Source organism: Acomys minous (assembly GCF_964271855.1).
Source record: "Acomys minous genome assembly, chromosome: 1".
Classification (NCBI taxonomy): domain Eukaryota; kingdom Metazoa; phylum Chordata; class Mammalia; order Rodentia; family Muridae; genus Acomys; species Acomys minous.
Genome location: NC_140483.1, coordinates 133,862,417 through 133,934,505, shown reverse-complemented (window position 1 = coordinate 133,934,505; position 72,089 = coordinate 133,862,417).

Below are 72,089 nucleotides of genomic sequence, written 5' to 3'. Positions count from 1 at the left end.
ACTCTACCTTTTCAGAAGTTCATTTTTAAGCCCACCTCCTAGATATAAATGTTTCTATATTTACTCAATTTCTTTTCATATCTTTTTAAAATTTTAATTTATTATATTTATTCAGATTACATCCAGATTGTAATCTCCTCGTTTGTATCTTCCCGTTCCCACCTTCCTTCCCTCTTCAGCCTTAGTCCCTTCCCTTCGACCTCTGGAAGAAGGGGACCTCCTCCGCCACCATATGACCACAGCCTATGAGGTCTCCTCTGGATAGCCTCCTTCCCCTTCCTCTGCGTGACTGCCAGGCCTCCCCACCCACAGTGAAGTGATCAAATCTGGGGCACTAGAGTTCATGTCAGAGGCAGTGCCTGCTCTCCCTACCACCACGGAGAATGAGCTGTCCATTGGCTAAAATTGAATAGGGGTCGAGGTTTACTGCATGTATTGTCCTTGATTGGTGCAACAGTTTGTGCAGGCCTCCCTGAGTCTAGATCTGCCTGCCTTGATGGTCTCCTTGTGGGGTTCCTGGACCTGCTAGGTCCTTCCATCTCCCCATTCTTCCATTGCACTCTCCAAGCTCCATCCAGATTCCAGTAGAGAGAACTAACTTCTGTCCCGATTCCCCACTGCGTGGAGTCTCTCAGAGGACATCTATACTGGGCTAATATCCAGTTATAAGTGAGTTTATACCATGTGTGTTTATATCTTATTTATTTCATTCTCTTCTGTTTTCCAGAGTACCTGAAATGACCATTAGTGTACTGAGAGAGTTTAGGAAAGTTTTAGGTCTTTTTAACCTCAGGCTAATTTTATCACCTTGTGAAGTCTGAAGTGGAGGTGGGGCCTAGAACTTTGTTGAAACAGTGCAACATACAGCTTGCACTTTGTACAGTTTTTCTACACCTGTTCATTGAAGATGGACGTGAAATCTTAACAGAAGAAAATAAGTAAATTTATTCCCAGGTAAAATGTTGAAATTCACCTAGCACATGAAGTCGGGATCTAAGACACACCTTCTGTCAGCCCTGAGTTGCAATCTATATTTCCCCTAAATACCCAGGGTTTTGTCAGATATGATTCCTGAATATTTGGGTGCCAATAGCTCAAAGTCTTTTATTTCTAGGGCTTATGAATGGCAGTAACTACTACAAAAATAGTTCCTATTCCAAATACCAACACATTTTTGGAGGAGGGGAAATTAATTTTTATTATATATTCAGATCTTACAAAACAGAACAAAACAAAATAAATAGCAATATATTCAACATTTTGAAGTTGGTATGATAGAGAAAACAAAGCACCATTTCTTTCAACACAGCACAAGATATGTATAGCTATGTATATACATTTTTACAAGTAAATTCACAAATATCACATCTTCACATGGTTATACATTTTACTGTGCTCAGTGTGAGGGTAAGACCATATAATTTTTCTAGAGTTGTAACAAATAATTTTTGATTAATTTCAGTTTAATTAAATGTAGTGTCATTTGTGGGTTATTTTTAGAAATAAATCAAATATTTTTATTATAATTTATTCACATTACATCCTGATTGTAATTTCCTTACTCTTATCATTGTATTCCCACCCTGGTGTATCTGGACCCAAGGGCCTTCATAAACTGATGTACCAAGCAAGAAAACCAAGGTTTAGAGAACCTAGGCTGCCTGTTCAGATGTAGCCAATGGACATGTCATTCTCCACATGGGGAGAGGAGCAGTAGAGCAGTGGACCGCCTCTGACACAAACTATGGTGCCATCAATTTGATCACTTCTCCTTTTCAGAAAGGCCCTGTGGGAACACAGATGAAGGGAATGCAGGCTATCCAGATGAGAACTGATAGGCTGTGGTCAGCTGGAGGCGGGGGAGGGCCCTGCCTGTTAGAGGTATAGGAGAGAGGAGTAGGGTGGATAAATTTTTTTCCAAATTATTTAAGTAAATTCAACTGCAAAGCTACTACTTCTCAGTATTAAGACATAAACCAATCCCTTTTATAGGATTTTTTTTTTAAAAAAAACTTCTTCTTTTAGGGGAAAAGGAAATAAACAAAAGGACCCAATTATCTAAGGAGACAAAGGCTGACACTAAGTAGGAAAATCTTATCTCTTTCAAACTGACATACTAGAAGTGAGCCATTTTGAAGATGTTTTAAAAAGCAATTAGATAAAATATAGGGAGTAAAATATGGTAAGCAGAAATAGGATGGGAGAAATCTTTTTTTTTTAATGGACAGGAAAGAATAGCATTTGGTTTCCTTGCTTCCAATTCTTCTGCACAGAGTCTTAATTATGCTTGGACACATTTGTCTTTTTTAATCTGGGAATTATTTTCAGAGGATAACAATCAGCAGTGAAGAGGTAGTTGATGAATAAAGATAGGCTTATCTTGAAGTTCTTCCAAGCAAATGGAAATAAAGGGGGAGTAGATGAGACTCTACAGGATGAAAGTAAAAGTGCACCTGTACACAGACCTGATAATAAGGAATGGCATAGGCAGCATGTTGCTTTACCAAGAGGCAGTTTATAATCTACTCAGAATCAGGCAGTGCTTTGGGAAAGACATATATGACTTAATATATATCCAAATGTGAGATTTAAATTAAAAATAGACAGTGACTAATGTTTAAATATGTTCTTTTATCTTTTATCTTTAGAAAAGAGTAGCCTTTCTGCCTTAACAAACACCATAACTTGTGTGAACAATCCTAATTGAATTGGTTATGCAAATGATACACTCAATAGGATTCTGAAACAGAGTAAAATTTTTGGAAATAAGGAAGAACAGGGAAAAAGAGAGGGTTATAAAAATTTTCTAAAGGTAGGAAGCCATAGAATAAAAACCATAGTGGGAAATAACTAAAACATTGGATTTCTTTTAATAATAATTTTATGACTTAAGTGTGTCAGATAAACTATACTCAGAAAAAATACTCTAATTTATTTTAATGCCCATCATGTTTCTTTGTAGCTGTATCTTTCATATACTACAAAGATAAAAGATGGTGACAAAATGACTCCTAATGATATTTTGTTACACTCATTTATCAGTGCCTTGTTCAGTAATCATCAGAGAATCTTCTTCCTGCAGCAGATGAGAACAAATATTGAATTCCACTGACAGACATTAAGCAAATCCTGAGACTTTGGAACACTCATTCCTACACAAGAAGTCTCCTCAGAGCGCAGGAAATCCTGTAGAAGAGGAGGCAGAAAGAGTGAAAGAACCAGATAGAATGGAGAGTATCAAGAAGAGGACTTCCAAATCAACCATTCCACTTCAAGACTCATGTTTAGTAGGAGTTGACAAACACAGAATGGACTCCAGATTATTGTTTGGTTTTTCCATAGGAACCTGTTCTACCTAGTCTCTGGTTCCTGGTCAGCTATGAAATTTTGGGACTCAGTCAAAGCAGATATTTTTTCCACACATTTTGTGCCACCATTGCCATAGCATGTCTTGGTGATGGTACACAACTAAAGATCCAAAAGTTTGTGGCTGTTATAATCCTTACATTTCTCTATTGGTACCAAAGATGCTAAAATGAATAGAGTGAAGGATCTATGCATCCACTGTCTCAAAACCTCTATGTTCAATGTGTTGTACAGATGTTGTCTTCAGCAATGGAGCTTTGCTGTCAGTTTGTAGACAGCAAACAATGGTCTTGGCAATAGTCTGGGTTGTCTGAGGATTTCCCAAGGCCACTTTGGGCAACTTAACAAGATGTAGCCAGGCTTGGTGATGTATTCTTTATTTTTTAAATCTAATTTATTCAGATTACAACTAAATTGTTATCTCATCACTTGTATCTTCCCATTCCTCCTCCCTTCTGTTTTCATCCCATTCCCCTCCCCTAGGTCTATGACCAAGGGGGACCTCCTCCCCCTCCTTATGGTCATAGGCTATCAAGTCTCATCTTGGTAGCCTGCTTATTCTTTCTTTGAGTGCCACCAGCCTTCCCCACCAAGGGGAAGTCATCAAATATGGGGTACCCAAGTTCATGTCATAGTTAGTCCCTCCTCTCCACATAACTGTGAATGTCCTGTCTGTTGGGTAGATCAGATCAGGGGTTCAGTATTTACTACATGTTTTGTCCTTAGTGCAATAGTTTGAGTAGACCCCCCCCTGTGCCCTGGTTCACCCATTATGATGTTCTTCCTGTAGGTATCTAAGATGTTCTAGATCCTTCTATTTCCCCATCTCTTATAGTTCTCTTATCTAGATTCCCAGTAGGATGTACTCACATCTATCCCAATCTCCTGGTAAGTGGAGACTTTCATAGCACATGGCCTTTTGCTAGTGCCCAATTATAAGTGAGTATATATCATGTGAGTCTTTCTGCTTCTGGGTTAGCTCATTCAATATGATAGTTTCTAGTTCCATCCATTTGTCCACAAATTTCAGGATTTCTTTGTTTTTTTATAGCTGAATAGTATTCCATAGTGTAAATGTACCACAGTTTCTTTATCCATTACTCAACTGAGGGACATTTAGACTGTTTCTAGATTTTGGCTATTATGAATAAGGCTGCTAAGAGCATGGTTGAGCACATGTCCTTGTTGTGTGGTGGAGCATTTTTTTCGGTATATTACATGAAGTGGTATAGCTGGGACTAGAGGAAGCCCTATTCTCAGTATTCTGAGAAAGCGCAAGACAGATATCCAAAGTGGTTGTACAAGTTTATATTCCCACCAGCAATGAAGGAGTTTTCCTCTTTCTCCACATCCTTGCCAGCGTGTGGTATCACTTGAATATTTGATGTTAGCCATTCTGATGGGGGTAAGATGGAATCTCAGAGTCATTTTGTTTACATTTCTCTGATGACTAAAGAATGTTGAACATTTCTTTAAGTGTTTCTCAGTCATTCAATATTCCTCTTGAGAATTCTCTGTCTACTTCTAAACCCATTCCTTAATTCAGTTATTTGGTTTGGTTGTGTTTAATTTCTATATTTCTTTATAAATGTTGGATAGTAGACCTTTTTCACATGTAGGGTTGGGGAAGATCTTTTCCCAGTCTGTAGGTTGTCGCTTTGTTCTGTTGACAGTGTCTCCTGCCTTACAGAAGCTTCTTAGCCTCATGAGGTCCCATTTATTACTTGTTGACCTTAAGGCCTGGGCTGTTGGTGTTCTGTTCAGGAAGTTGTCTCCTGTGCCAATGTGTTCCAGGTTCTTCCACACTTTTTCTTCTATTTAGTGTCTCTGGTTTTATATTGCAGTCTTTAATCTACTTGGGCTAGGAGGTCCCTGCTCTCTGGGCTTCCATGCAGTCCTGGGCCCTCCGCAGGTGCCAAAGGATAGTTTCACCGATTCCTCTGAGAGTTCCCCAGACCCGGAGCTGCAGTGTTCCACCTTTCCGGCACACTGCAGTCCACAGATGGGATCCATTCTCGCATCTGGAAAGCGGGTTCAGGGCCTCCCTGGTCTGATGCTTGACCCAGGCGGCCCTCCTGTGGTCTTCACTGTGCAGGCCCCCATTCACCTACTATTCTCTAGTTCTAGCAGTCTCTGGCTCCCTGTGGTAGATCCATAGTCTCCATGTGGTAGATCAGATACAGTGCGTGATAGGCGCTGCCATCTTGAATCTCCCACCACTGATGTTTTCTTTAATCCCAACACTTAGGAATCAGAGGAAGATGGATCTGAGTTTGAGGCCAATTTGGTCTAAAGAGTAAGTATTAGCCTAAAGAGAGAAACTATCTATTGAAAAAAATGCATCCTAGAATTTCTAAAATCTTAAAACATAACTTTTAAAAAACATATTTTATTAATTTATTCATATTACATCTCAATTTTTATCCCATCCCTTGTATTCTCCCATTCCTCCCTCCCTCCCACTCTCCCCTTACTCTCCTCCCCTATGACTATGACTTAATGATGTTTTTACTGTGAGAAAACGATGGGAAAATAGAAACTTTGAAAGGACTTTGGGATTTTCCCTGAAACATATTAGCAAATTCAGTAAATGAGAGTCATCAATGTGTGAAGATTTATTACTCTGCAAATTTATTACTATGTTGTCCTTATTGTGTAGTGAAAAAATAAACTTTTCTATAACAATTTCATGAACATGCATGAAAATTTCTCATTGACCTTTTCCCTACCCACTATAGCCATTGGCTACTAATATCAGAGTTTGAGAATTTTATATCAAATGATGTTATTAGCTAAAGTGCTATTTTGATATTTATGACCTGCATTCTCATTTGCTTTAATTTGGATGTGTAAATATGAATGTATGCCTTTCTATGTGCATGCCACAGCCCACACATAGGATGTTAGAGGATAATTTATGGTAATCTCCTTCACAATGAAACTCCTAGAGTTAGAACTCAGGTCTTTAAGCTTGACTGAGAGTAACTTGACTTGCTGAGCCATCTTGCTGATCCACCTGTTTTCATAAAACAGCACTGTTGAAATAAATATTTAATTGCTCATAATTTTGTATTTATTTACAATTTTGGATGTTGTTCTATGTACTTAAACCTTTTTTCTCACTCAGAATTTTATTTAAGAAATAATATATTTGTACACTAGAAATTTACATGATATAATAAAAGCCGGACAAATTATACTTTGGAACATATCTATTTTAATATGTATATGTGCATACAACAACAATTAATGAAAAAAAGCAATGGATTTGAAAACAAAAAAGAAGAATACAATGGGAGGTTTCAGAATAAGAAAAGGGAAGGAAGGAAATATAAAATAATACTATAAATTCAAAAATAGTGGTATTTTAAAAGAATAAACAAAAAGCAAAATTACATATTTTTATAATTGCTAACTATTATGCTTCTAGATAATGAAGAGATGAAACAGAAACAGAAAATAACTATTTGGATAGCTAAATTGTCTCACCAAACTAAATTTTCTTACTTGTAATCATAAATTTTCTATTTCCGTCTATGTATTACTGACAGTTAATGACAAATAGGTTAAATACTTTTATAGGTGTTTTGACTCCATTTGTTACAAGTAGCTTATTTTCAGAATGCATTTATGAATATCTGTAGATACATATGCACTCATAAATTTTGCAAATATTCTTATAAATAAACAAATATGTAGCATATTATACAGGTAACAAATTGAGATCTCATGGCAGCCTTGCTCTCAGGAAGCCCTGTGCTCACTCATGTTTTAATAGAACGTGCCAATTGTACCCTTGTCCCAAAGAAAACATTATCACACTTTCTTCCCTCGCTAGGAATTACATGATGCCTAGATCAAATGCTTAAAGCCTGACATAAAATAGTTTGTCTATTAGTTTGGGATAAATTACTGAAATGTGCTCATAAATTGAATGTAACCTTGAGGAGATTTGAGAACAGAAATAAGATTATAGAAATATTGAATTAGAAAAAGTACAGGGAATATATCAACTAACCTGGAATATGTGTTTAAATATTAGAAAACCTCAGAAGAAAGCAAACATTGAAGATAAAGTATTAATATTGGAATGTTCTGAAATCACCACAGAAGCAGATTTAGTGAACAGGGCATTAAGCATTTTAAATATTCTTTCTGCTGAAAAGAGAGTTCACAGACCAAATCTTAAGGGGATAGAGAGCAGAGGTCACTTCTGTGCAATAACTCTTGACTTAGAAGATATTGTTTCAGCAAATTTATAGTTTACTAAGAGTAACTAGGCAGCCCAGCATGCTTACCAAATGGAAATAAATCATCATAAGTGAAACAACTAAAAGTGCAAATGTACATAGTAACTTGCAAATAGCTCTGAGATGTGATCACACCAATATCCATTTCGTGTACAATCATGAGACATGCCAGACAGAATGGCCTGTAGAAAGTGTTTGACATAATTACCAGCAAACAGGAAATAATGTTATGTCAGAAAAACAATCATTTAATATTCCAGACTTTTTTCAGGCCTAGATTCTGATGCCATGGAAATTCTGAAGGGGGTGAGGAGGCAGAAAGAAAACATGCTCCAATGTAAAAATTGAACTTTTTTAGGGTTAATCTATTTGGGATAAATGAAAACTCTAGTTTTCTTTTTCCTCTGAAAACTTACTTCGTCGTACAATCGATCTATACATTTACAAGCATGAATTAGTTTCCACTTATGTAAGGAAAACTCTAATATATTTGATATCCTTACCTATTACTTTTCCATCCTACATGTTTGATTCTGGGATAGTGCACTGAGGGGCAGGAACCACACAAAATCATGCCATCAGAACAAGCATAAAAGAAATATTTTATCCAAATAACCACCTTGTGTTAAAGCACAGCTTTCCCCCCCCCCATCTGTAACATGGTCACTTCTTCTCTATTTTGAACCATCTTATTATACTGAATGAAATATTGGTAACTAACTCCATCTAAATGTAAGTGACACTCACTTGCACAAGAAAACAGAGAGCATCATAGGACTCTCACCTGGCAGTCTAACCATTAGCCTACTATGCTTTTCCCCAACTAATAGTAATTTAGGTCAATGAGAACAAGTGGAAATGTCTGTTTCTCATTAGGTAGTGGAGGCTTTAACAAAAGTGGGCTTCCATGATATAGCTTCCATAGGATTCTCATCCATGATGGAGTCGCAATTTTCAGTGATGCAACGTTTTAGAATTTCACACACTCTCCTGAAACTAATGTCTCATTCCTGCTCCCTAAGTAAGCCTAGACTAATAAATGCATTGATTTGCCAAGATGGACTTCAATAGGAAGGTAATTTTGGTCTGCTATTGATGTTCTATCTGTGTGAATGGTTGTTTGTTCATGTCACACCATGAGAATTAAGATCATATAATGCTTTCCCACTTAAAACATAGTAAATTATACTGAAGCAATAACTTCAAAATTAATATTGCTCAAAGTAACATAATTTTACATTTACAACATACATCATGGTTCTCCAAGAGCTTTTTCTAAACAATGAACATTTCTGAACAGGGTGAGATCAGCATGTATATGTTGAAATGTACATAAACTTAAAGAGACTTCTATATAGGGGTAGGGTGAAGCTTAGTGGCAGTGTGCCTGTTAAGTATGTGGGAAGTCCTGGATCTCACACATAGTACCAGTCAAGAAAAAGGAGAGGAAGAGAGGGAGAGAGAAAGAGAGAGAGAGAGAGAGAGAGAGAGAGAGAGAGAGAGAGAGAGATTTCACTGTACTAAAGTATTGTCATTTTCATTAACATTCTTTATCCAAAATCAATTATAAGACATTTTACATCAAACATACATTCTAACAATGTAAGTTTGGTGAGTTTTAGGAGTTTGCTCAATAAACAGAATAGGAAACTACTGTTACTCCAAACCTTTCATAAACATTTTATTTATTTTCAGTAATGCAAATTAGAACAGATAATATGGACTACATAACCATAAATTATAGTTTCTGTATGATCATATCGATATGCCTATGAAAGATTAGACGTGACAGTGGTTACCTATTCCCATTATTCAAAAAACTCCAAAAACTCACCTACTATTTACAAAACAAACCAAGAATCATGAAGTTGTGATGCTACGGATTCATTTCCATAATAAAATCTTAAATTTCTTTTTCTTAATTTTTTTAATTTTTAATTTTTATTTTTTTTATTAATTTATTCTTGGTACATCTCAATGGTTATCCCATCCCTTATATCCTCCCATTCTTCCCTCCCTCCCATTTTCCCCTTATTCCCCTCCCCTATGACTGTTCCTGAGGGAGATTACCTCCCCCTGTATATGCTCATAGGGTATCAAGTCTCTTCTTGGTAACCTGCTATCCTTCCTCTGAGTGCCACCAGATCTCCCCCTCCAGGGGACATGGTCAAATGGGAGGCACCAGAGTATGTGAGAAAGTCATATCCCACTCTCCACTCAACTGTGGAGAATGTTCTGACCATTGGCTAGATCTGGGTAGGGGTTTAAAATTTACCACCTGTATTGTCCTTGGCTGGTGCCTTAGTTTTAGCAGGACCCCTGGGTCCAAATCTGCCTACCATGATGTTCTACTTGTTGGTTTCTAGGACCCTCTGGATCCTTCTACTTTGCTATTCTCCCATGCTTCTCTCATCTAGAGTCTCAATGGGATGTCCTCCCCTCTGTCCCAGTTTCCTGGTAATTGAAGGCTTTCATGGGACATGCCCCTTGGGCTAGTATGCAGATATAAGTGAGTATATACCATTTGAGTCTTTCTGCTTCTGGTTTAACTCACTTATTATGATCATTTCTAGCTCAATCCATTTGTCCACAAATTCCAGAAATTCCTTGTTAATAGCTGAAAATATTCCATAGTGTATATGTACCACAGTTTCTTTATCCATTCTTCTATTGAGGGACACTTAGGCTGTTTCCATGTTCTGGCTATTATGAATAAGGCTGCTATGAACATGGTTGAGCAAATTTTCTTGTTGTGTGCTGGAGCATCTTCTGGGTATATTCCAAGGAGTGGAACAGCTGGGTCTTGAGGAAGCCCTATTCCCATTTTTCTGAGATAGCACCAGATAGATTTCCAAAGTGGTTGTACTAGTTTGCATTCCCACCAGCAATGAAGGAGTGTTCCTTTCTCCCCACATCCTCGCCAGCATGTGGTGTCACTTGAATTTTTGATTTTAGCCATTCTGATGGGTGTAAGATGGAATCTCAGAATTGTTTTGATTTGCATTTCCCTGATGACTAAGGAGGTTGAGCATTTCTTTAAGTGTTTCTCAGCCCTTTGGTATTCCTCTGTTGAGAATTCTCTGTTTAGTTCCAAGCCCCATTTCTCAATTGGGTTATTTGGTTTGGTGGTGTTTAATTTCTAAAGTTCTTTATATATTTTGGATACTAGATCTTTGTCAGATGTAGGGTTGGTGAAGATCTTTTCCCAGTCTGTAGGCTGTCGCTTTGTTCTCTTGACAGTGTCTCCTGCCTTACAGAAGCTTTTCAGCCTCATGAGGTCCCATTTATTAATTGTTGACATTAAGGCCTGGGCTGTTGGTGTTCTGTTCAGGAAGTTGTCTCCTGTGCCAGTATGTCCCAGGCTCTTCCCCACTTTTTCTTCTATCTGACTTATTGTCTCTGGTTTTATGTTGAGGTCTTTAATCCACTTGGATTTGAGTTTTGTGTAAAGTGACAAATATGGGTCCAGTTGCATTTTTTTTTTTTTTACACGTAGACATCCAGGTAGACCAGCACCATTTGTTGAAGATGCTATCCTTTTTCCATTGAATGGATTTGGCTTTTTTGTCAAAAATTAAGTGACCATATGTGTGTGGGTTCATATCTGGGTCTTCGATTTGATTCCACTGATCAACCAGCCTGTTTCTGTGCCAGTACCATGCTATTTTAATTACTATTGCTTTATAGTACAGTTTGAGATCAGGTATGGAGATTCCTCCAGAGCACCTTTTATTGTACAAGATTGTTTTCGCTATACTGGGTTTTTTGTTCTTCCATATGAAGTTCAGAATTGACCTTTCAATGTCTTTAAAAAATTGTGTAGGTATTTTGATAGGGATTGCATTGAATCTGTAGATTGCTTTTGGTAGGATGGCCATTTTTACTATGTTAATTCCCCCGATCCATGAGCAAGGAAGATCATTCCATCTTCTCATATCATCTTCAATCTCTTTCTTCAGAGTTTTGAAAGTTTTTTCAAACAAGTCCTTCACTTGCTTAGTTAGAGTAACTCCTAAATATTTTATATTGCTTGTGGCTAATGTGAAGGGTGTAGTTTTCCTAATTTCTTCCTCTGCAAGCTTGTCATTTGTGTATAGGAAGGCTACAGACTTTTTTGAGTTAATTTTGTATCCAGCCAATTTGCTGAAGGTGTTTATCAGCTGTAGGAGTTCTCTGGTGGAATTTTGTGGGTCACTTATGTACACTATCATATCATCTGCAAATAGGGATAGTTTGACTTCCTCCTTTCCCATTTGGATACCCTTGATCTCCTTTTGTTGTCTTATTGCTCTGGCTAGAACTTTGAGGACTATATTGAAGAGATATGGAAAGAGTGGGCAGCTTTGCCTTGTTCCTGTTTTTAGAGGAATTTCGTTGAGTATCTCACTATTTACTTTGATTTTGGCTATTGGCTTGCTGTATATAGCCTTTATTATGTTGAGGAAAGTGCCTTGTATTCCCGATCTCTCTGAAACTTTAAACATGAAAGGGTGTTGGATTTTATCAAATGCTTTCTCTGCATCTAAAGAGATGATCATGTGGTTTTTTTATTTTCAGTTTGTTTATATGGTGGATTACATTGATGGATTTCCATATATTATACCATCCCTGCATGCCTGGAATGAAGCCTACTTGGTCATGATGAATGATATCTTTGATGTGTTCTTATATTTGTTTTGCAAGTATTTTATTTAGTATTTTTGCATCGATGTTCATTAGAGAAATTGGTCTGAAATTCTCTTTCTTTGTTGAATCTTTGTGAGGTTTAGGTATCAATGTGACTATGGCCTCATAGAATGAATTTGGTAATATTCCGTCCAATTCTATCTTTTGGAGTAGCTTGAAAAGTATCGATATTAGCTCTCCCTTGAAGGTCTGGTAGAATTCTGCAGTGAAACCATCTGGCCCTGGGCTTTTTTTTGGTTGGGAGGCTATCAATGATTGCTTTTATTTCTGTGGGGGAAATAGGACTATTTAGCTTGTTTATCTGTTCTTCACTCAACTTTGGCAAGTGAAATTGATCAAGAAAATCGTCCATTTCCCTTAGATTTTCAAATTTTGTGGCATATATGCCTTCAAAGTAGGATCTTATGATTCTTTGTATTTCTTCAGTGTCTGTTGTTATGTCTCCCTTTTCATTTCTGATTTTGTTGATTTCAATACTGTCCCTCTGCCTTTTAGTTAGTTTGGCTAATGGCCTTCTATCTTGTTGATTTTCTCAAAGAACCAGCTCTTGGTTTTGTTGATTCTTTGGACTGTTTTCTTAGTTTCTAATTTGTTAATTTCAGCTCTTAGTTTGATTATATCCAGACGTCTACTCTTTTTGGGTGTTTCTGCTTCTTTTCTTTTCTAGGGCTTCCAGTTGTGTCGTTAAGATGCTTATGTGTGATGCTTCCAATTTCTTTATAAAGGCACTTAGTGTTATGACTTTTCCCTCTTAGCACTACTTTCAATGTATCCCACAAATTTGGGTACATTGTTCCTTCATTTTCATTGAATTTCAGAAACCCCTTGATTTCTTTCTAAATCTTAAATTTCTTAAAGATTACTATTACTGACTTATTATTACAGATTAAAACATTAACTCAGTGTCACAAAGATCTTTAAAAAATTGATTACATTCATGTTCAAATACCATCTTTCATTTTGCAACAATCTGTTGGAGGAAATATAATTTAGAAATAAACAAGTGATAAAAATATGTTTCAAGAAAGTACAAACAAGCCGGGCGTGGTGGCACACGCCTTTAATCCCAGCACTTGGGAGGCAGAGGCAGGTGGATCGCTGTGAGTTAGAGGCCAGCCTGGACTACAAAAGCGAGTCTAGGACAGCCAAGGCGACACAGAGAAACCCTGTCTCGAAAAACCAAAAAAAAAAAAAAAAAAAAAGAAAGTACAAACAGCAGCAATGTTTATGTTCCAGGGATTACTTCAACACCTCTCCCCCTCCACAACTGCTGAAAATGGTTTCCTTGGACTTTGAAAAGGGATCTACTTAAGTGTTGGTGCAAAATATTATAGATATTGGCTCTGCCTTGCTCTATTTATTTATTTGTTGGTTTCTTTTCTTTGGTCTTCCCTTCTTGCCCCCTCAGCCAAAATGCAGGGGGCAGGAGTGTTGTCAACTAATTGGTGAACTCTCCTAAAAAAATTGAAGCAGAGAAAGACTCTGGAAGAAGATTGGTTTGTAGCTTTTTTTTCTCCTCTAAATCTGTATCTGGTATATGATTGATTTATTTTTATTTTTGGTTGTTTCTTGCTTCCTTTTCTTGTCTGAATTTTGCAATAGAACCAGAAAAATAATAAATTTCATGCAAACAGAAAAAATCTGTTTCAAAAGTATTGTCCTTCTTCCAGGATCTCTCTCTCTCTCTCTCTCTCTCTCTCTCTCTCTCTCTCTCTCTCTCTCTCTCTCTCTCTCTCTCCTCTTTTTCCCCTTAGAAACAAACAAAAATAAAACACACACACACAGACAGACACACAGAAATAAAAACATAAAAACACAAAAGCACTGTACCTCATTTTTTAATTGGGTTATTTTGTTTTTGTGGTGTTTAATTTTTTGAGTTCTTTATATATTTTTGATATTAGTCGTTTGCCAGATGTAGGGTTGGTGAATTTTTTTCCCAATTTGTAGGCTGTCATTTTGTTCTGTTGACACTGTCTTTATCCCATTTATTACTTGTTTATCTTAGAGCCTATGTTTGAAATTTTCAGGCAAATGGATGGAACTAGAAATGATCATACTGAGTGTGGTAACCCAGACCCAGAAAGACATACATGGTATATATGCACTTATAAATGGCATTAGCCTAACATATATGTTCTCTGAAAGACTCCATCCAACATGGGATTGGTACAGATGCTAGGGCTCACTGCTAGACTCCAGATGGAATACTGAGAGTTGTATGAAAGAATGGGGGAATGGAATAACCCAGAGGGTTCAAGAGGCCCACAAGGAGACCATGAGCACTGGAGGATACGGACCAAAGAGAAACTGCGCAAACTGTTTCCCCAACCAAAGACAATGCATGCAGTAAGCCTAGACCCTCTGTTCAGACATAGCCAATAGACAGCTCATTTTCCATGGCTGTGGGTTGTGAGGAGAGTGGGGACTGCCTCTGACATGAACTCTGGTGCCCCTGATTTGGTCACTTTTTGGTGGGGAGATTGGGCGGCACACAGAGAAAGGAGAACCAGGAAATCTGGGTGAGACCTGATATGTTATGGTTATATGGTGAGGGAGGAGGTCCCTTTCTATCAAAGGTCTAAGAGATGAGAATTTGGCAGATACATTCTGGATGTAATCTCAAATTATAATAAAAAATTTAAAAACAGGGCTGGGTGGTTGTCGGTGCCTTTAATCCCAGCACTTGGAACATAGAGGCAGGCAGATATCTGAGGTTTTGTGGCTAGGCTGGTCTACAAAGCAAGACCAGGACCATCATGACTGTTACACAGAGAAACCCTATCTCAAAAAAAAAAACAAAAACAAAAACAAAAAACATAAATGCAGAAAATAAGATATAACTAGCAAAGGACCAGTAAAAAAACCAAAAACCAAACAAACAAACAAAAACTAACCAACAAACAATTCCCCCAAAAATAATATGAACCGATGTTTTAAATTACATATTTGTTTTGTTTGGATCCTGGCCATGGTTCTACCATAAATTGTGGTTTATATCCCCAGAGCTACTCAACTGTAGAAAACTAATTTTGCTTATGTAAGCTGGAGAAGTTGGAAGAAGAAATGAGTGATTTGGATATATAATATGAAACCATATTTTATTTAAAATGTAAATAAAATATAACCAAATAAATAATAAAACAGATAAATAAAAATTTACAATTGGCAATACAGAAGGGCCTAGACAGATGCCATGCAGACACTGAGAGACCACAAAAAAAACCCAGAATAGCTAAAACAATCTTGTACAATAAAAGGTGCTCCGGAGGGGTCTCCATACCTGATCTCAAACTGTACTATAAAGCAATAGTAATTAAAACAGCATGGTACTGGCACAGCAACAGGCTGGTTGATCAGTGGAATCGAATAGAAGACCCAGATATGAATCCACACACATATGGTCACTTGATTTTCGACAAAGAAGCCAAATCAAGATAGACAAACCCTTAGCCAAACTAACTAAAAAGCAGAGGGGCAGCATCCAAATTAACAAAATCATAAATAAAAACTGAGACATAACAAATACTAAGGAAATCTAAAAAATCATAAGTCTTATTTCAAAAGCTTGGATTCCACAAAATTGGAAAGTCTAAAAGAGACAGCAGATTTTATTGATACATTTCACTAACCAATGTTAAATCCAGATAAGTTAAATCATTTAAAAAGACATATAACCCATAAGGAAATAGAAGCAATTATCTAAAGTCTATTAACCAATAAAAGCCCAGGGCCAGATAACTTTAATCAGAATTCTACCAGCCTTTCAAAAAATAGCTAATATTCATACTCCTCAAACTATTCTACACTATAGAAACAGAAGAAACAGCACCAAATTCATCCTACAAAGCCACAATTATCACGATTCCCAAACCACACAAAGACTCAATGATTAAAAATAAAATCAGAGCAATTTCAATATTTATGCAAAAAATACTCAATAAAATACTCACAAACAGAATTCAAGAACACATCAAATATATCAACTATCATGATCAAGTAGGCTTCATCCAAGCCATAGAAGCGTAGTTCAACATAAGAAAAGTTATCAATGTTATATACTATATAAACAAGCTGAAAGAAAAAATATCCCACAATTATCTCATTAGATGTTGACAAAGCATTTGAGAAAATACAACATCTCTTCATAATAAAGGTCTTGGAGAGATCAGGGATAAAAGGCCCACACCTAAACATAGTAAGGGTTATATATAATGAGCCTATAACTAACATCAAATCAAATGGAATTTTAAACAATTCCACTAAAATCAGGAACATGACAAAGCTGCCAATGTTCTTCATATTTCTCCAATATAGTACTTGAGGTTCTAGCTAGAGCAATAATACACCAAAAGGAAATCAAGAGGATACAAGTTGGAAAGGAAGAAATCAAAGTGTCTCTATTTGCACATGATGTGATATTATACATAAGTGACCACCAAAATTCTACCAGAGGACTCTTGCAGCTGAGAAACACTTTTAGCAAAGGGCCTGGGAACAAAACTAATTTTAAAAAATCAATAGCCCTCTTGTATACAAATGACCAAATGATAAAGTGGTGGAGAAAGAAATTAGGGAACCTACACGATACACAATAGCCACAAATTATATTAAGTATCTTGGTGTAACTCTAACATAGCAAATCAAAGTACTCTATGACAAGAACTTCAAGTCTATAAAGAAGGACATTTGAGAAGGTATCAGAAGATGGAAATAGTCTCAATCTATTGGATTCATAAGATTAATATCTACATGTAGAAAAATGCAAATGTATTTATCATCCTGTACAAAACTCAAATCTAAGTGAGGGGAAGATCCTTGAGCTCAGTGGCACAGAAGACAACTTCCTGAACAGAACAGCAATTAATAATAACAACAATTACTAAATTGGATGTCTTAAAACTAAAAAGCTTCTTCTGCTGTAATGCCAAGGATACTTGTTTCTCAATAGTTGACTTTCCAGGTGACCTCTTAGGCATTCCCTAAACTTGGTATTAGCCATGCTGGCACATGTTTCTCTTCCTCTTTACGTGACTTAATAATGTTGTGAAACTGTCATGATTCTAGTCTTATAGATTTTAACAACATCTGATGACAGGCCCCAAATCTTATTCTTCCAATTTTCACATAAGTTTTAAAATTTGGATAATTATTCCAAACTAGTTCTTGGATAAGACTATAAAAATCCAGATGAATTTAGCACTACACAATTCAAACATTGTTTAATTTTCTCCACTTACACAGCAGGTTTGTCTTAAATTCTTTCCACAAGATTTGTAACATCTTTGAACTATAGCTGTTAGTTAGCATTAGTTTTAAGGCTTTATCATCTACTGTCTTCAAATCCACCCATTTCACTTTACCAGTTTGTTTCTACAGTGCTACAGTTAAAAAGACATCAGTTCTTCTGTCAGTGTTCCTCATCAATATCATGGGCGATGATGTGTTGAAAATTTCAAGGCCCTGTGAACTCTTACACCCACTATGTCATTCACATTGTCAACACATTTATTTCCAGGATAGTATTATGACCTTGTCACTGTCTTTCAGAACAGTTTTACCAGCTTCTGTTTCCAATGCTTATACTCAAAATGACGTGAAGCTCTCTCCTGTCAGCATTGTACTTGATGGTCAACTGAATTAACATAGCATGGCCTCTACAGGGAAATATACCCAATGACTTCACATACCATAAAAACATTAGTTTCCAATCATTTTAATGCAGAATTATTGCCAAGGAGAGAGCAGAAGTATAGGTTGCCCATCTTGATCCAAAAATACTCTTTGGATATCTGGAGATAAACAGAGGAGCTTGCAGATTTCCTGTTATGACAAGCTGACACACTGCAGGTGGTCTATGAAAAGAAATTTGAATGCTTTTTACTAAAAGCTCTTTTCATATTTTAGTTCTGCATGAAATTTTTTTTCTTTTTATCCTGTACAGTCCCTACTAACTCCTCCAACATCATATCAGTGAACATACACTTCTCATTTTTAAGACTGCTAGCTTATATAATTGTAGCACACTAATGTTCATTAGAACAAATTATTCTTATTGTATTGCATGCACTTCTACTGCCCTCCCTTGTTCCTCTCCAGTCCTTCTCACTCTATTCTCCTCACTAGTCCTTCTCCAATATCTGTGGTTATGTGTGCATGTTCTGGGTGATGGGTGCATCGTTTCTGTGTCTCTGATTGTTATGTCCAAGGCATACCTGGGTTGGAGAAACTCGCTGTGCTCTTCTCTACTCTCTTTATTCTATACTCTTTCCAATTCTTCTTCTTTTATGCATCATAAAATAAAAAGAAGGTGACAAAATTTTCTTATTTTTGCTTACACTGCATTTCTGAATTTTAAAAATGACTGTGACTTAGATATTGTTTACGTTTGACATTTGAACTACATTGACAATTCTCGATGTTAAATTGATTCCACTTACAAAGGAAGTGTTCAGTGATTGTCTAATTTAAAAATATAGTCTGTTTCTCTATGGACATGGTTTCTAAAGAAAAACTGGCAAAGAAAATAAGTGTCGTAACAGCCAGCCAATTGTTTTTTTGTCACAGTCAAGTAAGACACTTCATCCCACTGCAGAGATGTTTCACTGAATAGGCGAAAAGATAGCACTCAAAATTTCGCAGTTTACCGGAAGACTGGAATAAGGTTTATAACAATAATAGAGAATTTAATATGTGTTTGAAAAGTTAAACCTAAAAGTGTGCAAGGGGTTATTGATTTAACAGTTCATGTGAAAAGCTAAGTGGATCTTTTTAATGACATTACCAATATAACTCCGGAGTACTATTAGACCTTTAATAAAACTAAAGCATAAAAGCTAAGTGTCACTAGCACAAGATTGATTTTTCTCTCTGTAAGTTGCACTGATGAGTCCAAGTATTAAACAATATCAGTATGCAAACCAAAATGACTCTACTGTGTAGCTTGGGATTGATAACATGATTCATTGTTGAAGAAGCCGCTTGGAAGTGAGAGGACATTGGGGAAAGTAGATTCTGTCTCATATATGAACTTCTACCTTAAAGAAGCATAGTAAAGATGGATTGTGTTGTTTCAGTAGTACTATAATATAATCTTATTATGCAAATGAAAATTTTACTTGAGAAGAATACATTTTCATTTCATTTATAATAGGAAAAATGACCACTCCAGTAATAAGTTCCTATTCTTAAACATTTAAACAGACTTTCCAAGATCAGCCTTGTATTGAGTATCAGTAAGATGTGTCCCAGTCTAAAATTCCTATAAATTTGTGTTATTGTGAATTACTTATTTGAACATTTTTCAAACACTGTTAAGATCCTTACTCACATTTAACTATTTTTCATTTGAACCACAATGTCCTGTGACAACTACCCATATCTATTCAAAAAGCTGCTTTCCAGCTTGCAAATCCCACACACACTATAATCCTGTGCAATGGCCCAGTGCACATGATGGACACTTATACACTCATGTATACCCATGCATGTATTTAATCAAATAGTCAATATTCGAGGATAGTATGCCCCAACTTCATCAGATTATTTTCCCAATCACTTCTCATATTTCCTCTGATAGTCCTTAACACGCTGACGGGCTAAAGATATGAGAATTGTTGAATTACCCTGGAGTGACATAGACAAATGTCTATTTGCCCACTTAGAGTACTTACTACAAAGAAACAATCCTACCAATCCAGCTCAGGGAATCCATAAGTTTATCAGTGTCCGTTAAATGAGTATGGGTAATAGGTGTTTATAGGAGCATAGGTGACTCACTTGGTACTGCATAGTAAGAAGCCCTTGGAAAGAGAAAGGACCATAAAAGCTTATCGACATACCTCTCTCACAACATTCAGCCCCTCCTATGTCCTCCTGCTTCAGCAAATATTCACTATTTTTAAAATGTTGACCAAAGGCCGTTTGTATCTTCTAACTTTCTGAGCGTTGCAAAAATTCTAGTTTTGAGATTTCCTAAATCTTGTACAGTCTCTTAGCTTCTAGAATTTTAGGAGCATCCCTCTTCCCTCCAGGAGAAGAAGCTTCAACTTGTAGGCAGTAGCTACACCACCACAAGCTTTTCCGGCCCCATAGATTGGTGACTCTACGAAGTTTAGCATTTGAATTGTGTATTGTGTAATTTCTAATGCATGGCCCTTGGTTTTGTTTCCTTGACATTTTATTTTTATATTCTAGCTTTTATTTTCCTCCATGACCTGAAAACATGCAGGCATATTTCCGTTTCCTGTAAGTACATTTTTAATGGCAGAGTAACTCATGATGGTATGTTATAGCATAAGGATTTTGTGTTAGCCAGTGCTGTTTGATTTCAATATGAATTCTATTCTTAGCCAGCCATGAACCCTTGAACAAGTTTCCAGATTCTGAATGCATTCGTGCATGTGCATTCACTCTTATCTAGAAATCTAAGATATCTATTAGATATGCATATCGCCCATCAGGCCAGAAGAAGTTGGTATGTGTTACAGTTTTCTTACAATGCCTTCCCAAATCCCTACTCAGTACAACAGAAAATCCTCTCCAAGTTTCCTGTTGGACTGTTGCATCACATTAGATTGGATCTCTTGAAAACATAGAAATTGAAAGTAGTTTCTACTTTATTTAGAAAAGAAAGGTGAAGAAATCATGATGCCCTATGCCTTACAATGAGATTATGTCAAATCTTGGTCCTGTGTTCTATTCCCACAATGTAGACATGCAAGGGCAACATGGGGTGGGTGGGTGTGGGTCCTGAATCACAATAAGACCTTGATGAGCTTCTCAAGAGCAGATACTACATGTTAAGTTTCAGATAGCCTTATATTTCTCAAGTGCACTTCAATCAGGATAAATCCACAGTATGGCAACAGTTTGTGACTCATCAGAATTCTATTTTAGTTATGGGCAGAGTGTCTGTGATGGCTTTATGTAGACTTGGCTGTTCAACATTTATACATCCATTAATTAGCAGCTAGGCAAGATTTAAAGGATAACATTCCTGGCATTAAGCTTACATGAACCAGTCAACAGCTTTTGTGGAAGATTAAATGCTGCACTGAATCAGAGACATTTGGTGACCCCCAGAAGCCATTTGTTTCCAGAAAACTGCAATGCTATAATTACTGCACCAGAGGGGAAACATAGACAACTGATAGCACAACAAACAGAAGAGTTCATAGAATGTGCCTCTTGCAACTTTACAGAAATGACTGCTTCCTTGGGTTGCATTTTTTTTTTGCTTTATCAGTAAGTAGAGCATAAGTTATACATAACTTGAACTGGAAGATGATAACACAAGATCAATGTATATTTGCAATTAAAAAGTTAAAAATATGTAGCTAATATAAAACTATTTTACTTTTTTTACTAATACTGGATCTAAACTGCTAAAGTGTTTATTAATTTTAAAAATAATAATAAAAACATGTACCATATCAATCATGTATTAAAGACAGGATCATTCCTGAAATGAAAAAATACATTTTATTTTAGTATAATTCAAATAAGAGAAATTAATTTTAAATTTGTATTGGAAAAATATAATCTTTAACATATAATTGGATGTTTTCAAATAATATTTATATATGTATAATTTGTACATGTAATTTCTGTACTTGCTCACTTAAAAATACACAATATTGAAAATATATTATAAACATTTCAATATGAATATAGGTTCAGAAATATAAACTTACTTAAATAAGCATATTAATTATTTCAAATATATTTCTCTAAATGATTTGAACTTCATGTTCTATCACCCACTTGGCAGTTTATGTATTCAAATGTATTCTGAATGAAAAATAATTAAAATAATGAACAAAGTAAGATGTAATATTTCACAAGGCTAAAAAAGATGTTCATCAATACAAAGCTGTTGATGCATGAAGAAAAATCCTTTTAATACATGTATTTGTCTCTGTTCAAGGATTACTGGGAAAAATTACATGGTTTGGTAAACTGGTTTAGCTCTGAATAAGAAAGGAATTTTCTGTGTTCTTTTTCCATAATTGGATTTGGTATGCATTGTAAAAGAAACAGGCCTTTCACTGAACAGAGTTAGTAACCCATTTTTAAATAATACAAAAGGCTTCTCACGGCACACATTGACACCATGAATGCTTGTCTCACCCACCTCTTCCCCTACCTCCCAGGCCTTTTCTCCAGGCCTCTGTCTGCAGATGAAAATGGTGAAATTACAGCCCATAAGATTACAGTTCATAAAAATCAGAGTTCATTCTCAGCATTCAGTGTCCTTATAAAGAACTGGGGGGAACTTTTTTAAATCTTGAAATTGCTTTAACTCTAAAGGTGTATTTTCATTTGAAAAAGTAAGAGTCTGCACACCGTGAAATCTGTATCTTTTTGGAAGTCCTTTGGGGGAAAGCCATGCCCATATTTTGAAGCATTGCTTTAATACCAACAAAAAGGCCCGGATCCAGAAGCATCTGCCCTCACTGTGACTAAAATGTTTACTTTAGCAAACACTGCTCTATTAAATTTCAAAGTGGTGCTCTTTGAATTTTAAATTGTAAAGAAAGCCTGGCCTCCATTCTTGAAAGCTTTGGTTTAAACATAAAAAGGAGAAATCAGCTTTGAAGTTTGAATGAGATGCAGGAACTTGCTTCTCTGAGATGAGCCCGGAAAATTTGGAGGTGGCATGTGTGCTATTTATCATTGTAACTTAGGACTGCAGTGACACTCTTTTTTTTTTCACCATTGAATATTTCTGATTTTATATAGAAATAAAACTTTGGAGACAATGTTATATTTTATTTATTATACTCAGGAACTATCCCTACAAAATAAATGTATAATCTTAAAATTTTTTAAACAAATCATTTACTGCTTGTAAATGGGCATCTAATTTGTTAAATTGTGTCCGTAACCCAGAGTTTTATTTATTCAACTCACCCATTTCTTCAGGATTTACTATGCACATGAAAACTAAATCATAGAAAATTTATATTTTTAGTATAGATGCTCACCTTAATGAGTATTTATTTTGGGAGATGAGGACTTGCATAATTGAACAATCCATGGACCAGCGATAATTGAGCATTACAATAAATAATGCTATCTATTTACAAATGGAAGATATTAATTCCTCCACTTTGCTTACTGTAGTGAACTTCCTAAACCAAATAATTACAATTGTACCTTAACAAAATTAGCTTTTGAGGGTCAGTTCTTTTCTTATACTCTGATGAATAATAACATAGGACAACTCTTTTTATGTTTATAAAATGAAATAAATATTTAATTTAGCAGATGTTAAGACAATGCCTTAACTTTCAGTTAATACATAAAGTAATTACAAAGATTAGTGAATACATCTATTCCTAAATTATTTAGCAAAACTTATTTGCCTTAAATTTTCTTCCTAGAAATCCCATAATATGAAAAGGGGTAAATTTTACAGCATAATTTTCCTATTAGGTACAATTACATTTGGTTTTGAATCAATACCTGTTGCAAGTAATAAGTCCTACTCTAAGCCAATTGTTTCTCTTTATCAAAACAATATTAAGAAGGTAATATTAAGAAGGTAAAAGCTATTAACACTTCCTCTTTCCCAAATTAGAAGTTACATATATTTTTATTTTGTCTTTTATATTGGATTAAAACCCAAGAATTATCACTATAAGCATTCTCTGTGTTTCCAGGGAATCACACGAAACCTCTCTTAAACCAGTAAATGAGAAGGGTATCCTCGCCCACATGGATCGTAGCTAGTAACTATACAACCATCACCCTGGCTGATAGTAAAAAGCTCCTTTCTGTCTTTGTAGAATATGGAAGGAGGGACAAAGAGATCCTGAAATTGAGCCATTACCTGACAGTTTACAAACTGCTGGTCTGTGAACGGTCTACTGCTAATGACCTTGAGTAATACAGAGTCTAATAAACAGAGCCTAACAATTTAATCTTAGGCAAATTCTGATTGCTGAGTAGACATTCAGTCTAATAACCAACAAGTCTTAGAATTATCAATGCCCCATTTCTTCACCGTGTTTTGTAATTGCTTGACCTCATGTAATAATATCAAAGGAAGTTATTATAGCCATAATTTTCATGACCTTGTGGCTTTTGCATACAAAATTCTTTCCAAATAAAGTTCAACGAAACCTAACAGTTTCAAGTGTTTGAGCTATATGTTGACATGGTGGAGTGCCTTTAGAGTAGTGAGGTCTCTGCCATTTGTTATTTTCCAGGAAAGAAAGTTTAATGGTTATAGCCTCATGTGTTAGACAGATTTATGCATTATTGTAGAATACTACTAAAAAGTTTAAAGTGCTAATTTTTAAAAAAATATTGAAAATTAGTTTTTAGCATTTATAAATTCATCCTATAAATTTCCCATTTTGAATGTTTAATTATTTTAAATCATAAAAGATGCAAATAAGCATATCTGATTAATATATATTTAAGTCACTATACACCATTTAGTTAAATCGTAGTGATTGGAAATAAATTCAATTTTTTTAAAACTATGCATGCATAAACACCAAAATAAGTAGTTTTAAAAGACTAGCAGGCTTGGATATCAAATGACTAAAAGAATATCTCCAAATTTAATACCAAACAGTTATGAAAACTAACACAAGTTAAATGACTTTGTTCTATTATGCTTTTTTAATAGAGTGTTAACTATGATATTGAAAATAATAAATAAAATTTTAATACAAGGGCAATTTTATGTTAAAATTTCCCACCCACTTGGAGAAGCTGAAATATGCGAACTACATATAAGCTTTTTCTGAGAACTCCCACCATATGAAGTAACACAGCAAAATGTACCCACTTATGGATAAATGCTTATCAATATCAAACATGTTCTCTTTTTGCTGTATATTAGAACACTGCAATAACAGAACGTGAATTAGAATGTGAGTTAGGAACCATGAACCTCCAAATATGAAAAAGAATGAATTATTTACAGAAAATAAACAAAGATAACAACTTTTATTTTAAATGAACACATGAGCTTATGCACACATACATTTTTATGACATAAGATGAGTGGTAAAGTTTAACATCTACAACTGCAACAAATGTGAAAGTTACTATGAAAATATATTTTCCTAAATACATTAAATATTTTCAGACTCTAAGAATATGATTTTATTTCCCAAATAATGTACTAATCATTCTGAGAACAGGGGATAGTAATGAATGTATTTGAAAGCATTGGGATAAAGTGCTTTGACGCTATTGGAACATCCGTGGAACTAACGTAGCAATGATTTTAGACTTACAGCACTGGGTTTGAGTTTGCTTAAAATATGGATGCTTTTTTTTTATTTACTTGATTTAAATGAGGCAAGATTACTACGTAATGCTGTAATTCAATCATCATGCAGTCATCCAAGGGGAAAGCAAAAGCACTCTGAAGCATTTCCACATATGTAATTTGTATAAAACATAAGGTTTTGATTAAGCAATCATAGGAATATGCATGAGTGTGACAGCAGTAGCATCAGCCTCTTTGTCTTCTGGCTGTCGACAGGAATGCCTGGAAGGATGGAAGATTGCCTGCTTTTTATTTTTTTCTTTTTGAGTCAAAAGAGTAAAGATTTCTCCTCTGAAGGAATCAATATTCGTATGGTTTACAAGTATAAGTGTACCATGGTTCTTCCTTACTCCAAACCTCATCACTAGCATGCTTAGTGTGGAAAGACTATCATATGAGTGATGCCCTCTGTGCTCTCAGCATTGAACAGTCATCTTCCAGTCAGTCCAAAATGTCAATAGAGAGACCACATTGCAGCACTGCATCTATGCTCAGTCGTCTGAACAGTCCAAGTGGTCCAATTTCCTCACAGTCCCCACTTTACATTACCTTCTGCATAAGTTAGATGTAAATGTCCCATCTCTCCTTAGAAATTTGGACTCTTTCTTTGTTTCCAATACGTCTTCACAAGATACTTAAGGTTTTTAAAACCTTGGCTTATTTGTGCAATTATCAGAGGTTAATGGCATGTCCATTACTGTTTCTCATAGTTCCAAAATGCTTCACTGTGCTTGAGGTACTTGTGCTTTTACATTAACTTCTTTTTATAAACTAGCAACTCAGTGTGAAGTGTTTTACTAAAATAATAAACATTAAGCTATATCATATGAGAAAAATTTGTTGCTTCTGAATTCAAGAGATAAATTCCAGCCCTTGATTTTGAAACAAAGGAAAAATATAAGAATATATAATTAAGTCTTGGAAAAGAAATGCAAGTTTCCATACTGAAAGAATTGAGAAACAAAAGAAGGTCCTCCTTCCAGTCATAGTTCCCCAGAGGAAAAAATATATTTTGTAGGTACAAATGTCTTCTGTAAGGAGAAAATTTCTGAGGTTTCAGGCAGTGTAGACACCATGGTCCTGGGAACCGTGGTATAGTGTCTTCATTGTGAAAAATCAGCTACACTGATTTCAAACAACAGTAAATTTATTTGAAATATTTTCTCTGAATTTTCAAATTTTCCTCTATGTCATATGTCATTTCTAGTATATATTCATGAGAAATTCCGTATGTTAGAGTAATAAGTAGAATAAGCTGCATATTATTATTCAAAATATTCTAGTAAAACTCTTTATAAGGTCTTAGATGCTGATACAGAATTTAAACAAGTTTCCTGCGACAATCTCTGTGAATTGATATGTGCATCTGTCTTATTTCCTTCATGTATTCCATTCCCTCTTGCTATTATAATCTTTCTAGCCCTAGCCCTGAGTGGAGGGACGTCATGGGGACATGCCATTTAGGACAGAGTATACCAAGCTATTGCATTCTCTGAACCTTGTTGACTTATTTTCTGTGTTAGTCCCCATCTGCTGCAGGAAGCAGCTTCTCTGTTGCTGGCTGAGTAAGATAACACTTGGAATATTTTTAAAAATATTTCTTGGCCATTTTTGTTTCTGAAGAACTCTCTATCCAGATAAGTACTCTACTTTTTTAATTGGCCCCTTTGCTTTCTCGATTTTTTTTGTTGTTGTTTGAGTTCCTTACATAATACTCTTAATATTAATCCTCTCTTATATGCATAGCTGCCAAATATCTGACCCTAGTTGAGCATCTTCCTCATTTGATTGTTTCTTCTTTTGTACAGAAGCACTTTTGTTTAATGAGGTCCCATTTGGCAATTAATGTTTTCTGTTTCTGTGCAAATGGAGCCATATCCAGAAAAATCTTTCCTATACCTAGGCTGTGTAAATACAGCATATGTTTTCTTCTTGCAGCTTTAATTCTTACACTGGAATCTTTGAATTGAGGGTTTTTTGGTAAAAATATAGATATGGCTCTAATTTCTTTCTATATGAAGGCATTTAATATTCCCATGAGCATTTGTTAAAGATGCTGTTTTCTTAAAGGATGTGTATTTTTTGTGAATTTTTTCAAATATTAGATGGCTAAACTTTTCAAAAATATTTTACATTTATTTATATTATTACACATGTATACAATAAACTATCTAGAGTAAGAAGAATCAGGAAACAATCAGGGATTATATAAATATGACATCCATAGTGTTTTGTCTATTTGTATTTGGCAGCCTTGAAGAAAACATCTTTCCTATCTTGGTGCAGAGAAAATTCTGAATGTAAATCAGTATCTATCATATCTCATCATTATCAACTTAAAACCTCTATCTAGACCTAAAAACATCTTAACACCTAAACAAATATGCTTAATTCTAAAACTAAACTATGTGGTCTTCAACGCCATCAGAGACTTGAGTATATATACCTGAGTATACAGGGAGTGCAGGTTAGCAGCTTTCAAAATGAGAAGATGACAGAGACAGTTTGTTGCCCGAATAGTCATCCAAAACTCACTATAATGTTGGAGCATCATCTTCAGCAAATACTCCTAAAGTGCTATTGCAGACAGTTTAAGATAAGTCAGTTTTACAAGTTAACTTTTAGTTGATCAAATCATGGCCATATCAATTACTAGTCTATTTTTATCATAAGAATATACAACCTAGGTGTAACAGATAGATATGATTCTATAGAAAGATAAGGTAAAATAGTTAGATAAGGTCTTCAAAAACTTCAGAAACATACAGAATATGGCATTTAAAGATGTTTTTATTATTTTAAAGATTCATTGAGAAGACAGATTAACTCCTGGAAACATCCAGCCTACCTGAAAGAGGAAGATGAACATCAAAGAACCTCCTTATGGAGATGGCTTCAGATGTGGCAAAAAAGCTGCTGGGCAAAATGTCTTCATTTCTACCACAGACAGAATTCTGCCTAAAAATAGGCAAGGTTAGATGCAAGCAGAGTTGATGGCCAAATTCTGCTAAGACAGGGTGAGCAATTCATCAATAGTTTCTGCCTCACAAATATGTCTGTCATATATATTGGGCCAGATGGCTAAATTTTAATGCACTCATATTTGCGTTATATATTCTGTTCCAGTGATGTACAGGAACATTTTTGTCAATACAATTCTGTTTTTTGTTACAATAGATTTATAATCAAAGATAGTAATTTCAACAGCAATGTTATTTTTTTCTTGGGATTGCTTTGACTCTTTAGGGTATTTTAAACTTCCATATTAATTTTATTTAGGTTTTATTTGTATTTCTCTACTTCTATGAACATGTCATGATGATGTGGATTGGGATTTTTATGGAGTCTGTAAATTGTTTTCTGTAATATGGTAAAGACAAATGAAATCTTGAAATTTTATAGAAAGTGAAGGGTACTAGAAAATAATCTGAATGAAGTAACCCAGATATAAAAAGACTAAAGCTACATGTTCTCTTTTATTTATAGATTCTAGCTCTGAATACTTAAATTTGAGTATGAACCTGAAGTTACCATTGAATTCAGGAAAGGAGAAAAGGATGATGAGAAGGGAGAGAAAGAGCTGTACCAGAAGTATTACCAGCACATGAGTGCTCTGGAGCAGATGATGGGAAAATGGGAGAGACTTAATAATGGAAATAAAAAGGTAAAAAGGATGCTTAGGTTGTCTGCAAAAGCCATAGGAAAATACAATGTTTTATAACCTTACATAAAAGTATATATGTAATATATGTAATGTTTGGGCATGTTAATATATATTTAAAATTTTATTATTATTATTTTTGTGTGTATGTGTGTGTGTGGGGGTATGTGTCTACCACATGTATGGAGGCTTATTGTAATCTGGGAAATATGTTGGATCCTCTGGAGGACAAAATATAGTCAATTGTTTACCTGCATGTTTGGATGTTAGTATTTGAACCTGATTCATCTGGAAAAGCAGCAAATGTTGCCATCTAGTGAGTTATCTCTCCAATCCTTGTGTATTTTTTAAAGAAATTAGGGAACATAAGGCTATGGTCTGGCCATAAAAGGCATGAATTGTCTATTTTTAAAAAACACCAAACAATACCAAGCATCCTAACCTTCTTGAGTTGTTGGTTGGGAGACTAAACAGACTCCCAAAACAATATGGGTGTTGATATTGTCTTTGATGGTCATCAGAAATTAAAGATAGATCTCATAAAATTAAATTTCAAACCTGTGCCATCTATTTCCACTGACAATTTATATTGGATAAGGAAGAAAGCTTTGTATTAGACACTTAAATAACTCAACTTATTTTAAAGAAATCGGAGCACGAGTTGCACCAACATCATGAAAGCAAGACATGCCTCTGTGTAATTCTTCGTTTAATGTTAAAAACAAGTTATTAAGAGTCATGCAACAATATGACTTATGATGAAGTGAGCACTCTTTCTAAGATATGCTTATATCCTCTGGGTCACTGTTTTCTTCCCCTTCATACAAAAGAATTAGTATTACCTTTATAGTTTCCTGATAAAAAGTGCATTCTCAAACTGAAACCTCTAAAATCCTAAAATGAATTAAATACATCTGACCAAATTTAAAGCCAAGCCTTCATTCACCCTGAATTAAAAACATTGTGTACAGAAACTTTTAGAAGGTAGGGGCATACAAGGCCATCTGTTGACATATTTTAAAGTTTCCTCAAATATTAACTCTAAGTAGACTAAAGTTCACTTAATTCTACCAAGTGCAATAACTTTAAGTTAGTTATCGGACCTTCTAAGTAACAAGTTTGATTGAATAGCATAGACAAAATGGAAGACATGAAAAGTGAAAATTATGAAACTTCCCTAAATGTTACAAGTTGTTCAGTGCTAAAACTTGTCCTCAGAATTTGCAGAATGATGCTGCATTATTTGTCCACAATTGGCTGCTGAGAATTTTAAATTTTGTTTTTACAGCTTTCTTTTTTTTTTTTTTTTTTGTCTCTCAGTGATTGGCTGGTAGCTGCTTTATTGGCATACCAGGGGACAATTGGAGAATAGTATTTACACAACATTGAGACAGGAGATTCTCAGAACAAGGATTGCAACTAGATATGGGGGAGGGGGTTACAGAAGTCAGCATTTGAATTACACAATAACCTTATGCCTACACCTATCTCTTCCAGACTCTACAATTTGCTTAGGAAGGACCTCCCACTTTTCATACATATATTTACTATAACTCTTCATCTGAGGTCTGATTGATACACAGTTAATAGATGTCAGTAGCTTGTGGTTCTCAGCTAACTATTCTTTTCGCCACACTGGAAACACTAAGGAAATTAAAATTTGGTTACTTGTACTTTATTTTTCTTCCAAGATTACCTAACAGAAGTTTAAAACTGATTTTGATGGTTTTACCAAAAATTGGTTGATGTTTATTTTTCTTTTCTTTTCAATTGTAGATTTTGAACTTTGATTCCAACAAGAGGTAATCTTTTTTTTTCTTCTTTTTTTCTCTTTTTTATTTTTATTAATTTATTCTTGTTACATCTCAATGGTTATCCCATCCCTTGTACATCTTTCAAGAAAGAAAGTAATGATAAATATGGACAATGTAGTTAGCAGTTGTCCTGGTTTCAGAAAGTAGTGGTATTTGGCACTCTTCTAAGATGTGACCTCCCTAGCCATTTGTTGTTGACTAGGTTTGCAATAACAACATTTATCCTGTTTATTGTGCCTTAAATCCAACTAAAGATCTGTTCTTTACCTCCCAGGTATAAATGTCACTATTGAATCTTTAGGGATACCTTAATGAGCTTGAAATACTGTGGTTTTTAGGATCTATAGCTTTATAGGACTATTGATTGCTCCTACACCAGGCAACCTGAATATCAACTTCTGGAGCTATGAAAACTTTCAGATAAGATCCAGCTTCAGTCTTCCAAGCCCTGTGTCTGAATGCATGGCTTCTTCAAAAAAGGGATTTATGGGAGGCCACCATGGTTATCAGAAAATAGTCTGCATTGTTTTGGGAGACCCTTGGACATTCCTCACCAACACTTTAAAGCAAGTTGTTTTAGGCCTTGTATGGGGTTTTGTTAGAAGATCTATAGCTCATGGTGGGAGCAGTGTCACTCAAAATAACATGGATGTATGTGTGTGTGTGTGTGTGTGTGTGTGTGTGTGTGTGTGTACATACATTTATACATATATGTAAGTATAAAAATATTTTCCATGTAGCTTTAATTTTTCTTTATCTTTCTTTATTCCCTCTCCTTCATTGTCCTCCATCACCCTTTGCAATTAAGGCCTCTTCAATATTTCTCATTTACTCCTTTACGTTACCTGTGTGTTTCTACTCTCCTTTCTACTGCTCTGCTCCCCAACAAGCCCTTTCATATCCCCTAATAGCTGTGGTTATTCTAGGTATTAGATTCAAATGTGAAGATATGGAGCTAGAGAGAACTAAGGATCAGGTTCATTTAATGTTTTTTTCCTTCTGGATCAAATTACTTTACTCAATATGAACTTTTCAAGTTTCATCAATTTATCTGCAAATTTAATAAATTTCATTATTCTCTACAGTCAAGTAGTTTTCTTTATGTATATGGACCAAATTTTTATAACCCATTCATCAGCTGAAGTACATTAAGGTTGTTTCCATTTCCTGGCTATGATGATGATGAACATGGCTGAGTATGTAACCTATGAATCTGATACTTTTAGCTCTCACTCCCCATTAAAGATACTTCTTTTTGCAGCATACAGAGTTTATTACGGAAACACAAAACTAACTGCTGAGAGAGAAAGAATTAGTATTGTTCAGGGATGTGTACCCTAATTGGTAATCTAATATTAAGTAGTAAGTCCTAAAAGCAGCTATATATAAGCAACAAATTGATGTAATTATACACACATATGTGTAATATATATGTATGTATATGTGTGTGCTTAAATAAATAATTATACATAATATGAAAGGTAATTGATGGTAGGCATGTGAGGTTTGTGGGTAGGAGAGAAAAGAGTGATGAAAATATATTTATATAGTTTTCAATTTGAAAAAACAAATCAAAAGAAATGTTAGTAATGAGAAAGGTTTTCAGTTTATGTTAAATAAATAAATAAAGAGCAAATGTCTTATCAGTATCTCTGTAGTCCAAAAGGAGATGGGTGTGAATATACCCGCTGAAATAAGGAATCAGTGGTTTTCTTTTATTGTCTTAGTCTTACATAGGAGATTGCAAAGTTCACCTGAAAAGTGACAGCAAAATGGAGTGCACAAATCAAGTACAATGGAAGAAAATGAAGACAGATAATTATAAGATTTTTTTGGCTGTGCTAGTAACTGAAGCCAGTCCCTTTTATACACTGATCAAATGAGCTACTCCTGAAATCCCATACCAGCTCTGATTAGGGTTCTTATGACTTGTTTACTTCTTTCTAAAATGCTTCATATTCAATAAAATCATAAGGTGCCAATCATACTACCAGAGATGTTATCCTGAATTAAGCCAACATTAATATTTTCAACTATCTGACTAATTACTCTTTAGGTTTATGTTTTTTTCCATAGGGCATATCTACCAACTTATCAAAGGTAATAAAATATATCTGGTACCCACCTGTTCTTGATTATATGTAGGTAAAAACTGGACACAACAAAAAATTTGTAGATATGAAAACATTCATTTCTTAACTGGTTATTAGGTTCTTTTCAATACTGCCACTTTGTTCATAATCTCTTGTGATATTTGCGTGACTCTTGAGCTTTTGCACAGTAGAGAAATCAAAGCTGAAGATGCAACTCAATGATAGAGTGCTTGCTTAGTGGTCTCAGAGTCACAAGTTTGATCCCTGGAACCACACAGAGAAGAAAACCCACTGGTTTGATAGTGTCTTTAGCCTGGAGTAACTTCAAGTTAATCCCTTCTAATGTTACAAAGTTAGGCTTACCTTTCACCTACGAATATCATACATTTCAAGCACAAGTTTCAACACAGGAAAATTTTTCCTACATAGAAGACATTTCAAAGATATGTTTTTATATTTTAAGGATATTTTTATCAATTTCTGAAAACTCTGTATTTTACCTTCAAGATCTTGCAGGGCTCTGTAACCAATTAATTCTGACTGAAACCTGCCTAAAACCATAAAGAAATGTTGAAGGGTGTGTTATTTGTTGTGTAATGTTAGGAAGAAAGCTTCCTCAGTAAAACACTGTCCTGAATCAGCACTCTTCAACTGCGCAAAAGAGACACAAAACATCTCTTCCCGACAGCTAGAACATCCCAATAGACCTATGGGTTAGTACAAATTAATGATTCACATAGTTTACAATTAAGCATAACTTATTTTAGCTACTCAGTCTAGTGTGTGTGTGTGTGTGTGTGTGTGTGTGTGTGTGTGTGTGTGCGTGCGTGCATGTCTATATTTGCTCATTGGCTGGTAATTCAAAAGCAGATTTTTGCCATCTTTCTACCATTTGCCCCTTTGTTATTTCAAGCCAAGTTCTTAAATAGACAGGCAATTCCTTAAATACTAGTGAGCTTGCCAAAGGGTTTAGTGTAAAAATGAGTTCATATATAGTACATGACAGTCTATAAAAATTAAACTAGAACCAAAAGAATAAAAGTGTACGTGGAATACATTGCACATGGCAGCCATAAATTAAAGCTCAAGGCTGAGATTCCAGACACACAGAACTGCTGCTCCACAAAGAACTGAGGCTGCAATATTCTTATTGGTGCTTTTAGAGACTTGGCTTCTAAACCAACTGGAGATTTTTTTCTGTGAGACCACGGAATCTATTTTTAAAAGTTGACTCATTTCATTTAAAACCTTATGAGCTTTTTTGGTAGTGATGTTTTAAAATCTGTATTAGTATTTGAAATTTGATGACAATATTATAGTTAAAAGCACATGGTACCAAAATTATAAAAAAAAAAACAGGTGAATTGTTCCACTTTATGAACAATTACCTTTTTAATTAAGAATGATTCATTCATTACTGAAACAATCAAGGACTTTCATTCGTTTTACAAGTAAGAGAACAAAGTCACAGGAAACAGAATTTTTATCACTTATTCATGCTTCAGGAAAAAATAATTGTGATAGAGTTATGAATGATTTCCAGCTGTTCTTCCAACATTGGACATGAATCTCAGCTAGAAGATGATTTAAGTGTTGGGTTTTTTTTTTTGTTGTTGTTGTTGGATTTTTACCATAAGGCTAAGAAATAAGTAGAGGATATAGACATACTACGTATTGAAATTAGAATCTCTGGTATGTTTCACTTAAGAAAGAACATTTAATTCCCTTGAACAGCAAATAAATAGGTGTACCTTCAAATATACAGCTGTTTACAAGTCATTGTCTAAGATATGCAACAGTCACCTCTATGTCTACTACTTAAAACACCATTGTGGATGTTGCTTACAAATATAGTGTATAGTGATAGGACACTTACTGTGGAGTAATGTATAGCAAACAAGCAGACTCTTCCTACTATCAAGTTTAAAATAGTTCAACTGTGCTAAAATCAATTCTACCAATATTCTGATAAATGAAATGTATTTTCATTATGGGTTTATGTAATGTTTCTTTGTAAACACTGTCCCTACTCATTACCTAATGAGCCAAAAATAAATATAATAGTATATTTAAAATCCCAGAAAACAAGTAAGCAAGAAAATTAGAATGCCCAGTGTCGTAAGCCTCAGAATGTACTTATAGACAATAAAATCAGTGTCTTGGGATCCATGCCACTGTTTCTAACAGTCTCTGACACACCCTTGTTAAAAATACCTGAATGTTTACAATTCTGGTTATTATCTAAACCATGTGGTTGGAAAAATTGATTCAGAAGAGAAATAAGCTTCATAAGCCATCAAGGACAAACTAAATAAAATGTATCACTGCAAAGAGAAAGTCGATGAAAAATCTCTGTATATGTTAATCAAGGAAGTGAAATGATAGATGAGTTATTAATATACCATGCTGACTTAAAAGTTAAGAAGTAATTGTTCCATCCTACAAAATGCAAACAACTAACAGACTATATGATAGACACTGTCATTATTCCCATTTCCTTCAATTAGTGAAAATATAGCTAAGATCAATACTCATATAGATAGGAAGATAGACAGAAAGATAGAGGATAGATAGACTAAAAACTGAAATTGCAGAAAAATGTTGGGACTCATGTTTTAATTGCTAAATAAAATACTCTGGCCCTGGCTCAATAGATAAATTTCCATCTCTTCCATGTAATATATTTGGAGTCACCAGGAAATAAATAAAATGAAGCAAAAAGCTAATTCTAATTTCAAATGTTGTAATTACCATAGCTACTCTATAACAAATAGGATTAGAAGACAGTGAAGATTCCAAGCTCCAAGACAATAAAAGATTTTCAACAAAATCATAGAAGAAAATTTCCCTAATATTAAGAAAAAGATGCCTACAAGCATACAGGAGACATACGGAACAAAAAATGTATCATAACAGAAAAGAAAATCCTCCAGCCACATAATAATCAAAACACTAAATACAGAACAAAGAAATATTAAAAGCTGTAAGGGTAAAAGGCCAAGTAATATATAATGGAAAACCTAACAGAATCACACCTGACTTCTCAACAGATATCATAAAATCAAGAAGGACCTGGGCAGATATCCTAAAAACCTTAAGAGTCCAGAGATGCCAGGCCAGACTACTATACCCAGCAAAACTTTCAATCATCATAGATGGAGAAAACAAGATATTCTAAGACAGAACCAAAACAAGATCTATCCTCAAACTCAGTACTACAGAAGGTATTAGAAGGGAAACTCCCACCAGAGGAGGTTACCTAGAGTCCCCTCACCAACCCCCCACCCAAAAAAAAATCACCCACACAGGATGTAAATAACTTCACTGGAGCAAAATCAAAAGCAGACAAGCACACAAACAGACTTGCACACCAATACCAAAATAGAAGGTTCTAACAGTCACTGGTCATTAATATTTCTCAAGTTAAACAGAATCAACTCCCCAATAATAAGGGACAAATTAACAGAATGGTTGTATAAACAGGACACATCATTATGCTGCATACAAGAAATGCACCTCAGTTACAAATATAGTGACTATCTGAGAGTAAAGGGCTAGAATTTTTATTTAAGAAAACAGACACATAAAGCAAGAAGGAGTAACCATTCTAATATCTAATAAAATAGACTTTCTACTAAAGTTAATGAAAGAAGATGAGGAAGGATACTGCATATTTATCAAAGGAAATGTCCACCAAGTTGAAATCTCAATTCTGAACATCTGTGCCCATATAAGAGCATCCATAAATTTGTAAAAGAAACAGTACTAAAACTTAAATGACACATCTAATCCCACACATTAATAGTGTCAGACTTCAACATCTGATTCTCACTAATGGACAGATCATCCAGACAGAAACTAAATGGAAAAAAATAATAATAACATATCATGAATTAAATGTACCTAAAAAACACCTACAAAGCTTTTTACCCAAACAAAAAAGAATATGCCTTTTTCTTAGCACTTCGTAGAACCTTCCACAAAATTGCCCATATACTCTGTTACAAACTAGCCTCAAAAAATACAAGGATATTGAAACATTCATTGTACCTTATCTGACCACCATGGACTAAAGTTGAACTTCAACAACAACAGAAACAACAACAAAAATACACACAGATGGAAACTGAACAATTCTTTACTCAATGACAATTGGGTGAGGTGGGAGAATAAAGGAATCAAAGACTTTCTAGATTTCAAGGAAAATGAAGGCACAACATACCCAATCCCATGTGACAGATTAAAAACCATGCAAAAATTAAAGTTCATAGCACTAAGTGCATTCATAAAGAAATTGGAGACATCTCATACAAGCCACTTAACACACCTGAAGGCCCTGGAAAAACAGAAGAAGACACATCCAAGAGGATTAGATGGCTGAAAATAATCAAACTTGGGGTTGAAATCGATACATTAAAATCAACAAAAGAAAGAGCTGGTTCTTTGAGACAATCAACAAGATAGATAAACCCTTAGCCAAAATAAATGAAATCAAGGGGGAAGGTACTCAAATCCAACAAAATCAGAAAGGAAAAAGGAGACAAAGCTAAAGACAATGAGAAAATCCAAAAAATATTTAGGTCTTATTTCAAAAGTCTATATGCCACAAAATTTGAAAATCTAAAAAAATGAACAATTTTCTTTATAGACTCAGCTTATCAAAACAGAATCAAGATCAGGTAAGTGGCTTAAACTGTCTCATAATCCCTAACTATATAAAAGCAGTCATCAAAAGTCTCCCAAGCAATAAAATCCCAGGGCCAGATGGATGCAGCACAGAATTCAAAGAGATCTTCAAAGAAGAGCTAATACAATACAATTTTAACCATTCCACACAATAGGAATGGAAGGCAATTGGCTAAATTAATTCTATGTAGCAATAGTCACCTTAATACCTAAACCAAAGATGCAACAAAAACAGAATTCCAGAGTAATTTCCCCTATGAATTTTGATACAAAAAAATCCAAAAAATACTGGCAAATCAAAGCAAAGATCACATCAAAAATATTATTCACCATGACTAAGTAGGATTCATCCGAGGCATTCTGGGGTGGTTCAATATGCAGAAATCCATCAATGTAATCCACCATATAAGCAAACGTAAAGGGAAAAAAACCACATGATCATCTTCTCAGATGTCAAAAAAATTATTTGACAAAATCCAGCACCCATTGAATCCTATACAATAAATGATCTTCTGGAGGTATCTTAAGCTGCAGGGTACTGGCATAGAAACAGACAGGTGGAACAATGGAATTGAATCAGAAACCCAGAAATTACTCCTCACACCTACAGACACTTGATTTTTCACACACACACACACACACACACACACACACACACACACAAACACACACACACAAGCCAAAACCATACAATGGGAAAAAGGCAGCTTCTTCAACAGATGGTACTGGTCTAACTGTATGTCTACCTGTAGAAAAAAAAACAAGTAGATCCATATTTTTCACCCCATACAGCAACTCAAGAACAAATGGATTCAAGACCTCAAAGTAAAACCAGACACACTAAACCTGTTAAAAGGCAAATTGGGGAAGAGCTTTGAACTCATTGGAATAAGAGGCAATTTCCTGAACAGAAGACTCACAGCCTAGGCTCTAAAGTCAATAATGAATAAGTAAGACTTTATGAAACTGAAATGCTTCTGTAAAGCAAAGGACACTGTCAACAGAACAAACAGCCTACAGATGGGAAAGATCTTCCTGAACCCTACATCTGACAGAGGGCTAATACCCAAAATATATAAAGAACTCAAGATATTTAACACCAGAAAACCAACTAATTCAACTAAAAAGTGGAGTACAGAGCTAAAAAAAGAATTCTCAGCAGAGGAATATCAAATGGCCAAGAAACACTTAAAGAAATGCTCAATGTCCTTAGTCATCAGGAAAATGCAGATCAAAATGACTCTGAGATTCTATCTTACACTTATTAGAATGGGTAAAATAAAATATTCAAGTGACAACACATGCTGGTGAGGATGTGGAGAAAGGGGTATACTCCTTTATTGCTGGTGAGAGTGCAAACTTGTACAACAAGTTTGGAAATCAATCTGGTGCTTTCTCAGAAAATTGGGAATAGTTCTACCTCAATACCCACCTAAACCACTCTGGGGCATATACATGAAAGATGTCCCACCATAGGACAAGGACATTTGCTCACCTGTGTTTGTAGCAGCTTTATTTGTAATAGCCGTAATCTGGAAACAACCTAGATGTCCCTCAATCTAATAATGGATAAAGTATATTTATCCAATGGAATACTACTCAACTATTAAAAACAAGGAAATCCTGAAATTTGCAGACAAATGGATGGAACTAGAAAGGATCAGCATGAGTGAGGCAACAAAGATGTAGAAAGACAGAGACAGTATATACTCACTTATAAGCAGATATTAGCCATATATTGCAGACTAACCATACTAGAATCAAAAGAACCAAAGAAGCTAAATAACAAGGAAGACCCTAGGGTGATTGCTTAATTCTCATTTAGAAAGGGAAATAATATAGACACCAGAAGTGCTTGAAGAGGGAGAACAGGATGGGCGCCTACCATAGAGGCTTTCTGAAAAACTCCATCAAGCAGGGAATGGAAGCAGATGCTGAGAATCACGGCCAAATTTTTGAGCAGAGCACAGGGAGTCCTATGGAAGATTTGAGAGATAGAAGGACCTGAACAGGAAGAGGACAGGAGCTCCACAAGCAGAACATCAGAGCCAAAAAAAAAAAAAAAAAAAAAAAAAAAAGAAGAAAAAAAAAAAAAAACCAGGCAGAGTGGTATCTATAGAGACTGATGCATCAAGCAAGAACCATGCATAAAGAAGATATAGACCCCCCCCCCTGTTCAGATGTATTCAATAGGCAGTATAGTCTCCATGTGAGTCCCATAATATGGGGAGTAAGTGCTGCCTCTGATGTTGACTCTCTTTCCTCCTCATTGATTACTTCCTCCTGGTGGGTCAGCCTTGTCAGGGCACAAGGGAAGAGGATGCAGACAGTCCAGATGACACTTGATATCATGAGAATCAGATTGAGGACTACGGGAGGGGTGAGGGGAGAAGACGCAGGAAGGGTGAGATCAGGAATAGATGAGGGAGGGGGCTACAATTGAGATGTAAAATGAATACCCTAAAAATAAACACATTTAAAATAAAAAGGAAGACAACTAGATTTTAATCATTTTTCATTTTTAAATGTATTTAAAACAGCAAAACATGTTAGATAAATATATAAATATAATTTATAAGGTAAATGTATTAAAGTACAACGAAATACCTAAAAAATGTTATGGAAGCCAATCAGTGCTACAAAAGATCTGCTAAATATATCACCTCACATAAAATAACTCAACTTCTCTTCATTACCGATTACCACCAAGCACGCTTATTATTTTTTAGATGCCCTGTCATTTTTTAAAAGATTTATTTATTTAGTATATAGTGTTCTGCCAGCATGTAACACCTGCAGGCCAGAAGAGGGCACCAGATTTCATTGTATATGGTTGTGAGCTAGCATGTGGTTGCTGGGAATTGAACTCAGGACCTTTGGAAGAACAAGCAGTGCTCTTAACCTCTGAGCCATCTCTCCAGCCCTGCCCTATTATTTTTTTAACAGAGGTAAACCACACATTTTAAAAACTACTGTGCAAATATCAGCATTAGGCAGAAAGATGATTTAATTTGGCTGATGTCACAGAGGAACATTGCTATAGAAATTAGAGCCCACATTATTATCCCTATTCTCTAGAACATGCATAGAGTAAGACAATTTGAAAACCAGCCTCCTGCTTTGGGACAGGTGAATTTACATTGTGATGGCAACAGTGATACGGTTTTGAATAGACAGGAAACGGTGCTATCTTTGTTCTTCAACAGTGCCACTGGTCAGTAGGATTATAGTGAAAGAGAAAGTAGATTTTAATTTTCAAAGGCTGTAGAACATCAGTAAAAGAAGGCAAAAGAGCTAGAAATACTCATTTGCTTTCACTCTGTTTCAGAGGCACATATTTTTGTTCCATCAAGAACGGGGCCTCTGCTGCCTCTCCAGAAACTGCAGGCCACAGAGAAGAGAAAACTAAAAAGAGTGAACATGTCATCATTCATTGCATATTGTTATTGCCTTTAAATTTACACTGAGCAGTGTATACAGATATAGCTAATCTACTTTTCCAACGGACAGAGTTTTAACTGCACGCAGAAGTACGGGTTTGACTCTTTCCGTGTATCTGCTCCCTTTATAAGACAGGATGTCCTCATTCTAGCTGTGCTTGCTTTTCTCAGCAGCGCTGATTCGGAAATGAAACAGCACCACCTTGTATCGTGAAGCATATCTACAGCCTCTCTGGAATCTGAAAACATCCTGACCACCGTTTTGACTAGCTGTACTTGGAGCATGTTATGAAGCACATGAAATCAGTTTCTACTCTACCCAGTGCAAATTTCCACTGAACTGTATCTATATCATGAAACTTTCACCTCTCCTCATTTACTGTGATACAAACAATAGCAGAGACTACTACACATCTGTGTCATGTCCACTGATTTGAAAACCTCACATAGAATTGGATATGAGATTCTTCTCTAAGCCAGCTATTGTATTGTTTCATTGACCTTCAGTTTTTCCACAAAATGAGACACTGTTCCTAGCATGTATTAGACAGATTGCTGTTAATATCACAGAACAGTACAGGCAAATGATTTCATATAAATGTAAGAATATTACTATAACTGATTAATCAGGTTTCTATAGGAGAAATCTGTGGCATATGTTTATGATGTTTATGTGGCACTCCTGCAATGATTTCATAGGCAAATAAGATAACTTTTGACACAGATAGGATTGGGCATTGCAACACTTAGCCATGGTTATGATGTTTCATTCAGAAATCTCATTACACTAGTGACACATAAGTTTACACCATGTTTGTGACTCCATAAAATTGTGATATCCCCTTTGACACTGTGTATACATCTAAAACAGTTCTTTAATAGTGTGTTTGTATTGTCTTATTGAAAATATTTCATTATATCTAAGCTACTGAATATTTCAAACAAATCTAATGTTCATTTAATCACAAATATGAAGACTATTAAAATATATTTGTTTTAATTTAATTTTTGAAAAGTTGCCGTGTAACTGTGGTATTAACAGAATAATGCTTGCATTATGATTTTTAGATAAATTTTTATGACATCTTTTAATTCTTGAGCAGGAACACATTGCTGTTAAAAAAGAATGGAGTCTTCTTTTTTCTTGCCAACACAATATTATTCTCAAAGACGCACAATTGCAAGTAAGAGTAATGCTATATTTTGCATTTAAGCGTAGATTATTATCCTAAAATCACATTTCATTATAGTGATACTTAAATGTAGTCATGTGTCTTTAATTTTACCTCATGCTCTTAATTGCTTTAAAATGTACTCTTTTATGATGAAAATGTGCTTTTCTGTATTTGTAAAGTGTGAAAACAGGCTTTATCTTCTAGACTGGAAGGTCTCAGAAGGCTTCAGTTTATCACTGGAAAGCAAATGTGCAAAGTAGTAACTGCTTGCTTATTTAAATATATTTTACCATATACTTTACATAATGAAAAGTATGTGGAGGGAAATGTCACAAAGGTTAAAGTCCAAGCTCTGCTTCCATGTAAGATGAACTATCCTGATTAAAATGTCCGTAAGAAAAGGGAATGGATATCTTTCCCCTTTATTTCCTAGGTACAAATAAGTAACCTATGCTCACTGAAAGGGCAATGAGTCCATTGTGTAATTTATCAAGTTTAGTGGTGGTATTTATGTCTTATATTCATGATAAAAACCAATAAAATCTTACTGATGGAAAAATGCTGCATTCTATATCAAGTAGCTACTGTAATCTACTCAGAGATATCTTATATTATGATTCAGGTCCAAGGGAATTTAAAATTGTGTGAAATTTTGTTTTCATCTTCTCTATTAGTTTATGATTATGCCTACTTCATCAAATAGTATCCTGTGTAAAAACTGTGAGGAGGTTGATGCACATCTATATACAAACAGTTAAGCACAGGAGGGATGAAGTTAAGTGATGAGTACACTGACATATAATAATAATAATAATAATAATAATAATAATAATAATAATAATAATAATAATAAATTATTATAATTAATTATTTATAATTAATAAATTATAAATTTATTAATAAATAATTAATTAATTGTAATAATTAATTAATAATTAATAATAAAAATAATCTTTCTTCTTCTTCTTCTTCTTCTTCTTCTTCTTCTTATTATTATTATTATTATTATTATTATTATTATTATTAGTTTTTCAAGACAGGGTTTCTCTGTGTGACCTCGGCTGTCCTAGACTCACTTTGTAGACCATGCTGGCCTCAAACTCACAGCAATCCTCCTGCCTCTGCCTCCTGAGTGCTGGGATTAAAAGCATGTGTCCCCATGCCTGGCTACTAACGTAGATAAATTTTGCAAGAGGTTTTGATAGTTGTTAAAAGTGACATTAGAAACAATGTACAGGTAATTATCTACAATTGTGTCTCTTGTGGTATTAAAAATAAATGTTGTGGACTAGGAAAGGGTTCAGAGTGTCAAATTCCTAGCCTATCCTTTGTCACATTTTCAGGATAACTACAACCCATAAAGCTACAGTATTCTTCAGCTCCAACATAATAGCTTATTTTCCCTGATTTTGACTCTCTCACCTTAATATTTGGATAGAAAGTTTCAACCTATACACTCTACAATCAAATTTAAAAATTTGAAAATTTGCATGAAATGAAATATTAAATTATAACAAAGTCATCTAATTTTTTAAGTAAAGTTTGAAATCAAAATTTGGTAATGTATTCAATAAATATGATTCAAAGATGAACATATGGCATACTCAGGAAATAATATTTAAAAATATTCCAAACCCATGATATCTAGGAAATTAACAAAAAAAAAAAAAAAAAAAAGAAAGAAAGAAAGAAAGAAAATTGGAGGATACCGAGGCAATGTGATTAATTCAAAAGTGGTCCTAAATACCATTACCAAACTAAATAGAATAAGGAATGAACTCTGCTTGCTGACACCCAGTTGCTATTAACTGTAAATTAAACTGAATTGCTTCCAGTCAGATTCCAGAGAAGAGAAAGGACAGAAGCAAGACAAAATTAGCAAACAATTTCATTATTTCTTATACTGGGAAACTAACAACCCATAACCAATAGAGAGGAATTAGGGGAACTCTAGAAAAACATTTAGTGTGAAGGCAAACAGAGGAACAAAGCTGCAAACTTGCTTTTGTACCAACAAAAAATAACACTGCATATATTAGGAACAAAAGCTTAATGAATCCATGGTGGAAGGATGCACAAAATAGTACAGGAAAAGCAGCAGATTCCCCTAAGGACAAAACAAAATAATGGGGAGCTAAGCAGAGAAACCACAAGTCTTTGCATGTCTAGTTTTGTAGCTATGAATTTGAAAACTGGTATTTTATATTAACAGTTATAGTTATATCTATCCTGCACCTTAAGGATATTATATATATGCATATAGTATATATTCCAAAGGAACATATACTAAACCCAAAAGCTATTACCTTGATTGTGTCCATGGTATCACGGATGTTTGAGTATATCCAAATACAACAAACTGCACAAAGAAAGTATACTCAGGATTGAGTGACAATTATTTGTCAGTTATTCTGTTTAATAAACCTTGAAACAAAATGTCAATGTTTATTCAGTAACATCATCGGTGATAGGGGGTGGAGGGAAGGAAGGCTTGAATTACATATATTTTTTGTTTTGATTGAAATACTGAAATATTCTACTTGTAGGCTTCTAGGACCCTCTGGATCCTTCTACGTTGCCATTCTCCCATGCTTCTCTCATCTAGAGAACCACTAGAATGTCCTCCCCTCTGTCTCACTTTCCTGGTAAGTGAAGGCTTTCGTGGGACGTGCCCCTTGGGCTAATATGCAGATATAAGTGAGTATATACCATTTGAGTCTTTCTGCTTCTGGCTTAACTCACTCATTATGATAATTTCTAGCTCAATCCATTTATCCACAAATTTCAGGAATTCCTTGTTTTTAATAGCTGAATAGTATTCCATAGTGTATATGTACCACAGTTTCTTTATTCATTCTTCTATTGAGGGACACTCAGGCTGTTTCCATGTTCTGGCTATTATGAATAAGGCTGCTATGAACATGGTTGAGCAAATTTTCTTGTGTGTGCTTGAGCATCTTCTGGGTATATTCCAAGGAGTGGAATAGCTGGGTCTTGAGGAGGCCCTATTCCCAGTTTTCTGAGATAGCACCAAATAGATTTCCAAAGTGGTTGTACTAGTTGGCATTCCCACCAGCAATGAAGGAATGTTCCTCTCTCCCCACATCCTCACCAGCATGTGGTGTCGCTTGAATTTTTGATCTTAGCCAATCTGATGGGTATAAGATGGAATCTCAGAGTTGTTTTGATTTGCATTGTCTTGATGATTAAGGAGGTTGAGCATTTCTTTAAGTGTTTCTCAGCCATTTGATATTCCTCTGTTGAGAATTCTCTGTTTAGTTCCAAGCCCCATTTCTTAATTGGGTTATTTGGTTTGGTGGTGTTTAATTTCTTGAGTTCTTTATATATTTTGGATATTAGACCTTTGTCAGATGTAGGGTTGGTGAAGACTTTTCCCAGTCTGTAGGCTGTTGCTTTGTTCTCTTGACAGTGTCTCCTGCCTTACAGAAGCTTCTCAGCCTCATGAGGTCCCATTTATTAATTGTTGACATTAATATCTGGGCTGTTGGTGTTCTATTCAGGAAGTTGTCTCCTGTGCCAATATGTTCCAGGCTCTTCCCCACTTTTTCTTCTAAGTGACTTAGTGTCTCTGGTTTTATGTTGAGGTCTTTAATCCACTTGGATTTGAGTTTTGTACAAGGTGATAGGCAGATTTGGGCTCAGGGGTCCCGCTCAAACTAAGGCACCAGCCAAGGACAATACAGGCGGTAAACCTTAAACCCCTACCCAGATCTAGCCAATGGACAAAACACTCTCCACAGTAGAGTGGAGAGTGGGATATGACTTTCCCACATACCCTGGTGCCTCACATTTGACCATGTCCCCTGGAGGGGGAGACCTGGTGGCACTCAGAAATGTGAGCAGCCTATAATTGTCCATTGATATACAGAGAATATATTTGATATTCTGTATTGTCATGGATTACAAAACTATATAAACTAATTCCATTTCAATGTTTCATTTAGAAGTTTAAATTTTAATCTACCTTTTTTTTTCTTTATAAGTAAGAGATAGTTTTCCAAATATTGTCAAATACCTGAACTTTCTTAGAACAATTTTGATTACATAAAGCTAACACAAATTTTTTAAAAACTTCCTGTTTTCAAACTTCTTCTTTTTTTTTTTTGTTTTTTTGTTTTTTTTTTTTTTTTGGTTTTTCGAGACAGGGTCTCTCTGTGTAGCCTTGGCCATCCTGGACTCACTTTGTAGACCAGGCTGGCCTCGAACTCACAGCGATCCGCCGACTTATTTTAAAAAAGGAAAAGAGAATCAAATGATAAAACTTCACAAGTATAAGTTGGCCTTTCTGACAGAAAAAATATAATTTTGACATTTTAACCTGGAAAACACAGGAAGTTTGAAGATATAATGGCCAGAAACATCCTTGTGATATTTAACTTGAGCTGAGGACTTCAAAATGTGGGTTCGTGATCCTCTTAAAGAAAGATACATCTTAAGTACAGCAGATAGATATTATTTTATAGAAAGATAATGTAAAATAGTTAGAAAAGGTCTTCAAAAACTTCAGAGACATACAGAATATGTCATTTAAAAATGTTTTTTATTATTTTAAAGACTAACTGGCAATGAGACAGATTTGCTCCTGGCAACATGCAGCCTACCTCAAAGAGGATGATGAGCATCAAAGAATCTCCTTATGGAGATGGCCTCAAATGTGGCAAAGAAGCCACTGGCAAAAAATGTCCTCCTTTCTACCACAGACAGAATTCTGCCTTAAAAAGGGCAAGCTTGGATGCAGGCAGAGTGGACAGTCAAACTCTGCCAAGACAGGTTAAGCAAGTTCCTGCTTCACAAATATGTTGTCAGATATATTGAGCCAGAAAGCTGAAGATGATGTTCCAACATAATAGAGAATTCTGGGTGACTATTCAGGTAGCAAACTGTCTCTGTCATCTTCTCGTTTGAAAAGCTACTAACTTGCACTCCCAGTATACTCGGGTAACCAGTTTTATTCCTTCTCAAGTCTCTGATGGGGTTGAAGATCAGACAGCTTAGTTTAACAATGAAGCTTAGTTGTTTAGGGGTTAAGATGTTTTTAGGTCGAGATAGATGTTTTAAGTTGATAATGATGAAGTATGGTAGATATTGATTTATATTCAGAATTTTAGATGCACCAAGATAGGAAAGATGTTTCCTTTAAGGCTGTTAAATACAAATAGCCAAAACACTAACAATGTGACATTTATATATTTCCTGATTGTGTTGTGATTCTTCTTGATATAGGTAGTTTATTGTACATATGTGTAATAATATAAATATATATGTAAAATAAATTGTTAAATAAAAAAGAAAAAATCCAAAAAAAGAAAGGAAGTAAGAAAAAGAAAGGTGCAAGGCTAAGACTTCCACGTATAGCAGTTGGAATCAGATTCCCACAAAGCTAACCTTGATCTTACTACCAGAATACATGTTTTTTAGTTATTCAGGACTCAAAAAGCCATCACTCCCCAAGTAAATTGTGCCACCTGAGATAGATGCTACTATGAAATATTATAATGTATTTAGCATAAGTCAGAGTGTCATTAAGCAGATCCTAATTTTGTTTCAACATATCCTGAGCTCAGAGAAATGAGAACAAATGGATTCAACATTTTTTTAGCAAATTAGATACTCACTTCAGCACATAACTAGAGCCAACTGACTACACCTTCATACAAAAAAGTATTGCACATATTGCCATTTAGTCATCTTGCTAAAATTGAAAATAAATGTCTTTGTAAATGTTAATGTTCTCATTCAAAATGTTCTTTTCTAAAATTGGAGTCATTTCCCAATGCTTTCGTTTCACATTGGTAACATTATTTTGTAAATGAATAGCTCCAAGCAATTTATAATGAAGTTACATTAATTTGCTACAACAAATTCAAATCTCTTAAATGTTGTATATTTTTTGGCTTTATATCATGCGACACATGTCACAGATGCATCATCATTTGCTATTTTTGAAACAGTGAAAGAAGGAAAAGTTTATATCTGTTTCTCATACACTTGGTGTAATTATTGGCTCAACAAATAATTATTAAACACTTAATATTTACCAGGTTCTTAGAAAAGTGCTAGGTATACAGTATTCAAACTGAACCCAACTTCCAAGTTAATGAATCTTTTATTTTAGTAAGAAAGAAGACTTTAATGTTCAAATGGGAATTGGTGCACAAATGCAATGCTGAAAGAACACATGGAAAATCATTTTTGCAAATCACCTATACAAAATAAGCAGGAGTTTGTGGGTTTTGTTAAAAGAATTTGAATCTGTGCTGGAAAAATAAGTTAGAGATGGAATCTAGACTTTAATTTAGAAGCAAAAAAATAAAGTTCATTCTTGGGAACTCTTGTAATGTGGCCCTGCCTGAAGTTGAAAGTTTATTAAAATAAAAGAATCAAAAAAAAAAAAAAGGAACAATATATGTTGGGCTGATATCCCACTTATAAGTGAGTATATATCATGCATGTCTTTCTGGGGATAGGTTAACTCACTCAGGATGATTGTTTTCAGTTCCATCCTTTTGCCTGCAAATTTCATCTGTACCCAGGGGAGCCTGCACAAACTGTTGCACCATCAAAGGATAATGCATGCAGAGAACCTAGACCACCTGTGCAGCTATAACCACTGCAGGTCATTTCCCATGGTTGTGTGGGTACCAGGGACTGCTTCTAACATGAACTCTTGGTGTTCCCAATTTGATCACCTCCTCTTGAAGGGGTGACTATGAGGTCACACAGAGGAAGGAGATGCAGGCTATCCAGATGAGACCTGAAAGGCTATGGGCAAACAGTGGGAGAAGAGACCTTGCCTCACTCTGCCTGTCAGAGTTCCAGGGGAAAGGAATAGGGGAGAAGAGGGAGGGAAGGTGGAACCAGGAAGCTACAAGCAAGGGAAAATCAAGACTCAGTATGTAATATGAATAAATTCTAATAAAAACAATATTACTGAAACACTGAGTGGGGTATAGAGTCTAGGAATGAAGTCAGTGAGGCATTCAGAAATGGATCTAATAAGGTCACATGTGCTGCCACTAATGAAGACTAGGAACCTGTAATTGCAACACCACGGAAACAGAGAGTCACATAATAAAGTGAATGTATGAGCTATATTACAAGTTGCAGGTCACCCTAGGATATGGAATAAGTCCTTGTGACAAAAACAACAAGAATATAAAAAAATAAACAATCGATTGAATGGACCAGATGTTTTTCCTTAGTAAAAAAACTTAAATGTGTACATGGGAAGAAAAATATAAGATAACTTAAGTTTGAAGAATGGAAGTACAAACGCAAACAGCTGTGATGAGTCAAAAAATATTAGAATCATAAAATTGCCACCTGTATAGGTAGGTTATTACCTAGATGTAGAACCACTAAGAAATTTTTTTGCTTTAAAAAAATAATTAAATATTTCACATATGTATTTATATTATTAAACATATATAAATAAAATACCCACAGCAAGAAGAACCACAAAAACAACCAGGAATTAGATATATATTGTATTCATAGTGTTTTCACTATTTGTTTTTGGCAGCCTTAAAGAAAACATCTTTTCTATCTTGGTGAGTCAAAAATTCTGAATGTAATTCAATATTTATCATATCTCATCATTATCAACATAAAACATCTATATAGGCATAAAATATCTTAAACCTTAAACAACTAAGCTTAATTGCAAAACTACACTATCTGTACATCAATCCCATCAAAGACTCGAGAAGTAATATAATTGATTACCTGAGTGAACTGGTAGTACAGATTATCAGCTGCCCAAATGAGAAGAAGACAGAGACAGATTTCTGCCTGAACAGTCACCCTCAATTTTCTATAATGGTGGAGCACCATCTTCAGCCTTCTGGCCCAAAATATCTGACAGACATATTTGTGAGGCAGGAATTATTGAGGACCTGCTTACTCTGTCTTGGCAGAGTTTGGCCATCAACTCTGCCTGCATCCAAGCTTGCCCATTTTTAGGGAGAGTTCTGTCTGTGGTAGAAATGAGGACATTTTGTCCGGTGGTTGGTTTGCGGTATTGTAACCATACAACTCAATTATAATACAAGTTTTACTTCCAATAATTTGAAAGTGCTATTACAAGCTGTTTAGCATAAGTAAGTTACATAAGTTAATTGTTAGTTCACCAAATCATCATCCTATCAATTACTAGACTATTTTTATCACAAGAATTTAATCCTAAATGTAATAGATAGATATAATTCTATAGAAAGATAAGGCCATATAATTAAATAAGGTTTTCAAAGAGCTCAGAGACGGACAGATTATAACATTTAAAGATGTTTTTATTATTTCAAACATAGATTTACAATGAGACAAATTAACTCCTGGCAACACTCAGCCTACATCGAAGAATATAATGAGCATCAAAGAACCTCCTTACGGAAAAGAATAATTTTTTTAAGTACCCACATGATGAAAACTTCCCTTTTTTTTTTTCTACTACAGACCCTGAAATGTTAGCATTTATATTAGGTACAGCACAGGGGTAGAAGGTATCTTTTCTCAGCAGGACATCTCTGTAGCCTGTAGTGAGCATTCTACAGCTGTAAATATCCAGGAAGAAGAAGCTATACTTGCTAGTCTCTGTTTATAAAAATTCAGACACAGACTCCCAAGGAAAGCTTTGCCATCCCCCTTCATCCTGGTCCATATGAGTAATACTTTTATCAACTTGCAACCAATAAATTGGTCTAAGTATCCTCTGTACGACTGGTCAGGACGTAACTCACTGAGGCTTCCTCTGCTGCCTATATTTCCTTCTTTCTTACATTCTAGAATTTTAAGGATGAACTTCAGGCTCCTCTAGTGCAGATCACTGCAATGCTCAACATCAGATGGTAAGATGAAAAGAAGAAAGAATATAATTTTATATAAATGTAAAAAGAAAATCAAAATATAAAATAAAAAAGAGCTGATATAGATAACTAGTAAGCAGATTGTAATTATCAGATCACCACAATACTGCTTCATTTCTCATTGCTGTAATTAGGAGATGATATTAACATGTCCAAGGAATTTTTGGGGGTGGATTTTGAGACAGGGTTTCTCTGTGTAGCCATGGTGGTCCTGGACTCACTTTGCAGACCAGGCTGGCCTTAAACTCACAGCAATTCACTAACCTCTGCCACCCAACTGATTTTTAATTTGGTTCTAAACTTAAATTTTATGAGTATTTAATCATTTAGTATATCACAACACTAGGTTTTCTATTATATATATATATATATATATATATATATATATATATATATATATATATATATATATACACCCAGAGATGCAATGAAAGAAGAAAATGAAATAGTCCACAATCAAACTCATGAGAAAGAGACTTTCATTAAGCAACAGCCTTTCTAATTTATTCTCAGCATTATTGTTTCCCTCATAGCATCGGTTATTTTGCAACATAATTCAGCTTTAACCTTAAAGTTTTTGTTTTGAATAGCACACTGCTTTGGTCATGTGTGGATACGTGACCCAAAACTAATATCTAGTAAGATGAAATTTTCTCTAAATTTCTGCTTTTGTTTTTCTCAGAATTGTCCAGAATGCTGAAACCATGCTTCTAAATAACATTCCTCATTTATCCTTCCTATGGAGAGAAATATTTCTAAATTAGACCCTGCATCGAGTGCATTCTGCTGTAATTTATGAACATATACACCCAGAGATGCTACATCTTCAAAGTAAAGAAATGCAAAGCTCTAGAGTATGTGCACCATTTTCAAATGCCCAGTGATGGCTTCTGCTATTGTGCTTGGTGAGTAGTTAATACTAGTTATTAAAACAAACTGATGCAATAGTTCATATCATACTTCTCAAGATTTATATAGGCTTATGTCATATTTTCATAGAAATTAATATTGGCAGCTGAAAATTTTAATTTATCTGACCACAGGTGGAAATTGGTGGTGTCATAACTTTGCTATTTTTGAAGCAGTAGGAGGTGTTAACATCACAGAGAAATGATAAAAATGAATATTGTTTTGGCAACAAAATATAAGCAAGTAGTGTGAACAGTGTGGATATGGAAAATTTACAAATATAAGCATAAACCTCCCAAAGTGAGCAACATAAAGATATTCTGAAAATTTAGAAACATAGTATGGAGATTTAAGTTGCCCAGATATTGCTATAAACTTGAACTTTTATATATTCATGTAAGTAACAGTATATAATCAATATAATAAACAATACAAATGACTTAATTTAATAATCATACAAACTTCTAAACTGTCGTAAACTGTTGAAGTGAAAACAAGTCACTTAGTATACTGAAGAAAGAATTCTCCAGTGTTAATCTGCCTTTAAATCATGTCAAATAACTGATGGAAATTAAGACAAGTCACATGCATAATGATTAAAGATAAAGAGCAAACAAATAATTCTAGAAAGGAAGTTTTCTAATTAAATTTAATATGCAGGGGTGCAACATTACTGAAGTATAAACACAGCCTGTTTAAAGAAACTGTGAGATAGGGTACAATGAAAAGAGCCATTTTCATGCTCCATAATGGTAGGTGAGATTGCCTCTGTTGCTAGCAACATTAACCAGAATATGAGGTTTGCTTTTAAGTCTACTGACATAAATGTTACCATCTCACAAGATATGTCACACCAACCCACATGTGTGCATACAGCAAGGTGCCTTGTACATAATAAAGTCTCAATACTTTGTTTTAGTGAAAAATAAATGGTGAGCCACCATGATATGACTGGAGAGGCTACAATTTATAGATCATCATGCTACTAAAGACTTTTTGTCTCTATTTTTCTTTATAATAAAATTTTATTTCCACTTGTAAATCAAATATTCTTATATACAAAAGTAGTAGAGTTATTTTTACATACTCTAAGAACACCAAAAGTAGAAAACACAGAACACACACACACACACACACACACACACACAGAGGCTGATGCATACATGCACATACATACATGGTACACACATTACTTGTGTGCAACACATATGCTTGCACACACATGCATGCACTCATTGCATCTATACAAGCACACACAAATAGATATGCATATATATATATATATATATATACATTCATATACAGCACACATATACAAACAGGCGCCAAAACGGTATGCTTCTCTAATACAGAGTAATAGCAGAGTTGATAGTAAATGTGATGGGAAATGTCTGATATTTAGCTCATCTGGATTAAGGAACATCTACATAGCTGGTGAGGGATGTTTCCTGGGTATATTTTCATGGTTTACAGCAAGCTTGAAACTCAATAACTAGCTGATTGTTTAACTCAGTCCTTCACAACAACTCTAAAGTTAGCTTGATGGTAATTCTAGCAGAGACAATTTTTGTAGGGGGCATTGTTTGAGAAGGATTCATGCAGATTTCTTCATTGATCCCGATTGCTTTTATTTCTTCAGTTCCCCTTTGACCACCCCGATGGGAGTACTAATGGCGAGAACTACTGTTTGGTTAGATAAAGATCATAAATACATATGTGAACATAGAAACATACATACATACACACACACACACACACACACGCACACACACACACACACACACCCCTAACACACACACACCCAAATCACAGGGCCACACAACAAATCACAATCATAAAACGTGGGGAATAAATGTATCTTCCAAGGATTAAATGAAATTAAAATATGTCCAATTTGATTTTGTATGTAAATATAAAATTACTTAAACAAACGGAGTTCATTAGTTCCCAGTAACGCTATTCGATGTGTTGATTAGGCTCTTATGTAACAGGCTTGATGAAAATAAGCTCCTATTTAAGAGACAGTAAAATATAAAAACTGAAGTCAGTGATATTTTATCTGTTTGAAAAGCATGATGGTTCTAAATGTCCCAGCCCATGTTCCATATGCCCCTAACAATGAGACAGCAGTGTTCTGACACTCGCTTCCTAATTGCCACCAGTCACTGAGGACAGTTCATAGATGATTAATACTGATGCTAAGCAGAATGTGCTAAAGCAACTGTTAATCCCCAAATCTGTTCTGATGACTCCTTATGTAACTCAGAAGATAGAACAGCTTTAATGTGGATAAATATAAAACCTGGCCCAAAGAACAATTGAGTATTGGGGATGGAATTTCTCACAGTCTGCAATATGAAATTCCTCATCTCTCCAAATCACTCAATGCTGGTACTCTTACCAGTAAACTAGAAGAAACTTATTCTTCTAGTTAGTGTTCTTTGGGATAGGAGCAAGTGATTCAATTATACTAAATGGCATAGAGCCCTTTGTGGAACGCAGATGTAGGTTAGGGCAGAAGCAAACCATGGCCCAGGAGTGACTTCTCAGAAACAAGTGGAAGCATAGTCAGATTTTTCTTCCTAAGTAACATTTTCCTTGGAGAAAAGCTTAGCTATTACATATTAATTTTCAGTTAGGAAGAAGTGCTCATGTGCACGTAGGATATAGATGTAATATAATATTAATATTTATATTAACAATGTAACAGTAACTATTGACATTTCAGGAAATTAAACAAAAGGATTTGGGAGGTTTACTACATAAGTAAATGTTAAATATATAATGTATATATTCTTATTTAAACATCACACAGTGTACACATGCATGTATGCATGTAGGGGTGCTCTTTGTGTCTCTGTGTGGGTGTGTGTTTCTGTGTGTGTGTGCATGTATCTGTGCACATGTGTCTTAGTATGCATATATGCTGACTCCTGCTATTTCTGAACCTATTGTTTTCTAACTATTGATTTTTTATGTGTAATTACTGCTTTCCCAGTCCAACTTACTCAGCTTATTGTGCTGATCCTAGGCAGGAACACTACTTCCTAAATTTAGAAATCAGATAAAACTTGAGAAAGTAAGTTTTCTGTTTAACATGTAACAGGCAAAGAACAAAGATCATCCAGATTAAGAGTGTCCAACTTTATTCAATAAGCCATCTTGCTAGACCAATACATTGAATTTTATAAAGACAATAGTCTTTTATTTTTCATGGTGATAAGATTGATGCCTCGTATTCTATTTGAATTATGACTTGATAGCATTTAAAACTAATAATGTCCACATTTTTATTAATCGTTAATATGGTAACTTAAATAATAAAACAATTGTGTTATTTATTGCTGCCAAATCTTCACTCAAACACTAAATCAAAAAGGTTTATCTGACATTTTAAGGTGTTTAAGTTGATATTTCTAAAGGATACAACTGTCAGTAACTTGTCTACTATTGCTGTTGTTCTTTAATATTACAAGTAATGTCTTTAGGAAATAATGATATTTTGACAGAAAATTAACAACAGAATTTTCAGTATTTATGGTAGGCTCAAAAAAGTAACTGAGTTTATAACAAAGTTTCACTTTTCATGAATAAAACGTTGAAAATATTTGACAACTATTGGCAATATAACAAATATTTAATGATGTGAAAGACAAAAAGCCTCATTTAATGAAAACATCAGTTTTAGAAACTCCCTTAATATTACAAAGACAAAAGTCATATCAAAATTTACAATAAGAAAAGCAGACCAACATGTATGAATTCATTCTAATAACTTTTCTTAGAGTTTTCATCAGAGATTTTTATCCTTCCATTATTAATTTGAATGTTAAGAGTTTAGTGCTACTATACCAAGGTAAGACTTGATGGCCTATGACCATATAGTGGAGGAGGAAGTCCCCCTCAGTCATAGACCTAGGAGAGGGAATAGGGTGAAAGCATGAAGGAGGGAGGAATGGGAGGATACAAGTGATGGAATGGCAATTGAGTTGTAATCTGAATAAATTAATAAAATTAAAAAGAAAAAATAGTTTAGTGCTAAGGGTTCACTTTCTGGTTGCACAAAGACTGAAGGGGGAGGAAGGAAAGAAGGAAGGAAGGAGGGAAGGAAGGAAGGAAGGAAGATATAAAATAAGTAATCTAAGCCAAAGTCCTAAGCCAAAGAAGTAAAAAAAATATTAGCATGAATTCATATTTTTAAAAAAGTGTTTGTTTGGACAAGTGGCTATGTATAAAATCCTTTTTAAAACTTCAGCTATAAATTGTGTGATTCCAGAATTTCTGTCCCCAAAAGACTAAACTAAGCACAGCTATTTAAATCCAGGGAAACAAATTTACTTACTGGCATTTGAATCCTTGTCACCTCTTACTTTTGACAGATAAAAAGTATTCTCCAACAATGCTGTGGTAAATTCTCATACAACTATCATCATGAAACTCTGGGGTAGGATTGAGTGCCCTGAGTTAGAGACAGAAACCAGATGTGGTAAGTGTGGAGGTGCACCATAATTCAACAATCATCATCCATGTGATATTTTCTACATAAAGAAATAACATGAACAACTGAAATGAAATTTTATATGTTACTCATTGATCCTCAAAATAAAGCCTTCAATTTTGATGCAACATAAAATGTCAATATTTCATTGGTAGTTGTATAGTGAAATAGTGTCCAGAATCATAGCAGTAAATCAAAACAATCATCTTACACAGGGAGAAATTGAAACAAAGATGTAAGAGCACTGTCTTAAGCTACTTGTATAAATAACACTTTTTCCTTTATTTTCAAGGCAGTAGCTGACAACTCATAGCTATATATCACTTTCTAATTTAAATTCTTGGGGTTTGTCAACAGGGAAATTATGAAATTTAGCAATAGAAATCATAAATTTACCTTCTATATTTTGTTGACTAATAATTAAATTTTCTGAGTATATTTTTGGCCAAAGTCCAAGAAAACAATTTCACTGTGAAGATATTACTTGCCTGCATAATTAAGAATATGCCCAGTTATGGTTGAAAAATTAATGATGTCTCTGGCTGAGTAATGTTAAACATAAACCTCAAATTTATATCACTTCTTCTCCAACAGAGACGTTAACATTTTTCCCAAAAGAAAATAGGTGGATGCTCTGAATACACAAAACTCCATACAAAGAAGAACACAAGTCTTAGTGCCCATGATCCTACCACAATCAAGACTGGTTTTCAAACATTGAGGAATGAAATGATCATACTAACACGAATATCTAAGTGGAAAAGATGCAAATAAAACACCAAGAGTTTACCAGAGCTCAGAGAAGTGTTGAGTAGGTCAGTAGACATATTTACTGTTATACAAATCTACATAAATGAGCCTAGATGGAGAAAGCATCTGTGGATTTGTTAAATTTGAAAACTCTGATGAGAATAATAAATATAGAACAGGCAACATGAAAAAAAGCCAGTGAAGCTTGGCAGCTTAGTGTGCTAAAAGCAGATGAACGCACAAAAATGGAACCTTATACAGCTGGCTTAAGAATAAAGAACCAAATGTAGAGCCAAATTTTCTAGTGCATTAAGAGCCTGTATAGAATATGCAATAAAATGTTATGTTTCCATTAATGTTTTGGAAAGTATATAGTTAAGAAATTGAAAATTTTCACATATCCATCTTGGCATATAAAATGTTGATATGAAATATATAATATCAGTTTTCTATTGATCACCAATCATCACTTAATAACATCTTTCATCACTATTATTTTTCTACCCAGATCTCTTTTAGTGGATGCTAGAATAAGTGAGACAGTAGGCACTACATAGAATGGAGATATTTATTTCATTGTTCACAGACTAAGAACATCTGAGGAAATATATAGAGATAGCTGCATTTATAATGTTTGATTTAAATCAACAGAGGCCATTCATCTGCATCTTATTATATTTTGTATTAGTTTATAAATATGTGTTATTTAGTTTATATTAAAGCACTGTTTTTATGTTTTTAAATTAATTAATTTATTTATTCCCTCTACATCCTGATCATAGCCCCCTTTTCCCTCACTTCCTGATCCCACCATCCCTGCCCCTTCCTCCATCCATCTTCCCCTATTCCTCAGAAAAAGATAGAGTCTATCAGGTTGTGGTTGTTTCTATAAGAATATATATAATCTGATAGGCTAATATATATGACTGCTTGGTCTACAGATGGTGAACCATATGGAAAGATTAGGAGGTATGGCTTTGTTGGAGTAGTTGTAAATCTGGGGGTAGACTCTGATTTTTCAAAAGCCCACATCAGGCACCCCCCGCCTCTCTCTCTCTCTCTGTCTCTCTCTGTCTCTCTCTGTCTTTCTCTCTCTCTCTGTCTCTCTCTCTCTCTCTCTGTCTCTCTCTCTCTCTCTCCCTCTCTCTCTCTCTCTCTCTCTCTCTCTCTCTCTCTCTCTCTCTCTCTCTCTCTCTCTCTCTCTCTCCATTGCCTGTGGATCAGGAGCTACCACTACAGTGCAGTACCTGCCTACATGCTGCCATGGTGATAATGGACTAATCCTCTAAAACTGTTAGCAAGACTCCAATTAAGTGCTTGATATTGTAAGAATTGACTTGGTCATGGCATCTCTTTACAGACATAGAACAATGATTAGTGATTAAGACATAGATCCACTGGGTGATGGGGAACTATAAAATTCCAAGCATTATTTAAGGCTATGGACATGGTTCACTGATTAAAAGCAATTACAGAGGTTCCATTTTCAGTTCCCTTCATTTAAATTGAGATTAATAACCATATGTAGCTCCAGTTTAAGCTAAATCTACCATCCACTTCTGACTTTCATGTGTATTACACACACATACACACACACACACACACACACACACACACACACACACACACACACACACCATTCATTATGGACGAGTATAACATACATAAAATAAGTAAATAGATATTTTTATAGTTTTTAAGAATATCATTATGTTAACCCACTTAATTTTTCACATTTACAAATACATCAAGAGAACTATACTTGTTGGACCAGCAACTATAGAAATCTCACATCAGGTTATATAAGTGAAAGTTGAGATAGACACACTCCAAATCTTAGGTAGCTTTCTTTGGCACCATTAGAGTGGCAAGACACTCATTAGGAACCACTCAGACTTCAAAATTCTCTTATGCAATTTTTGTCTAATGGAAATTGTGGGACAAAATACAGTTATACATTTAGATAAGCACTTCCTAGGTAAATGGCTTTATTTTTACTTAGCAGCTAAGCTTGTCTGTCCTGCAGATAAGAATATGGTAGACACTACGGTAAACACGACCTTGCTTTTATTATCTGAGAATTACTGAAAAGTTGTTTCGATGACTCCAAGAAATTCAATGTATCACCCGTTGAAACTGAATAATTATTCCTAAGTGTTCAAATGACTTGCAAGAATAGGAAGTCAACACAGTTTTACTCTGTTGGCTGTCTTTACTGACATCACAAACCAAAATAGCTAGTGCTTGGAATCTCCAGTTTTGTTAAATATGATATTTGCACACAATCACAGTTACTACCTCAATGCATATAATACCGGTTGGCTTTGTCAGAAAGTCTCAGAACTGAGATTCAGTGCTTTCTTCAAACTATTGCTGTGGAATGCTTTCCGAACTTCCGGTCCTTCCACTACCTAAGGCAAATGCCTGGAGGATCTTTAACTACTGTCTCCTATGCCCAGAATCTGGGATCTGTGTTCACTCTGCACCATCAATTTGCCCCTGCCACCCACTGACTACTCTACTATAAGCTCTTACTATAAACTGTCATCAGTTTCTTTCATTGTCTTTTTCCCTCTGTGATTTTTCCTGAGGAAAGAGAAATTGCTTCTCTACTTTTAAATAATCTTTAACATTTTGAGGAATTTGACTCCTATTCTATTAAAGTTATCAGAACATAAGAGACAAGTGGTGCACACATTTGATACCAGTCCTCGGTAAGCAAGAGCAAGTGAATCTCTGTGGGTTTAGGTCCACCATGGTCTAAATAATGCGTTACAGGACAGCCAGAGCTACAGAGTAAGAACCTGTTTTGAAAACAAACAAACAAACAAACAGTAAAATTATAAGAACATGAAAATATCCTTTCCCTATCATAATTCTCTCTTTGTCTCTTCCTCACCTTAAGCTTCATTATTCTACTTCTAATACCTTCCTTCTTTCTTTTTCAAATTATGTGTCTAGATAGGCATAAACTTCAACTCAAGTCATTCATGTAATAATACCTAGTTATATGATGTTTTGTGCATTTGCATACATTCGCCCTGTCTCTGAGTAACTCAACAATTGACTATAGCACCAACCTCATCATCTGAACATTGTTGATAAGTTTGGTTCTCATTATTTGACATTAGCATTTCTAAAAGGAAAAGTAACTAAACATTCCCCAAACTGTCTTTTCCTCCTCGTGGCTCATCTTTCTATTGAAATAAGCTGAAGACTTTGTCTAGTCTAATCGTATCTCTGTGAGACACTTCCCCCAACCACTTGTCATCTAATACCCAACCCTGATTTTCCATACTTTTTAAAACCTTAACTGCCCTATTTGACTTATTTATTTCAACTAAGAGTATTTTATTCTTTGCATAAATCTTTCATCTCAAGTCACTCTTATTTTTGTAAAATGCCTTCATTATACTATCATGGTTATGCAAAGTCTATAAAGTCTCTCAAATCAGTAAAGAAGCAACTTGTATTCAGATCTTACTTTTTTTTTTTTTTTGCCAAATACCCTACTACCAGGATTAATCTTCTTACTTTCATGTTGTCTATACTAATAGATCACATTGTTTATGAAGTTCCTTCTTTCTATTGCTTGTCTTTGACCATCCTGGTTTATCTTTATTAGATTCACTTTGCTATTTCTTAGTATTTTATTCATGGATATCATCATTTCTTAGTAGAAAGTTTATTTGTAAGCATGCCTTACTTTTAGAATTCAATGATATCACAAAATAAACAACTTTTATTACCCAATTCTTAGACTAAACACAAATTCCATAGTTTACCCTAACATGAGGAATGCTGAGAGATTTGGCTTAAAATATGAAGCAGGTTTTTGTTATGTGTAAGCTACCATTTCTTATGATGTGAAAGTAGATTGGTGATACAAAACAGAATAATAAGAAAAATGTCCTCAGCTATTTGGGAGTCTTGCAGTAGGCAGGGTCTTGCAGTCCGCAGAGTGAGATGCCCACATCATTAAAGAGCCTGTATCCTTTGAGACATGTTTACTATTTGCCTTATCACTAGAAAGAGTTCATCATTATCTTATTAACAATGTGACATTTTGTTTCTTTTTTTTTTCCTGTTCACAGAGAACATCTGCCATTTTCCTTTCATTTGAAAAGGAAAACAATTCTGTCCATCCACTTAAACAGAGGAGAACTCACTTATCAGTTTTTAAAGTTTTGCAAATTTGGAAACAAACAAAAAATTAAAGAGCTTATTTTTCTTTATGATTTATCCCTACTGATGATTAAAATTATAAAAAAATTTGAGAATTAAAAAAACATTTTAACTAAAAACTGTTTTGTTTTGCCTTACAATAAGCTTAAGCACAAAGGTTGCAAGATGAGTACTGACTGAGACTAGAGTTTGGCCCATCTTCCCCGACTGTTAATACTTACCTCTGCTAATGGTTATCAGCCTTTCATAGTGAAGCTGTGTATTTAGTACAGGGCCAAGGAGTTTTACAAATCACTAAATCTCTCATATAGTATCCAAAATTACACCATGTAAAAACATATGTGCTAGGAAATAAATACACAAGATTTGGGAAGACAAGTCTCCTCCTAATAAATTCTGACTTCCTGGAACAAATCTTTTTTTTTTAATTAATTTATTCAGATTATGACTCAATTGTTATCTCATCACTTGTATGCTTCCATTACTTCATCCCACCCTCTTTCACCCTATTCCCCTCCCCTTGGTCTAAGACAAAGAGGGACATCCTCCCCCATTATATGGTCATAGGCTATCAAGTCTCATCTTGGTGCCATAAGACCTCCCCACCAAGGGGAGTGGTCAAATATGGGGCACCAGAGTTCATGTCAGAGTCAATGCCCACTCTCCACATAGCTGTAGAGAACATCCTGTCCATTGATTAGATTAGAGTAGGGGTTTGATGTTTACTACTTGTATTTTCCCTCTCCACATAGCTGTAGAGAACATCCTGTCCATTGACTAGATTAGAGTAGGGGTTTGATGTTTACTACTTGTATTTTCCCTGGTTAGTATAATAGTTTGACCAGACCCTCCTGGGTCATGATCCATCTGTCATGATATCCTGGAACTAATCTTTAATTTAGCATCATACACAGCTTTCTATGCATCAGCTATTTTCCCAAGGTCATATTCACAATTAAGATCCAAGGTCAGTGCAAATAACAATAGATAGTAAATATCAGGCCACCCTAATGAGGGCCCATCACAGTATGGATGGTTAAACTCTAGGGTGGCCACAAGTTAACTGTAGAGTTGAAGCAAGAATTTAGTTTCTTGAACTCATTTAGGCAACCTCAAAGATTTAGCTTTCAAAGGTTCTAGAAAATACCAGCAAGAGAAAAGAACAGCCCTTCTATTTTCCCTTACTAGACATTTTATTTGAGCTACCAGTTTTACAAAAATTGAATATACTTCCTTCTGAGGGGATTAGGGTAAAAGCAGGAGGGACAGAGGAATGGGAGGATACAAGTGATGGGAAAACAACTGAGTTTTAATCTGAATAAATTAATTAAATAAAAAAGTAAATAAATAATAAAAAATAAAGCTCTGTAAAAAAAAGTAAGTTGGTAATTTACCATTGCATTAATGGAACTTATTTACTGTAACTTTGTCTACTATCTTGTCTTATCTGGAAGAATAATTAATAGAGACTATTCAAGTAGCTTTTTTCTAATCCTTAGTGGTCTACATCCTAAATAGTAGTTATGGTTAAATCACCCACCCTCACATGTGTAGGAAAACTCATGTAGAATGCCTCAAGCACATTGAAAGGCATTATATATGACTAAAAGTTTAAAATGAAATGAAGTACTTAAATACTTCTAATTTTAAGTACTTAAATATATAATACAATTTATTTTAAGCAGTCTTTATTTACATATTTTTGTGTTGTTCTCTAATTAAAACAAAAATTTTGAACATCATCACAAAAATTAAATAATTTTGTTTGTTGTCCTCAGATTGTATTTTTGAGAGAAAGATAAGACAAGAAAAGATATGGCAATATCTGGATGCTAGAAGAAACTGGGAATAAAAATCATGAGAAGACACATGAATGGATTCTAAAAGTAATAATAGTGGAACCAGGTGCCTTATAATACCCAAGACACTGGCTACTTAGCAAAGAGTCTTAAGTCTCTTGCGTTCCAAATGATAAAGTTGATATTTTGTCTTTTACTGCCGGCTTGGTCTTCTGTCTTTCACAATCATTGTTGGTTATGTTAGTTAAAAAGTTTGGCCCCTCCCAACATGACCCCAAGATTGATAGCTATATTCTTCGTATTTAAAAAGAAATTAGTACATGTCATATACCTGACTGAAAATCACAAAGGAGAACTTGCAATTCACACTTCAAAGGGCCTTTCTGAGGGAAATGACCCCACCAAAACCACCACCATACCTAGCTAGTACAGTTAGAAGCCCCAGTTAACTTGAATGTCCAGCTGAAATAGGCATAGTAGAGTTTAGGCTCCAGTGGATTAGGTTGATTTGGTCATTTACAATGGGAAAGAAATGTCTCTCTTTAGAACCAGAGCGCATGGTTATGATGCTACTCTTTAAACAAGATATAGAGAAATCTTGAGCCCCCAAAAAATCAGGGCCCAGGGAAGTGACAGTCTTCTGAGGGAGAAAGGTGGGATAAAGAAGATTTCCCCACCCAATACACCTGGAAAAAGCCCAAGAAGGTAAGAACTCTTTTCCATAGCTTCTCCTGATACCTCATTCTTAAGACATGGAAATGTGAATAAATAAGACCAGCATTTGGGGAAAACAAAAGACCTTCTCAGCATTCTCTGGTGTCTCTTGACCCTTGTTAGCACACAGGAAAATTCAGAAATAGTTGCACATTTTTCAAACTAGATTAAAGTGATATTGTTTTGAAGTTGTTACTGAACCAACCTAAACGTCAAGGGGAGGCAACCATTAGTGAGGTAGGGTGGTAAGTTCTATGTTGGTGTATGAATGTTTTTTTTTGTTTGTTTGTTTGTTTTGTGCTGCTATCCCTGGTGGCAGGGAGGACTTTGTCTGTCTGTCTGGAACATACGTCCCTCTTTGGCATAATGTTGTTGTGGACTGTGTACACTGTACCATTGTCCATTCAAATACCGATTTCTTTACCCCATTATCTGGTTTCAATCAGGACATCACACTGTGATGTTTATTCTAAGTATCCCCTGTTTCAAGTTTGTGCAAACATGTCACCATTTGTTCTCTGAGTTGTCAATATGAACAAACTAGCCAATGCTGAGAAATAACAAAAAATAGGGTAGGACATTCTAATCCAGTGAGGGGAGGAGAAAGGGAAGGAAAAGAGGATGGAGCCTTGAGGAGAAGACAGAGAAACAACAGGAGAAATGATTCAGGCCTAGGAGATGATTTAAAAGCAAGTTGAAAGTGGGAAATCAGAACAGGAGGAAATTATACTAGCATGGAAGTTTAAGATGGAGTAATTATTGTTCAGCATTGTGCCAGAGACTAATTAAATAAGTCTTGGTTTCTCTGTGTGGTTATTTGGGTGTAAAGATGATTAAGGAGTTATCATAGATTTTACTAAAATAATAATTCACTATTAAATATTAATAATGCTTCAACACAGGCCTCCTCCAGGTTTGTGGTTACTCTTCCTGGAAGTTGTCAAGGCAGGAGGTGTGAACCTTCTCCCTTAAGCTCAGTTCTGAAGCAGGGAGTGTCCACATGGTAGAATGTGCTCCTCTTTTGCTGCCCTGATTAGTAGATGATGTCACTGACCTTGTAAAGGCCCACATCACTCATATACTCCTTCTCCGGGCCAGGATCTATCATTCGCCTACTGTATGGAGCTCTCTGATGGGCTTGCAGTAGACACTGCGATCTCAGTGAACTGCAGGAGCTCATGTCATAAGAGTTCCTCCTCTCAGATCAGCAAAACAGACTTTGCCTCCTCTTAGCATGAAGCATCTACGCAATCATCACCCTCAACAGCAACTAAGAATCAGTCTCTAAGAGGGAAATTGAAGGAGAGTTAGAGAGGCATGGGTACACAAGGAAAGTGAAAGCAAGGGTTCTTGATACCAGACGTCATTGCCAAGAGAAATGGCTTGAAAGCATGAGGGCCGTTATCTATACAGGAATTGGAGGATAAAAGGAGAATCCAGGGACCCTATAAAATACCCAGCTTGTGTCTGTTTAACATGGTTGGGGCTCTAGGTCTCACCCATGACAAAGGGACAGAGCCATTATTTTCTCCTTCTCCCAGTATTATTGTTCTGTCTTTCCTGGATGTTCAATCCCTTGTGCTCCTTTGTCATGACCAGGGCAAAAACCCTACAACCCCATTTACAAACACTCCAATTACATTATTTTATTTTGTTCGGTGTGTGTGTGTGTGTGTGTGTGTGTGTGTGTGTGTGTGTGTGTGTGAAGGAGAGTAATATTGCCTTATTTTATGTATAGGGGTCAGCAGTAAACTTTGCTGAATTGTTTTTCTCCTTCTAACTTTTTTTGGGTTCTAGGAATCAATCTTAAATCTTCAGGCTTGAGGTGGGAAATACATTACATTCCATACATTATTCTCAAATTGAATTCTTATTTGCAGAGAGAAATACATAAACATTTTACATCTATAGCTAAACATTCATGTTTAAAGTATAAACTACAAATTTTAAGCATATTATGTTTAAATTTTCATGTTTTCTGTTACAGATGTAGATTTTCATATTAAATTTCAAAAGCATCAATTGCTTGCTACTCCTCATCAAGGCTTTATGAGAGTTTCTTTATGCATAATGGCATGCCAAATGGTATTGTGCAAATCTTGTGATGGTGACCAACATTTTAAGATTTAATGGGTGATACTTCCATGTAATATATAGTAGATAGTATTTCACAGCAGATGGCCTAGTCCTCTGGCTCTTGTAATATTTCTACCACTTTCTTCTGTGGTGTTTCTTGAGCTTCAAATATAAAGGTTGTGTTGTGGACTGCTGGGGATATATTTGGTTTGTCGTTGACATCTCACACTCAGTAGTTCTTTGCAGTTGTGCAAATATAGAATCTGCAATGGTCTTTACTGCAAAACAATATTCTTTTATGAGGGGCAATGTAATAAACATAGCTATCTGTAGATTAGAAAGATAATACTTACAATGCAGTTACATATCATAAAGGATTAGGAAACTTGGAGTAGTAGGTAGTTCTCTAGGGTCCATGATCTCACCAGACCTGAGTAGTTGCTTCAGTTTCTTATATTAAGTGTAGTTTCTCTTTTTTTGAAGGGATCTCAAGTCCAATTAGATGTCTATTGTTTTCTCCCAAGATATTGCACCCTTCCAACTATGATGCAATTCTGGTGTTTGTTGTGGTTAACAAATTTACAGTTTGATAGCACTGTTGTCTGCTTTTCTTCCTTGGAAACTTGCATATACCTTTAGATACTATGCAAAATAGTCCTCAAGGAGGAGTCTCCCAGTAGAATTCCAGCTCAATACAAATAAGTATTTTGTTTGAAGAATTTTATCAAAAGAGTCATAGTTTCAGGTTCTGGAAGGCAACCAAGGGCAGTGGTAATACTCCATATTATTTTGTAAGTCCATGGGATTTCTGGACCAACAACTCAAAGAGATATTTTTGTTTGCCTGGCCTAGGGTTTTTGTTAGATTTTCCATTGCTATTGTGGGTGGACACTATCAACTGAAATGACTTCATTTCATATTCATTTCATGTCAGATACATGAAATGAAGTCATATATATGCTTATATATGTTTTATGTAACCACAAAATAATTTTACCTATGGATTTTTCATATATTCTTGCCACTATGTATCCCTTCTCCTCCTTTCTCTCTTTATTGTCACTTCCTCCACTATTTTAGCATTTCCTTCTCCAATGCACTGTCTTATTTTCTTGCTCCAAGGATAAAGCACCTAATATTTTATCTAATCCGAAGTGGTTGGTTTCAAACTAAATGTACTCAATAGGGTGTATATATATGTGTGTATGTACATATAAACAATACTTAAAGAAAAGGTTATGTATTTGCTAGGCAGTTGGAAATCAGGAAGAGTTGCAAGAGAAAAACGAGTGGAAATTATGTAAATATATAACTCATAAAATTCTCTCATTTTTAAAATTAACTTAAAAATACTCTTGGAAAGATGGTGTTAATTATTTTGTAAATTTCTGTGTCAGTCAATAATTCTACTAGCAGATTAGGCATCTGGTTTTACATGAAAGGGAAAATTTAAATCTCTCTGTTCATAGATGGCTCTATTTATTTGGCTGTAACTGGTATGTTAGTATCTTATAAATTTCTAGGTATCATATTTTTACTTTGGAATGAGAGATGGTTAAACCATTAAAATTCTAAGCATCACAACAAGCATTTTATGCCTTGATAAACAGGTAGATAGAGAGACAAATGGGCTATTGATGAATGATGGATAGATAGACATGCTTTTATTTTAGTCTCACTATAGAAATCCAGATTGATAGTCCAAGTATAAGTTTATTTCCCCTCATATTAGTCTTGCCTATTTACAGAAGATTCACTTTTAAAATATAAATGTGAGTATATACCATATGTATCTTTCTGGGTCTGGGTTATCTCACTCAGGATGATCATTTCTAGTTCCATCCATTTGTCTGCAAATTTCAAGGTTTCCTTGTTTTTAATAGCTGAGTAGTGTTCCATAGGGTAAATGTAAATTTACTCACTTATAATTGGATACTAGCCCAATGTGCATGTCCTCTCAGAGCCTTCACTCAGCAGGGCATTGGGACAGAAACTGGGACTTGCTATTCACACTCAAAGTGAGAGAGGTATGGGAGAATGGGGAAATAGAAAGATGCAATGGTGCCTGGAACCCTACCAGAAGACCATCAAGGCTGGCAGATCTGGGTCCAGGGGGTTACACACAGACTACTGAAGCAACCAAGGACAATTCATACACTAAACATGAGCCCCTATTCAGATCTAGCCAACTGAAGGCACACTCTCCACAGCACGCTCTCCACATAACTGTGGAGAGTGGGGCCTGACTCTGAAATTAACTCCAGTGTCTCCTATTTGATTACTTCCCCTTGTTGGGGAGGCCTGGTGGCACTCAAAGGAAGGGGAATCAGGCTACCCAGATGAGAGCTGATAGGCCATGATCATACATATGTTGGTCAAGGAGATCCCTTTCTGTCACAGTACTAGGGGTGGGGAAAAGGATGAAAGAGAGACAGGATGGAACAGGAATATACAAGTGAGTGGACAACAATCAATATGTAATCTGATTAAATTATAAATAAAGAAAAAATATATGTGGTATTTTTATACTTAATATCCCAAAACTTCTTGCTTGTTAATTCATATTTTATTTTCTTATTTTCAATTGCAGTTAAAGGATCTATTTCCATGGATTTCTGTAGCAGCCTTTCATGAGTTTCATCTTCAGCTTCTATTAGTGAAGAGCCCGCTCTACTTCACATCAGTTAGAGAGAGCGAGGTTGTTATGTCACTCCATAAGCCCTTCCATCCTCCACATACAGACTCAGCCTACCGCACGCACTGATAACTCTCTGCAAGGATGCTTTCACATCTACTCTGCTTTTAGACCCAACAGTTTCATGCTCATTTCTGTCCTTACCATTCTATCCTTAAGCCACTGTAATATTTTTCTAAACCTTAAAACTGAACTCAATAAAATGAGCTGCAAAACTGAACACCATTATCTCTAAATGTGCTAGATATCACGTATTTTCCTTTGTGTAATATCTGAAAATTTTTGAAGAGTCCAATCTCTAATGGTCCAAAGTCTAAAACATTCTCACCTTGCCTTCTTTTTCTTTCCTACTCCCCTTTTTGGAAACTCATTTGGGCTTTATGGCTACTTCCAGTAAATAACCATTATTTATGTGTTTGTTAGTACATAATGTGTCTGGCACAATATTATGGAGTTTCACTGACTTAAGCACTGGAAGAAAACTGTCTAAACATTTTAAGAACTCAATAAATTTACCTTCACAGTTATAAACATAGTGGTATTAAAATAATTTGGATTGGAATATAATGCGACTTTTCTTTTCTGCTATTCAATTTCTTCCAAAGCAGAAAATAATTTCCAGCAGTGTAGGAATTGTATTTTCTATTTATGCCTAATAAAATGTGCTGAATAGAGTAAGAGATCTACTGACAACTCATTGACTGATGCATTCCTTTGTGCACAACAAAGTCATGTGGTAAGATGGGTGCTAGGATTCCTTTTATAAGACTTCTGTCATTTCAGAAATTCTGGACAATAACATGCAATCACAGACAAGGGTTTTGGCCACTAGTCTAGACAATGAAACAGATATTTTTATTGCAAGAATATATAGAAATAGTAGTATAAAATATTTAGTAGTGAATATGCTTTTTCTATCATTTTTTCCCCTCAGAGAATCCTGAGTAATATACACGTAAAACGTAAAAACAAATATTTCACAGAATGGTTTGTTCTTATCATCCAGTTTCAAGCTCTCCAACATAGTGCCTTGTCTGGGCAGGTAGTCATGTAAGGTTGTTAATAACGGAAGTAGAGTTTGAATTTTGTTTTTCAAAACAATCACCCTTTGAAGTTCTGCCATCTGCTTGAGGGTTGATAACATCTCTTATGTGAATAACTAAGGGAGACATCATCTAGCCTAAATGGCATCCTTGGAATTTTCATAGCACACTGAAGTGAATATTAACAATTCAGGCAGGACAAAAGTATTTCCTCTATGTCTTGTTTCCACTATATAACTAAGCTAGGCAACTTCCAAACATCTACATTTGTTTTCTAAGATTTTTGCATTACTTCGTCTTTACAGAGTACATATCTCCAGCTTCATCATATTGGTCATTCTAGAGGCCTTAGGGCTTTTTCAAATATCAATTTCCAAATACAGTATATTATTCAATTGCACAGATATCCAATAATGAAGGGAACTGCATATTTTTAAAAGTAACTCATGCAAATATTTCTAGTGTATAGTAATACCTAATATATTTTTTCTTATTTAAAATAGTGACACACACACATATGTGTGTATATATATAATTAAAATTTAAATTTAGGGTAAAATCGGAACATTGAATTACTTTATTAAATATTTTATTGGTTTTAATGATATTTATATATGTGTATCTATGTGTGGATAAACTCACATGAATATAGGTACCCTTGGAGTTTATAAGACAGCCTCAGAGTCCCTCGAAGCAAAGTTGTGAGTTGTAAAACCACAGATTTAGGGAACATGCAGCAGGAAGAGAGAAAGACTAGCCCTTGATTGTGTATTTCAAATCACAAGGCCCAACATCAATGACACTTCCTCCAACAAGTCCACACATAAACCAACAAGGCTACACATCCTAATCCTTCCCAAGTAGTGCAACTCCTTGATGTCTAAGCTTCAAAAATATGAGTACGAGCCTATGGCAGGGCCTTTCTTTTTTTTTTTTTTTTTTTTTTTTTTGGTTTTTTTTTTCGAGACAGAGTCTCTCTGTGTAGCCTTGGCTGTCCTAGACTCACTTTGTAGACCAGGCTGGCCTCGAACTCACAGCGATCCGCCTGCCTCTGCCTCCCAAGTGCTGGGATTAAAGGCATGCGCCACCACCACCCGGCCTGGCAGGGCCTTTCTTATTCAAACCACAACAGATAGTGACAAGAAAAATGTTTTGTCTTAGATCATGGTTTTTATTTTCAATAAAAATGAAAGTCCATGCTATTATTTCATTTCACAGTGTTATAGTCTCTGTAATTGCTCTTACTTCATTAACATGTAGTCAGCACCTTAGTCATTTTAACTAGTTGTTCTTTTTAGCATGGGGTCCTATGTATTCCCTGCTTGCCTTCAGCTTACTATGTTACTGAAATTGTCTTGTATTTCTGATTCTCCTATCTTCTTCTTCCAAGTTCTACAATTAAAGAAATACAGTCAACTAAGGGATGACTAAATATTTAGAAATAATATATTCAGGGAAGACCACACCACATTATTCTCCAGTATCAAATGGTCATCTCTGAAAAATATATACATAAAAGTAACATTACAAGAATTGAGCAGGTTGTAGTTTTATATATATATATATATATATATATATATATATATATATATATATATACATATATATATATAATATGTATATATAAACAGTTAAAAAGTGGTTATGAATTTGAAAAATAGCTGGCTATTAGTACATAGGAGATGTTGGAGGGAGGTAAGTAAAGTGGTCAGTGTAATTATATTTTAATTCAAAGAATTAAAAGATTATAAAAAGTTAATGACTATACAGTGTTGGAGTAGTTTTACCAGCTATTTTTATTTTAGGGTTCTTCAAATCTCTCTCCCTTCTGCTTCTCAATTCCTTCCAACACCCCAACACCATGTATGAGGGAAAGGTTGGTGATAAAGGGGAAATAGTTGTCCTTAGCTGCTTCCTGCTCTTTAGGGTCTTTGGGTTCTTTGGGGGCAAGTCCAATACTCCTTTTAAAATATCTCTGATTTCTTCTCATCACACTGTGTCAGTAGCAACCAGGAGCAGCAGGGGAAGCATCAGCAGACTTCTTCTTTCTTGGAGGCCCTAGTCTCTTGTTGG